This window comes from Gossypium raimondii, chromosome 6 (assembly GCF_025698545.1).
Source record: "Gossypium raimondii isolate GPD5lz chromosome 6, ASM2569854v1, whole genome shotgun sequence".
Taxonomy (NCBI): Eukaryota; Viridiplantae; Streptophyta; class Magnoliopsida; order Malvales; family Malvaceae; genus Gossypium; species Gossypium raimondii.
In genome coordinates, this window is record NC_068570.1 from 44,399,218 (window position 1) to 44,471,306 (window position 72,089).

General features: G+C 33.4%; 3 protein-coding genes and 1 long non-coding RNA gene across 7 annotated transcripts; 1 reads left to right on the top strand and 3 right to left on the bottom strand.

Annotated features, from left to right (window-relative positions):
• The first annotated feature begins 12,236 nt into the window (after positions 1-12,236).
• On the top strand, positions 12,237-13,984 carry LOC105774858 (UTP:RNA uridylyltransferase 1-like). The gene is made up of 3 exons (XM_052632959.1): positions 12,237-12,380; positions 12,612-12,971; positions 13,634-13,984. The coding sequence occupies exons 2-3, from the start codon at positions 12,663-12,665 to the stop codon at positions 13,847-13,849; spliced, it is 525 nt and encodes a 174-aa protein (XP_052488919.1). The 5' UTR covers positions 12,237-12,380; positions 12,612-12,662; the 3' UTR covers positions 13,850-13,984.
• Positions 13,985-15,517: 1,533 nt separating this feature from the next.
• Positions 15,518-25,641, bottom strand: LOC105773630 (protein HIGH CHLOROPHYLL FLUORESCENCE PHENOTYPE 173, chloroplastic). Of its 4 annotated transcripts, XM_052632557.1 has the most exons (17): positions 25,457-25,641; positions 24,953-25,201; positions 24,698-24,859; positions 24,461-24,511; positions 23,855-23,989; positions 23,663-23,686; positions 23,464-23,575; positions 22,959-23,084; positions 22,753-22,802; positions 22,111-22,269; positions 21,927-22,022; positions 21,727-21,842; positions 21,473-21,596; positions 20,795-20,908; positions 20,466-20,546; positions 19,945-20,084; positions 15,518-15,829 (listed from the first exon to the last, which is right to left on the bottom strand). In XM_052632557.1, exons 1-17 carry the CDS (start codon positions 25,520-25,522, stop codon positions 15,637-15,639), a joined length of 1,998 nt encoding a protein of 665 aa, XP_052488517.1. In that variant the 5' UTR covers positions 25,523-25,641; the 3' UTR covers positions 15,518-15,636. The 4 variants fall into 4 exon arrangements, with proteins under 4 accessions (XP_052488517.1, XP_052488516.1, XP_012451122.1 ...); XM_052632556.1 differs by lacking the exon at positions 15,518-15,829 and having other exon boundaries at positions 19,703-20,084; positions 22,159-22,269; positions 25,457-25,639; XM_012595668.2 differs by lacking the exon at positions 15,518-15,829 and having other exon boundaries at positions 19,703-20,084; positions 25,457-25,638.
• On the bottom strand, positions 18,738-19,226 carry LOC128041883 (uncharacterized). The gene is made up of 2 exons (XR_008196880.1): positions 19,177-19,226; positions 18,738-19,085 (listed from the first exon to the last, which is right to left on the bottom strand). It is a non-coding gene; the product is annotated as an uncharacterized LOC128041883 (long non-coding RNA).
• A 35,577-nt stretch (positions 25,642-61,218) lies between the features above and the next one.
• Positions 61,219-61,791, bottom strand: LOC105772004 (uncharacterized). The gene is made up of 2 exons (XM_012593364.1): positions 61,609-61,791; positions 61,219-61,551 (listed from the first exon to the last, which is right to left on the bottom strand). Exons 1-2 carry the CDS (start codon positions 61,789-61,791, stop codon positions 61,219-61,221), a joined length of 516 nt encoding a protein of 171 aa, XP_012448818.1.
• Positions 61,792-72,089: the final 10,298 nt, after the last annotated feature.

Below are 72,089 nucleotides of genomic sequence, written 5' to 3' on the forward strand. Positions count from 1 at the left end.
TCATTTTTTTATGTCACACGGTTTGTCACAAAGCTGTGTATCACACACGGTTGTTTGACACGGTCGTGTGCCACTAGTAACTTAGATGTGTGATTATTGACATGGTCTCATCTCACACATGGCCCAGGCACACGGCCGTGTGAGTGTTTGAAAATATTTTCATTTAGGTCCACACAACCTTAGATTGTTACACGGCCATCTGACTCAAATTTACATGGCTTCAGTCTTTAGCACGGTTGGAGTACACAACTGTGCGATTTAACACCACACAGCCTTAGCCTATCACACGACCTGGCCACACAATCGTGTGACCCTATTTACTAAAATTTCCATGTATTTTGTTAAGTTTACAATTAAGTCCCTATTTGTTCCCGAGATGGTTTAAGAGCTTCCGTAAGCTCGTTTGGGACTCAGATTGATGTGTAAATTATAACTTACTTGAATTATAAACATTTTAATGACCGTTTTGAGTGTTAAACATCAGATTTACATGTATTTTTTTGTTATCTTCTATAACATCATGTAGCTTAGGTCCGGCAACCGGACCGGGTATGGGTTGTTACCTTGTTTGGTCAACAGACTCGAGCTATAAGATGCTACGATAGTTAACAACATTTAGCATGCACGAATTTGTCTTAAATACGAAATTAAACATTCAAGCATTCAATATCATAAGTATAATATGTTTCACAATCAAAATCAAGCCTCAATCGAGTTTACAAAGCTCTTAAACCAACTCAGGAACAATTTAGGACTAATCTTAAACTTTTATAAAAATTTAGGTAAAAAGGCTAAACAGGGGTCACATGGCCGTGTGACAAGCTGAGGCTGTGTGGTGCAATTTCACACAGTCATGTCGTCAAACCATGTAATGGACTCATGTCGTGTATGCCTAAGTCACACGACCATGTCGCCAAGCCTTGCAACTAACTATGGCCATGTGGAATCAAAAACATCCTGAACAAACATAGCATGCAGCCGGGTCACTTGCCCGTGTGTGACACACGATCGTGTGACAACTCATGTCTGCTAAATTGAACCTTAAATTGGAAGTCATTCACATATTTGCTTAATTAGGCCACAAGCATGCCATTAACCATTCATTAAACCAATTCTAAACACACCAAAAATATACCAAAACATATCATTTGCCTAATTCTAAGCAATATGTCATAGCCACCATCACAAACAACATTCAACCCTAAAATTCAACTTCATTGTCTTTCAATTGAAGCTTAACTAAACAATGTCATGTAAAGTATCAAAATGTCATAATTTCTTTCACCAACTAACAACCATTTACCAAGGCATAATCACTAATACATTTTCCATCAAAAGAACCAATGTAGATATTATTTCATGACATCCAAATTAAATATCCAACCATATTACCATAAGTTCCAACCAAATTTTTACCTATCCAAGTATTTCATATCAGCTTATAATTTATTTATATATCTCATTCTATCAACTATCAAGCTTAAATACCACATTCAAATCATTATGCTAAGCTATGAGATCCTTAGTCAACAAGCACACATCTCTTATAAAACCACAAAACATACATCTTTTACCAAACACACACACACACGTGTATATATATACAAGTTACTCCTATTACATGCCACAAATTTGAAATATAACGATTTCAAGGTCTACCAAAAGATAGTCGGATAGTGTGATCTTTAAGTTGATCTGATCACTTAGTTCTGCAAAACGAAAACTATAGGAAAATAGGAAAATAAAACAGAGTAAGCTTCAACTGAGCTTAGTAAGTTCATAGGTAGAAAAACAATATAACATACCTTAATGTCACATTTCAAAATTAACAAAACAATTAACTAACACTTAATACTTTCATCACAAGCATTTCAATAGGTGAGTTCATTATAAACAGGTCATATAACCTTTCAAGCTATACAAGATCATTCAATACCAAGTCACGATATAATATCCATAAGCATGAGCACATATTTTCAAGTCATTTATCAAGACATTATTACCAAGCATCAATACAAGTCATTTCGTCGTTTAACAATCATGATTTAGCTCAATGAACTAATATGAACATATACGAATATGCGGTTATCCACCCAAGACATGCTAGAATGTTCAACCGAGTTAATCTTACCAAAAGCAGGCATGGGCACAAGAGTCTAGCCTGTAGGCTTCACATCCTTCCAAGGAAACACACTAGGATCACTATAAATATAACTCGGTAATCTACAAAAAATGTTGGATTTCAGTACATTCAGTGTATAATAATATGTAATATATCATCATGTCATCACATATCAGTCCCGTATAGCACGCAAAATAACCTATTGGCATACCAATTGTATCATATCCTATGTTCATCTGGGCTTATTACATATATCGTTATGACAATTTCCATTTCAACTTACGTATGAACTTACCAAGGCCAAACAACAAAGATAGGAGTATCAAGGACTAGTGTGCAATTTTCTCTTTTCCGCGATTATCTATCAGTTCTTGATCTATATATTAATTTTTTTTCAATTTATCAGCCCATTTACATTATAACGTTCAATTAGATGGATATGACTTCCTATTAAAATTTTCATAATTTCCCTAAAGCATTTCATTTCATTCAATTTAATCCCTAAAATCGAAACAAGTTTATTTTTCATAATTATACCCCAAACCATAGTTTTAAATTCAATTCCACCCCTTTACAGCTCACTAGTAACAAAATTTACAAGAAATTCAGGCCAATTTCAACATATTATCATTTTAGTCCTTAAACTCAAAATTATTCAAAATTACTTTACAAACTAGTCCTATTTCATCATCAAGCTTCAAACTCAAGCATTAACATCTAAAAATCTTCAAGAACGTCAATGGTAAGTTTTCAAAACTTTGACAGTATTTCAAAATAGTCCCTGCGATGGCTAGATTAAGCTACAACGATCTCAAAAACGTAAAATTCATGAAAAACATGTGTGAAATTGACTTACACGCAAGGACTAAGCTTGACCGAATGCTCTTAGGTTACAACAGTGGTGTTTTTGATTGGAAATAGAAATAAATGGGGAAGATGACATTGGCTTCTTTTTGTTTTATTATTAATAATACTTTAATGTTATTTTAATTAATATTTTTAATTATAAAACTTAGTTAACTAAGCATAAAACCGACCACTAGCTTTAAAAATGGATTAATTTCCATTTATATCCATTCATTAATACTTTTAAACCCATTTAGGCCATAAAAGCTAATTAGTGATTAACTTTTGCAACTTTTACAATTTAGTCTTTTTCCTTAATTAATTATCAAAACATCAAAATTACCGAACTAAACTTTAATACGACACTCTAATAACCTCATAAATACTAAATAAATATTATTTATAGACTCACACGTCAGAATTATGGTCATGAAACTACTATTTTTTACACTACTGAAAACAGGTTGTTACATATTCATCAATCAAGCCAAGTACACAAAGGAAACACTCAGCAAGTTTGGGATGGACATCCTCAAACCTCAAGTCACTCCTATGAGCCCTTCCATAAAGCTTGACAAAGATGAAGAAGGTAAATATGTAGATTAAATTATATAAGTCTATGATTGGTTATTTATTTTACCTTACCGTACGTAGACTGGATAATATGTTTAGTGTTTGTTTGTGTGCTAGATTTCAATCATGCCCTAAGGAATCACATTTAAAAGTCGCTAGGAGTATTTTTAGGTACCTTAGAGACACTTCTAACTTAGGACTTTGGTATCCTAGAAATTCATCATTTAGCTTGCATGTTCTCTCAGATGTGGATTTTGGAGGTTGCAAACTAGATAGGAAGAGCACCTTTGATACTTGTTAATTCTTAGGCAACATGCTAATTTCATGGTTTTCAAAGAAACAAAATAGTGTTGTGTTGTCCACCATCAAAGTGGAATACATTTCCGCCAGTAGTTCTTGTGCTCAAGTTTTATGGATGAAACAACAACTTAAGGACTATGGAATTGAAATAGATACCATTCCTATCAAGTGTAACAATACTACTGTTATTTGTCTTACTAAGAATCTCATCCAATATTCTAGAACTAAACATATTGAAATAAGACATCATTTCATTAGATATCATGTCCAAAGAGGTGATATATTTCTAGAATATGTAGACATTTTGCATCAATTAGCTGATAATTTTAAAACCTTTAGACAAGGAAAGATTTTGGACACTTAGGACAGAACTAAGTTTGACCACCTTGTGTTAACTTTCTAATTGAATCTTTTCAATGCACTTTGAATAATTTTTTTAAATATATTGAAAAGGCATGCTTGTATGAGTTACATGACTCTTATATACAAAAAGGTAGGGGAGTTTAATGTGTTTGATTGATCTATTTTGACCTTATTTGTCTAGCATGATTTATTTTTTATGCCCTTAAACTTATTAAAATGGACTTTGTTTGGTTAACTTAGTCAATTTTTTTAATGAACCTATTGTGCTTGATGAATCATATGCATCATGCTTACTTTTTGCATTTTCATGCATATGAAATCATTAGGATTTATCAAAGAGTCATTTTAGGACACTTAGAACACATTAAAAGTTCAAAAATTGAGTTTTTGGAAAATTTATGCACTTAGAAAGCAAAATCGTGATTTGGTATCCATATCGATTTAAATTTATCGATACTTTTTATAAAATTATTGATACTCGTCTAAAAACATAGATACTTATCGGTTTTTAAAAGTACATGCACCGGGAGTTTTTCAAAACAATCTCAAAACCTCAAATTTCCTTTCCCCTTCATCCAGAAAACCCTCTCTTCCAAACTTTAAATTTATTCAAAAACCTTTGATCTTTTCATGAACTCTTGACACTAAAATACTTTCTAACACCATTGCATCAAGATTTCTTCAACATTGTTTCAAGGTTTTCAATATTTTTTAGGTAAAACCTAAACTTTTACCATTTTTTAATTTTATGAAATGTAGGTTAAAATGTTGATTTTTATGAGTTTTAGGGTTGATTAGAACTCTATACACTGTGTTTTATTGCAAGGGGTAATATAGTACTAAACATTTTCTCAAAAATTTGTTTCAAACCCTTTGCCCACCAAGTGTTCAACAAAATTCCTAAACAAAATTTTTTATAGTCTAAGTGTGTTTTTAGTGGTTAGTCCTTTTCCATGACCCTTAAGAAGTGTCCTAGAATCGGTGCGTCCTCTTCAAATCCTTCTAGTGGGTTTAGATCGTCATTTAATGAGTGTTTTTGTTCCGAATTGGAATGAGAATAGTTCAATAGGAATTTTTCATGTAAATGAGTTTGGGAATTGAGGAAGATAGATTTTTCTATGTTAGAAGGTATCAATTTTTCTTATCTTCCAATTTTTCAATATTGGGGTTGGATTAATTTCTTAAAAATTTCCTCATCGACTTACATTAATCTTATTTGAGCTTTTTACTCAAATGTCAAACTCGAACATGATGAGCCCAGCGATATTGTCATTGCTATCAAATCCTTTTTAATGAACACCCCTAATCGACTTACTTTAGATGATTTTAGAAATTTTCTTCATTTGCCTTCCAGAGGTAACTCCAATGAAAAAGAGGCCTATAGCCCCACTCTTTATATTGAGTTCAAACACGCATCTAAACTCAATCTCCATGATTGTGTTCTCTATCTCATCATTACTTATAATTTACGTCCTATCAAAAAGCATGTCATGCTTCGCTCCACCGATTATTGGTGGATCAATTCCATTCAATTCGATAGACATCCCAACTTAGCTTTTATAATGTTCAATGACATAACTAAGGATATAGGGAAGGCAATATCTACAAACATTACCCTTCCCCATGGCACTTATTTGTCATACATTTTTAGGAAATTAAGGATTAATACTCATGGAGACACCCGATCACCTTTAATCGACCTATTAGTTATGGAGCCCTTTACTATTCCAATTACCATTTTGATGTTAGCTTCGACTAATGGATAAAGAGTGTACTACTGATTGCATATGAAGACAATAATGCCAAAGGTGCATTCGAAGATGTTTTGGCACCCGAGCATGTTCCTCCACTGGCTGCTCCATCTCAAGCTACTCATCCTTCTTCTGACATCAATGTTGCCATCCTTGATGTTCTTCACTCCTTGATTAATGAGATTTAGGGATTTAGATATGAGGTAACACTAGGCTTTCGTCATTGGAAATGCAAATGACATCACTTCTAGCTCATCATCTTTCGACCCCTCTTTTTTTCCTAGTGATGACAATTAGGCTAGTTATTGAAATGTAACACCCTAAAATAAGGCCTAGGAGTTTTAAGGGTATTTTAGAAATTTTAGCCTTAAAATTTTTAGAATTTTGTGACATGGCATACCGGTAATGTTTTAAATTATGGATTTTAAAAAATTATATCAATTTCTAAAATTAAGTTTTAAATAGCTTTAATTTTGAAAATAGGACTGATTTATAAAAGATTCAAAATTGAGAGTTTTTATGAAGCAATTTAACCAAATTTTAAAATCCAAACTAAATAACCTCCCTTCTCCAAGTTATTTCATGTAAAAACAACCTCAAAATTTGTGCTTGTCGTCCCTTGCTCTCTCTTGCTATTTCAATCAATTTTGAACTTCAAATCCTAATTCCTTTTGATTTCTATCATCTCTTAAGTTATAAACCTCTATAAAAACCAAGAAAAGCACCCAAAACACCATAGTTTCCTCCATTGTCAAGCTTGTGGGTTTTTTAGGTTTTCGATCAAACGCTCCATTTTTCATCATCGAAGGTAACGATTCAATTCTTTATAATTTTTTAATGCTATCTAGTCTTTAAAACTGAATTATTAGCCATTAAATTACATGTTTTAAATAAAAGACAAAAATTGGGTCGTTAATGGAGAATTTTAATATTTTGAGTAAAAATGTGGTTTCAAAGTATTTTTCAACTTGTTTCAATATGATTAGAAGGTTTCTAAACTTACATTAAAGTTTCGTTAAGGATTTCTAAGGATTTAATGAATTTTTGCAAAAATTGCCATAAACATGTCAAAAATTTTGATACCTTAAAACACGTAGTTTTGAGTAGTTTAAAGGTTGAGAATTAGTAGTAGGTGAATAATTAGATGAAAGAAATTCATTTTAGACATTTATTTAAGTATAGACTGAGATATTTGAGTTTCAATTTTGGTAGTCGAAATTTTAATTTCTTGAGGAATATAGCTTGGCTTGTGTTTTTCGTTGGTTTAAGTGAGTCTTTAACTGAATAATTGATTGTGTATATTGTGTGTTTAATATGTTGAAAGCATCGGAACCGTTGGAACCTTCTTTGAGCCAGGCGAATGGCAAGGAAAAGCTAGTTTAAGCTTTCGGCTTTTTGGCGAAAGTGTAATTTGTAAGTGTTTGGAGTCACTGCTTGTAGAAACGAGTCATGAGTCATTTGGGAATTTAGTATTAGCATAAACCCCTACTCTAAATTCTGAGTGTAAGTTTCCTTCTATCTATATTTATCTTGTGTTTTTGTGCTTATATGATTATGAAGTTGTGCATAGTGATAAGAAGCTCATATATGTGATATGTTGATATAGTAACCGTTGTGAAAAGTGAAAATGTATACATGATATATATGTTAAATGATAGTTATAGTGTTTTGCAAAAGATACTAACATGCAGTGATAATGCACGGATAATCGGTAACTGTTATGGGTTCAATTTCGAATATTTTGGCCTTGTAATCTTGAAACCATTTGATATAGTTGGCATGTCATAGGATTGTAAGTACTCGCCTATATGTATAGAGATTTCGGGCGTTGAGGCCCTAGGACATGTTTGGAGAGATAAGGGAATGTGAGCTAAGCTCTATTCAAAGGGACATGTGAGGGGAAATAAGGAGAGCGTTAGCTATACGCTTCACTTTTGGGACATGTTTGATTCTTTGAGTCTATTTTTGGTGTGACGAAGATCTGTGTATTCGATTGAGTGATGATAGCGCTCATTATAAATTTCATAACTCAAGTGTCAAATTATCTTGTATTATATCTATATATGCGTGTGGTGTGATGAATGCCTTAATATATATGTGGTTGCTATGGAAACTATCCTTATAAATATTATGCAAATGAATTGTTAAATGATGCATGTTAAAGTGTTACACATTACTAAACATGAGACTCTAGTATCGTATATGTATGTAGTTTTTTTTTGGATCCATGACAGAATGTTTGTGTTGTGGTTATCTCACTAATTCACTGAGCTTGTTTAAGCTCAGCCACTCTTTTCAACATTTGCACATTAGTAACGGTTCGGTGTGCGCGGTGTGGTTGTCCTAGGGAGTGATCCAAGGAAGACTCATTTATTCTTGTAGGTGTTCTTTCAGTTATTTTCGTATTAGAAAATAAGGCAATATGGTAGACTTGTTTAGTGCCATGATATGTTTGGATTATTTACCGACTTTGTTTATTTCAGTTTTGGAAATTTGTGAGTATATGTTTTCTTATGTTCATGAACTTTAATGATGGTTTGATGTTTCTTGCTTGGACACATTTTGATGATTTGAACTGTTTAAATTTAGTCGTTGGGTGATTATTTATTAAAGTAAGAGATGCATAATGTTTAGAATCTGTTTTGGAATGAGTTAATTGCATATGTATGTTGCATTTTATGTCCATGGGCAGAGGTATCGATATTCGGGATTTAAAATCGATACCTCTGTGTTTAAAAATGTGCAGGGAGTCAGAATAAAGATTTGGTATCGATACCTTTGCTCGAGTATCGGTACTCAGGGTCAAAGTATCGATATTTCATGACAGGTACCGATAATTTTCGAGACTTTGGGATTTAGTCGAGAAACAAAATGCAAGTTTGGTATTGTTTTTCCTAGTGGTATCGATACCATAAAGAGGAAATATCAATACCCTAGTGTCAATATCAATACCCACGGACACATTTTGAGAATTTTGCTAAATGAAACTTATGCCTGTTAATGCTCATTTTTAGGATTATTTTTTATATGATTTGCACGCAACATTCATAAACAACAAGTATAATTGACTTAAACCTATATGAATATTAAAATAAAAGACACTTCAATTAAAATGAATCTTTACTTGTTGTATATGACATAAGACGGTGTTGTGACATCCCGTATTCGGGCTTGGCAACCAGGCCGGGTATAGGGTGTTACACATACTTTCATATCATTTTTCATGACATTTTCAATATTAAATTTGCTTGTTTCCTATGACTATGGTATATTGAACCTTAATGTTTATTTGGTATTTTTAAGATACTTTGGTGATTTCTTTGCACATGATTAGTTCACTTGGTCTTTTTTTTTTTTTTTAATTTCTTGAACTAACCATTTTCTTTCTCCTAAGCTTTATTCGATTTTTATATAACAAAAGGAGAGAAAGCAAAGGTAAATTGTTGATAGGCAAAGGTAAATTGGTTGATTAATATTTGATATTGTTCTAAATTAAATTTATGCAAATTATGTGACCATTTTTTTAATGAATGTCAAATTTCTAAATATATGTCATTTTTTAGAGGGCCTTAAATTAAAAATGACTTTATAAAGGGAGCAATTTATTCAAAACAAATTTACCAAATATTTTGTTATATAAAAAAGGGAGATTGTTATACAAAGCTTTATTTGATAATGTTTTTAATATAACAAATTAGAATATTTTGAATAAAATTTAAAGTTGAGTAAACTTGGAAAATAATATTTCAAATGAAGTCTAACAGATAAAATTTTGAATCTTATACTTTGAATTCATAGAAATTTTTTGAATCAACTTTTAAATCAAGTTAAAATGGTTTCAATCAAGTTAGAATTTTTCAATCAAAGTTAAATTGTTTTTAAAACAAGTCAGTATAGCTCCAGGCCAAAAAGTATTGATACTTTTTGGCCAAGTATCGATAGTTTCCAAAATATCGATACCCCTTCAAAAATGGGTAACAAATTGACATTTTGTTTCTCAACCAATTCAATTAAATATCGGTCTAGTATCGATACTTTTTCATATGGTATTTGATAAAAGTCCACTGGTATCGATATCTTTAGCTCCAACGGTCATTGAATTCTGCATTAAATGTAAAAAAAATCGGTACCTTTTTTAGCCAATATCGATGCTCGTAGTTGCAGGTGAATTAAATGCATTGGTTATTTCATCCCCAACAGCTCTATTCATGTCTCCAACAACCACAACGGTTGAAAAGCAATTAGGGGATATAAATATCAGCTTCCAAAGGTCCTACAATAACAAGAGAGATTATTAAGCTTAAAGATCAATAAAAAAAAACTTTGTGCTTACAATTTTCAACAATTTTATTTAAACACTCATGAGCTTCCATTGTATTCATTTTCAGCTAAAATGTTTCTTCTTGTATTTGTGCTTAATTTGCAAACATTCTGATCTTATAAAGGTTATTTCTTTGTTTGCTTATTTGTATCTCTTTGAAAGGGTTTGTGTCTTAATGTTTGGGTAGAAACCTTAAGGGAGTTTGTAAGGTTAAACATTGTCCTCAAAAGTTGTCAAATTAATGAATTTGGAAAAATCCTTAGTAGTAGAAAGCTAAAGTAGTGGAGTAGGCAATTGGGTCCGAATCACTCTAAATTTTTGTGTTCAATTTTTCTATCATTATTCTCTAACATCCACAAAATTTTAGAAAATCAATTCACCCCCTCTTGACAATTTCGGTTTAATTATTTGAGCTAACAAAACCTAAAACTATGTATTTATAAGGAAAAAATTCGTATTAAAGTGAAAAAGACAAAAGTGCTCTTAATGAATTGGAGAGATTTTTCAAGTTTTTGGCAGATTTGAGTTGCGAACTTCTTGGCCTTTTTTGGACATCTTCCTAACTTGCTTTTTTGTCTGAGTTGTCAAATAAGTCTAGTTAGATGTTTTGGTTCCTTTCGAAATGATATATTATGGGCGCAAGTCGTAGTTCTGTAATTCAACGTATGACTGAAATATTGAAGTAGTGTAGTTAAAAGTTCAATCCACAAATATTTGCTAAAACTAATTTTTATGCTCACTTTTCTCCTGTTATTTCATCTAATCCATAAACAATAAAATATGAGACAAAATAAAATAATTGAGGACTTAGATAGCACAATTCAAAAAGGAAAATTATCACAAAAAATTAGAATTTATGCACTTATCGCATTGAGTGTTTGTACTTTTCTTGATTTAAAATCTTTACATTTTCCTACAGTTTTGCAATTATAAAAAGGCAAAATATCTTTTAATCCTTTAATAGTTATATATATTTTTCAATTTGTTCCTTACTATTTAAAATTACATAAAATCATAAAAATTAAAATTTGTTATATTTTAAATAAAAATTCTAAAAGAATTAAAAAGCAAAAAAACTTTCCAAAAATTATTAAAATAAAAATCTTTTAAATTAAATAATTTTTTTAATTCATAAAATTCAAAAAGTTCCCAAAATTAAAAAAAAAGTTATGTACTCCTTGAATGATAACAAGGTCTCTCTAAAGTTTGAGTTATTCATTCAATACTATTAAAATTAAATTTGAACAAATATTTTTAATTCCTCAAAAAATGTTTTTATTTAATTTCAAAATTATATTAAAATCCTATTTAATACGGACAAAAGAATAACTTAAATTTGAAGAGACTTTATTATTATTCAAGAAGTAAATAACATAATTCTTTTGACTTTTAAAACTTTTTGTTTTTATAATTTTGAAATTTAAGATGAACTTTTTAATATATATAATTTTTATTTTTATTATTTTATTTAAAATAAAAAGAATTTTTAATTTTATGTATTTAAAAGTAAGGACCAAATTGATAAAATTTATAAAACATGAGGGCTAAACAAGTTATTCAATATTTTCTATAGTTGCAAAATTAGATGAAGAGATTAAAAGTTTTAAATAAAAAATAGGTGGACTTACTTTCACAAAATTAAAATAAATAGACTAAATTTTAAATTTCAATAAAGTAAAACGAACTTTAACATATTTAAATCTATTTTATTTAGTATTGAAAAAGCTTAATAAAGCCAGCTTGATGAGATATATATAGGAGAATGAAATTGTTTGAAATACAACCCAATCTAAAAGACGATTACTTGATGATATATATATATATATTTGATGATTGGGGAAGGCAATAAAATTATTTGAGATTGAATTCAAATTATTATATATATATATATATATATATATATTATAATGATATTTGAGTTCTTTTGTTTGCCAAGTTTTACGGGTTTTTAGAAGCTTAAAAACATTTTACATTTGAAAAATGAATGTTTTCCAAGACACGAGTAAAATGAATGGGTTTTGGGGAAAATGTCTTACAGATTTTATTTCTGTAAGATATTTTCCGGAAAATCTTCCTCCCCTCTCACCATTCCTTCTTCATCCAGGTAATTTTCCTCCTTCTAATTCTTAAACTTAGTTGGTGATGTTGCCCAAATAATGTTTGGCTGAACACATCATAACAGTGCCCTTGAAGTTTGAGTTTTATCATACACCAAGGACTGTGTCTAGGCAGTCAGAATTTCATACTGAAAATTTTGTACTGTTCATCATTATTACGTAGTGAAAGGCTAGACTATGTTTGAATTCAGGATTACTTGTGGTTTTTTTTTTATCAGGAATACAGAAAAGATAACAGGGGGCAAAGGCTACTTAGCCAGAGGGAGAGAATGTTAAAAAGGCGTCGCAGTGATATTCTCATGTTAAATTCACCTTTACTTGCTATTTATGAGTCACTCATACCTCCTGTGGAAGAAAAGGCTAAGCAGAAACAGTTGTTAGCATTACTTGAGAAACTAGTTTGCAAAGAATGGCCAGAAGCATGGTTGTATCTCTATGGATCTTGTGAGAACTCTTTTGAGGTGTCAAAGCGTGAGATTGATAATTGCCTTGCGTTTAATGAGGACATTCACGACAAGTCTGAAATCTTGCTAAAGTTGGCAGATATTTTGCAGTCAGATACTCTTCAGAATGTGCAGGTTGATATGTGTTACCTTCTCCAAAATTCATTGTAATAAACTAAATGTGTGGTGTAGCGATAATTTTTTTCCTTTCAAATTGATATATAATGTTTGCTTAGATTTTCAGTTTTGTTTTATTTTAAATGGCAATTTTCTGAGTTCGCTTTGTTTCAACTGATTTGTTCTATTTATTCATAGCTGCTTCTTAGGAATTTGGTTTTATATTTTTTACTTTTAAATAGGCCAATGTTAGTGAGCCATGATTACAATTTGTGCACTCTGCAGGTTTGTAATCTTGATAGGTTGATTACAAGTGGCAATTAATGCATTCTTTTTTGTTTGCCTTTGTGGATGATAATTTAAGATGCGAAAATCTTCTGCCGAAATTTGATTAGTACATGCCCCTTAAGTAGTCTCTATTTTACAACCCTTAAGATTCATCATCTGATTTATATTAGTTTGAGAAGTTGCGGGTTCTGAGCCCCCCTCTATTTCCATTGAACTTTCTTACTTTTTGTTGTCACTTCCAGCTGATATGCTTTCATAATCTGTATAGAGAATTTGCACTTGAAGTTCAGACTCATAATGTGTATGGAGAATATTGCAATTGAAGCTTAGACAGTTTATGGTTAAACTTTACAGTAAAATTGAGTATAACTTGCTGTTGGCCTCATGTACAGGCACTGACTCGTGCCAGGGTCCCCATAGTAAAGCTTATGGATCCAGTGACTGGAATTTCCTGTGACACGCGTAAACAATGTCTTGGCTGTAGTAAATACAAGGCTTCTACTAGATTATGCAAAGATCGATGTAAGATTACGGCAGTTGGCTTTTATTGTGAAACACTGGGCCAAGTCCACAGGAGTGAATGCAACTTACCAAGGAACTCTATCTAGCTACGCGTGAGTTGTTTGCAACTATAATGCTGTTGCCATAGCTAGCAACATCATTCCTGAGCAGCATATTTCAATGGTGTTTGTGGTTAGTCTATTTGGTTTGCTTTGAAATGAATAAAAACATAGATAAAAGTATACGCTGTGATGATGCCAATTTAGGTAGGATTCATGTATCTAGAGATAGGGTAGGACACATTTCAGGGAACACTCTTGGATAACACTCTTTGAACCCTACGTTCCTGGGTAACAAAACCTTGTCCAAGTGTGTTAGAAAATCAATAGTTAAAGCTATTTGGTTGGTTTTTGTAGTCAGTGTGCTTTGCATCTCCCATAATCTTTAATTTTGACCTTTTGAGTTCACATCCATTTTAAAGAAGTTTAAGCTTATTATATGTAATCAAGAAAAGAAATATCCAAACATTTTATGCATGGATGTTAAACAAGTTGTAATTAATTGATTGATAGTGTATACAAAATTCTGTATGATCCAAACATATTCATATAAAATGAGTGTGTTATATCGTATTTGTGTCTTCAAGTGAAACAAACAAAACAATCTTTTATATACATCTAATAAATCATTGCAATATATATAAAAATAATTTAAAATATAAATTTATTAATATATATAATAAAATCAATTAAACAATAAAAGATAATAAATTCTTAACTATAATTTGTTTAATTTAAAACAGCCTTTATGAAATATTTTAGAAAATCGCCAAACAACCAAAATTATTTTACATAGATTCATCCAAATACCGAGAAAAGTAAATTATTTTCAAAAAGTAAATCATTTTCCAAAATTATTTCAAAAATTATTTTACTGACAAACAAACAGAGCATTGGGAGAATTTTTATCTTAAACCCAATTTTAAAAAACCAAAACAGAATAAAGTGTAAATCTCAAATATTAAAACATAGAAATATTTACGTGGGATCTTTCTTGTAATCTTCACAGTGATAATAATAAATACCTCGACCGTACTATTCTTGTTGATGAAAGTTCTCTGATGAAAGTCCCAACATATTTATTTATCTTATTGCACCCGAAGTCGATCCCTAGCCCATAGCAAGGAAAATGCAGTTGGGTATTTAGTAAAATAATCAACCAAACCTGAGCTGAGTTTATGTTTTGCCTGTATTTTCTGACCCACAAACTTGAGGCTTTAATTACTTGAAGACATTATTCTCAACAAGTTCAGCATCCAATGAGTTGAAATTATTGCCAAACCTATGGAAAAAAAAAATCCACCAAAGGCCTACTGCTTCCATTGTAGCCTGCACTAAGTAAACAGTTCCTAATAAATGTCTACTGAAAGTGCAGGAAATGGAAATGTAAACATTTGCAAAAAATAGGAATCTTTCCATGGTGATATGGTTCCCATTCAAATTATAAACAGGACCTACTCGATTAAAAGCACATTTTGGAAACTTGGTTACCAACCATGGCCTTTTCCAATGAACAAGATAAGAGGGTCCACAGAAGAAAAATAAAAATAAAAAGGAAATAATCCCCATACCAAACAAAATTTGCAGATATACAAAACAAGCTTTTCATTGCTGAAATTATTGGTTACCCAAATGCAGGTTTCCTCTAAACTTCAACCCCCCAGAGTTTTAAAACATTAGTTATGCCCCCCCACGAACTCTCCATGATTGTTTACTGCCATACATGTCTTTGTCACTAAAACCATTATCTCCTTCTAACAACCTTGACCAAGCTTAAGCTATCATCATTATCATTATCATTATTTTCTTTTTGGAGAAACAAAAAAAAATCAATGTCAAACTCTGAATCTGAAGTTATTTCGTCTCCATCTTCTTGTGATTTGGTTGAGGCATCTCCTGTTAAGGTTCAAGTGGTTTCTAAATCTGTATCCGACCGCCTTCTTGACAAGTTCTTTGATGTGTCTGAATTCAACTTCGATTATACCAAGAGTGGACTCTGGTCTCCCCCTGTTCCAAGAAGTGCTTTTTTAAGCTCCCCTGGGACAATATTCAATGAACAAGAAATGCTCCAAAGGCTCAAAATTGTCACGGAAAGACGTCGTCGTACTAGAAGATTCAATGTTCGTTTCAACATACGGCTCTCTTTCTTTCATATTTCATTTCGTCAAGTGGGATTCCACTAAATTCGGATTCAATTCTAACGCTGCCATGAATCGTTTTTTTTTTTTTGGCAGGTATTTTGCTGTTCTTGAAGGAACTGCAGGGAAAAGGCAGAAACAGAGAATTTATGTAAATTTTACTAATATTTTTGGAGAAATATATAGTGAATAGTATACATTTGCTAACTCGTTCATCTGCAATTCATCCTCTCTTTTTTTTCTTCTGGTAATTTTCTTGGGGATGTTTGGTTTGTTGGAAATTGCGAAAACCCATTTTTCTCAGAGGTATATCTTCCAATCTTGAATCTCCAAGGGTTGAAAACAGCATTGCAATTTGAATGACAGCTTCTGATTGTTCATCTAATGTTTCAAAAAGGCCTAATTCTCGTTGTCATAGAGTCTCCCAAGCTACTGTTGCATTAGATTTAAAATTGACGTAAATTGATTTCAAAATCCTAAATGTGAATATGGTATGCATATCAAGAACAGTGCAATTAGAAGATGTGGTTTTGTTTAACATTGTCACATAGGTATAATCACAATTTAATCACTTACCGTTTGCGTATTTGGATAATTTGGCCCGTATTCCGTTTTGGGCTAAATTTGGTTCCAACTTGAATAAAAGGATTAAATTTGAACATTTATCTTTTAAAAAATTAAATTACTATTTTTTAACAAAAATATTGGCAAATATTAAAATTAAACATAACAATATGTGCTTTTTTTGAATTTTTAAATATTTTTATGATTTTTGAATTATTTGTTGATAACATAATATAGTTAAATAGTATCATGACAACTTCAAATATATGTGGATAGTCATGTGGGTTGTCACGCCAACATCGTTAAAAGATTAATATTTTAGTCAACATTTCATTAAAAAAGCAATTTGTCTCATTTTGATAGATTTTATGATCAAATTTAACTAAAAATTATTAAATTGACAAAATGTATATATTAAAGATTAAATTTATCATTATACCATTTAAACAATTTAATATACAATAATACATGAAATAAAAAATTTAAATAATTAATATAAATCACATGTTAAATTTTAAATTAAGTATACAAATAATTAATACAAACAATTTATCATTATAATCACATGTTAAATTTTAAATTTTAATAATTTTACTGAGTACTAATTAATTATTTATGACTACCTCAAAAATTCATTAAAGATATTTTTTCTTTTATTTTGTAAAAATTCATTAAAGATGTTAATATAATAATCATTAATATAACACTTTTCATTCCACCCAATACCCTAATCTCCCACCAATCATAAGTTCAAAGACAAACACAAACTAATATTGTGAATGGTAGCATTGGTTAGGATGAAAGAATAAATGGGTGTGTTTCAATAATTTTATTATAAAATCTTAAAAGCTAAATAATTTATTATTTCAACTGTTCATGTTCATAGTTGTCTCTCCCAATCAGGGACGAAGCTAGAATAATGTTTTAGGGGCTGAATCAAATTTTAATTTTTAATAATTTATATATTTATAATTTTTAAAGGATTAAATCAATTTTTCATCATTTTAGAGGAGGTCAAAGTGCAATTTTACCTTTACTTAAAGAGCCTAAATAGAAATTTTTCATTTTAAGGGGATCGGGCCCTTGCCAACCCCCCTAATTTCTCCTTTACTCCTAATAATGTTACTTCCAAGATTTGAAACCCAATAATGTTACCTTCAATATTTAAACCTACATTCTCCTCTTAGGAGAACAATGTATCTGATTACTGCACGCGACCATTTGTTAGTTTTACAAAACTATTTTAATTTCAAACCCAGTATGTTTAGCAATACTTGTATGATGAAAAAGTAAAAGCAATAGAGAATGAGGTCTAAATATGTAATGTTTTCAAGAGAATTTAAATATAAATATAATTACAATAAATATATTTAAATAACTATAATTAAAATTAATTGTTATAATATATAATTAAATTAATAATTAAAATATATTTAACCTCAATCAAAACAAATTTAAATAAAATTCATGACACAACTTAAATAAAATGAGTATCAAGATGTAGTGTTTATTAAACACATCATAGTATCCAAAAGTTTCACATCTAATTTCTCAAACTCTGTTTGAATCAGGAAAGTATAATAATTTGGGGTTGTTTTCCGGAATAACATGAGAAAGAATTATTTATCAGAATAATATGAAAATTCTTTTAATTACTAGAATAATATGAATTGTGTATGGAAATCTCAAATCGGCATGACGGCTAATGATTTAGAGTAAGTACAAAGAAATGGTTGTGTTAAAAAGAAACATGGAATCCTCGTAATTCCAAATTGACAGCCGACATGCCAACTTAGGTTCCCAATAGCTTGTCAAGTTGGAACTTTGAAAATTTTTATATATTTTTAAAACTATCCTAAATCATTGGCAGTTATGTCAATTTGAAGTTCTCATGCATAATACATATTATTCCAGTAATTAAAAAAAATTTCCACATTATTCCAGTAATTTTTTTTCATATTATTCTGGAAAAAAAGCCAATAAATTGGGGAGCTAATGAATTTTAAATTGATGTTGATCATCATCCTGCAGTTTCTTAATAATATTAAAAATTTCCCTCCAGGTTCGTTAACGTGTTTCTATTTCTAATATTACATATAAATGGAAGGAACTTCCGACTCAAGCAACAACCAAAAACTGTGCATCCTTTGCAATTCCAGCAACTTTCTAGTAGTATTTGCATTATTATGATTTGCATGAACTTTCAAGATTAAATTAAATAAAAAGTGGAATCATTAGGTGGTACCAGTTACATTCTCACTGGATTAATGGAAAGAAAAATAAAAGGATGCTAATTTGGAAACAAATGGAAATCACATGCTAATCATGTGGTCTTCTGATTTAGATAGGTAACCAATCCCCAAAATCAACAACTCATTCCTTTTGTGGGGTCCCATTTGTATGCATTTTACCAAGAGAATAAAATAAAAATTTGGTAGGATAGACAGCCAAAGAAAATCTTGTTTTGCCTTCTGCAATGTCTGAAATACTCTCCAAACCCAGGCTGGTCCCCTGTTCTGTTTCTGCTTTGTAACAAAACAGTTTTTTTTCTTTTGCATAAACAAGATCTACCCTGTTCAATCCTTTATTTGGGAACAATGGTAAAAAATTAAGAGAGGCATTGAGAAAATTCAAAGGGAAGAGCTTTCAGGGTTTCAAATTTTGGACTTTTACCCCTTCAAGCAGTGAACTTTCATCAAGTCCTATGTAGCTATGGAAGTACCTGTCAAAGATTGAAAAATGTAATGTAATTATGACCTTTGGGGAGACACAATGGGACCCCTGATGATGTGCACCAATGAACACGTCTTTTTTTTTTTCCTTCGATTTCTGTTCTGTAATAGTTCATGGAATTATCTTGCAACTTGCAAATGTTCAACAGAGATCCTCCTTTTAATACTATATCTCCATACTTCTTTCTTCACTCCCTACCATATTCTTTCCTTTAATTTCCCTCCTATAAACATCACATCTTAATTCTCCCTAGCTGTCAAACTTGCTATTAAACCCTTTTTTTATTGTACATCTGCAATTCTGCATTAATTTTTTTATGTTTCACCATTGTTGTATGTTTCAATCCAATAATCGCTAGGTGGCAGGATTAGAAGCTCCTTTTTTGGATAAAATTTGTATCTAAATAGCATTACTTGTTAATATTTACAAAAGGAACTGTACTACATACCATTGCTTAAACAGCATGTACCAAAGTTTAGTTCATAAAAAAGAAGGGAAAAAGATAAAAAGAAAAAGAAGATAGAAAAAAAAAGCAAGAAGTTAGGTCTAGGCAGTGTTTGAGGCATGTATATAATAAGATCTATAAGAAGATGAACTTTCAGGTATCAAACAACTTCTCTAATGGACATCCATCACACTCATGTATAATTGTCTAAGAGGTATTTCGAAAGGGACATACCCTGCAACATTGCCATCAAATATCAGACTGCAATGGCACTTTGTCCCAAACTTTCTTTCCCTGTAATGCCATCTTTTAACGTTTGGAAATAAATATTGTAGTCCTTCTCTGGGGGTGGGTTTTCAGGGTCCACTGTGAATGGTTCACTAAATGGAACCACACTTTTAACCTGTAAAAGAAACAAAAATGTAAATGAAGAAATCAAAGCAAAATACTGGACATCTAACATTTAACCACAGCTATATGTTCAGCCTAGGTTAGAGTAGACAATAACATCAATTCCTCCGTCAACACGTAATTTGAAGCTTGTCGAACATTCATACTTAACTCCTCAAGCTTTGATTTAGTTCTTTTTAACGTCCATCAATGTTTTCTAGGTTAATGGTAAAATGTATCATTGTAACACAACTCAACCGTTTAGGTGAAGTGATTTAAGATCTAGAATGCTGAAACCAAATATGATTGGATATGATTCATCCCAATGTAAAGCTACAGGCATCAGTAGAAGAAAGAAAATATGATTTAACATAATAGCAAGTAATAGACTAACCTCGAATGTCTTGTCACATGCATATGGGCTTTCCAAGGCAGCAATGCATATGAGAGCAATTTCTTCTCTTGATATCTTTCCCTGTATTGTCAGAAAATGAAAACAATTTTAGCAAGAAAACAGAGTTCTAGCCACACTAAAAATGTTTATGTTCGGAAAACAAGTTATGAGGTAGAACTGTATCCACCTTATCAGTGGCCCAATGCTCATACTAGCAGAATTATAAGAAAGGAAAATATTTTTTTGGATGTCTAACATTGATAACCACAGTTAGGAATATTAGACAAGCTTAGTCACAACTAACTGTTCAGTTTAATTCAATGACATACCGTTATATTGTCTCCTTGATCAAAAACGAGATCAGCTCCAGCAGGTTCTTCAGTTAATGCACAAGGCCTTACAATTGTATAAGGAATTCCACTCTCTCGTATCAAATCCTCACCCTGTTATAGAGGGAAAAAAAAGTGTAGGGTAAAACATGGATTCCAGCTTCATAGCTAAAGAACTGATGATAGAGAGAGAAACGCTTCAGCTGAGAATGGAACAGATAACTACAATTAACTTACCAAAACTAGTACTTAAGTAATATCTCATTAATTTAATAGATTTGCTTAAGGTACTCAAATTATGAAATTGAAAAAGAAGGGATCTCCAAAATCATAAAGGGTAAAAGAAAATGTTGGTTGATGATGTAGTAGAGCTTCTCATCAATAATTGCCTTCTTGTAGGAAGGTGCTGGAAGCATATAAACTCTAAATCTATTTCTGACACTAGCTTGATGGAAAATGCATCATATATGGGGAAAATAATACCTCAAATATCATACATTCAAGCATTTCTATAGTTCAATAGTGGAAACTTTCTAGTTTTGAAACCAATACCGTGTTCACACGCTCGATGTATTGTATCGTAATGGTAAGCATTAAACAGCTGGTTTTTTTTCTCTCCAACAATATTTAATCCTTACAGCATGATGCATAAATAGAACTACATGCATAGAAAATAACCTTCAACTTGAATGTTAAGACAAAATCCAATTCCTTATTCAAGCGCACAGCAGGAGGTTGTTTGCTCAGGTCAATGCCAGGCCTGTCCGGTCTAGTAACTCCTGCAGAGCTCACGTGTACAAACCTACAAGTGAAGCAACAGATAAATAATCGAATAAGACCCCCATCATCAGCACCTCCCTCCCCGAAAAAAGAACAAGAATAGACCAGATTATAGAAAGAATCTGATAGAATGAAGAGAAAAGAATATGAACCTGGGAGTGATAGGATCCTTTATGTATGCTTTTATGGTAGAGAGTGGAAGCTCAAAAGGTCCTTCTACAAAAGTGGGATTCAGTTTCCCATCATATTCAAACTTGCTGAACATGAGCTGGAATAATTTGCATTCCTCGTAAACAGTTTGGTAAAAACTCAAAATTCAGAAAGATAAAAAAGCATAGACCAAGTGGCAAACCTGAAATGATACGACATTACTTGGATTGAATGGTGGAGCGTCAGATACAGTCCGTGCTCGAAATACAGGCCTCAGTGAAGAGAATGGCAAACGAATCTGTAAAGAAACAGGAAGTTACAAGTTGAAAGGAGAAGGTAATTTGTTTGATAATGCTGATGTATAAAATGGTCATGGTGTTACACACAGACTGCCATTGGCCTCCAATGGTGTCAAAGCTTGCTGTATAACCCACCGTATCCCAATCAGTGCTAGTGCGAACAATTAGTTTATACCGACGACCATCACCCTTTAAGCGCAACTCAAAACCATCATATGCTTTAAGATCCACTGGGGAGGAAAAGTTCTGAAAATAAAAACCAGTAGCCTTTTTACTTTTTTCATAAGAAAATGGAACCAAAGTAAGCTATGCATTCAGAAGTCCTATTGAACACCCAAAGAAAAGCACATATGTGCACTTGAGAAAGATATTCAAACCAATATATATCTCGTCAAATGTGATTTCCGGGGAGGTCTGATATGAGTATGGTTATTAGTTAATGGTTATAACTGGATATAGTTTTAATTCTATCAGATTACTATCCTACCTTTAAAATGTTTCCTTAGCTGCAAATCTGAGGAGTTGAAGCCTACAGTGTCAAATACCAGCCTCTTACCAGATTGTGCCAAAAGCAGTCCCTTAACCTTTTATGACTATTACCTAACTCATATTTTCTTACTTTGTTCTTCACCTAAATGAACGCACTTATAACGCTTGCAACATGTCAGACAACAAAATTGCGAAACATGCATGGTGTAAGAACAACAAAAGCTATTCTTGTTTGCGTACCTTTGTTCTGATACTAGTAAACCCACCATTGTTTGCCGTTGAAACAATGCCTTGCAAAGACAATGAATTGGATAAGGAAAAGGGAAAAATGGGAACAAAGAGATGATAGAGCCATAATAGAGGCTCATAGTTAAGGTCACGGTTCTAATGCCAGCACGATGTATTATAGAGAGAAAATCTAATGAAAGGTTCTCAAAAGAACAAACCTTTGAAAAGCCCTGTTGGTTTACCACCTTCACCACCAGTCCGATCAATCTGAAATGTACTTTCACTAACACCTCCCATTACAACATCATCTAAAGCGCCCCAATCAAGTTCTTTTGAAAGCTGATCTGCTTGATGGAAACATGGAATAAAGAAAAAGAAAATAACCATATTTTGTATAAAACCAGAAAATTGTAGATCATAGATTTACACTAACAATATATCACAACTTTAGAAATTGAGATATGCTACAGATGTTACTCAAAAATCAATATTCTAAATGGAAACCTAAATCCTCATGTAATGACAAATAATGGAAGTTTGTCTCCTTTGTTTCATTTATAGACAAAATAAAGCCCTTTGCATTAAATATCCCTTCCCACAATTCATAATTTATAATTATTTTAGCTTGTCTAAATCGAAAGAAAACACTTTTCTCAGACAGCTTTGCAGTAGGAAGGGTGTTAATTGCAATTTTCAACTAGCGGGACAATTTCGAGAGAATACCTTCAATTCCAAAAAGCAGTTTCCCTGTTCGTAGTCCGACACTCTCCCTCACAGCATTAATCAAGTTTTTCATTCCAATGTACTCAACCATTTCAGGTGAATCACCTTTTATCTGTTTCATCAAACAAACAAACAAATTCTCAAGTATAACTCCCTCAAGAGAATCTGAAGAGGTAAAAGATTGCAATTAGTTTGCTACCTCTGGTTCAAAAAACTTGACTCCCTGAAAGAAATAAAATTTGGATGTCAGGGTCCTAAACCAGGAAAAATATTATTTACTATAATCCAATAAAACACTCAATCTTCTCATAGACTAAAAGAAAATTTTGAAACTTAGCCAACTGTTTTATAACCAATAGTTTCATCATTCGGAGAATGCCCGAAATCATACTTGACTGTATTTTGCTCGGTCAGGAGTGTCCCCTTCCTTTGGGCCAATAATGACAGAAGCAGCATTTATGACTTTCTTCACTCCTTTGAAGTACTGAGCAACGAGTGTGCTCTCCTTTGTAATGTCTCCGACAATCTGCAATTTGAAGGAAAGGGCGAATTAGGAAGCATGGAATGGAAGGATTAAAGGATAAACTCTATCAACAATGAAGAAGGATATATTAACATAAGTATAGTTTCAGATCACATGGATCTGCACTATGACAGCACTAAGGCTTTTCTTGGTATGAAGGATGGAAAGGAGTTAGAATGCAAAATTTGTTAATCAAATGGTTAAGATTCATAACCACTTTCTTACTTTGTAGCTTAAGCATTATATTAACAAATTTTCCATTCTCATTCGTAGATTAACAAATTTTCCATTCTCATTCATTTCCATCTTTTATACCAAGCGGAGCATAAAAGTTAAGTTTGTATGTTTAAGAATCATGATAAATATAGCAAACAAACATATTTCTTTAATGCAATACCTTAGTACGACCACATCATAAAATCAATGACCTAAAACAAAACTATATTGAAGACTTAACATGGGAAGGTAGCTCACCAATTCAATATCGGGACCGAGCATCTTTCTTGCTTTCTCTTCATTCCTAACCTAAATGTAGGCACACAAGAAAAGAAAAAGTTAAAAGGGCGAAAGAGAAAAGAGGAAAAGAGAATGAGAGAAACAAGTCAAATCTATACTAAGACAGCCCTCTTGAAGCACTTCAAAAGGCATCAATTCATAAATCATATTTCAAGGGAATGCTAGATAAAGGTGTATAAGGTTTAGGACAAATACCAATGCTTTAACAGGCAACCCTTTCTTCCTTAAGTTGTTAACCACTCTCCTACCTACACCCCCAGTAGCTCCAACTACCAAAACGTAGTCAGAAGTTCCCATTTTCTTCTCTGATTCTTCGGGCGATGAACCGGATAATTTCTCAATTATAAATTCAACAATCTTCAGGGAACAGTAAATTGCATATAAGTGTGTGCACACAAATTTAAGAATCAAGACATTATGATTAAAAGAAGGATAGAAAGTTTATGCTACCTTAGCAGGAGAAGGTGGTCCATTGAAAAAGTATAACGTTTTAAAAAATCTCCCCAAATCCCAACCCTGTTTTTCAGCAGATATAGGATCTTTGTACGTTGCAGAAGATAAATAAGCGGACCTTCGTTGGTTAAGACGATACTTAGGTCTGCCATTAAGTTGAAGAAATGGTTTAGGAAGTTGACAGGAGAGAAGCTGAGGATGCATACAACTCTTAGAAAATTTTCTACCAACATTTGATGAAGAACCCTGCAGTTTTTTCAGTTGATGAAGTTATGAAATCAAAAATGACCCCATGATTGTATAGAAAATGGCAAACACCAAATTTGACAAAGGAGTTTATAGTTCAAAGATACTGTATCAGAAATCAAAATATTCTTACTTACACTTCCAGAGTGAACATAGAGTAATAAACCCAGAAATATTGTAAATGAAAATATATTCAATATATACAAATAGCTATACAAACAGAACAAATGCATGCAATGATGATAATTTACTTGCCTGAATACTGAAGATGGAGAAGGGAGATGATGATGATGATATTGTTGTAGAAAAACAACTTTCCATTTCTTGACAGTGGGTTACACAGTTAAAAAAAAAGAATTTACAACTAGAGACTGGAAGAAGGTTCAAAGATCAAAAGGTTGGCGTTGTGCAAGTGTAGATTGATAGTTTTGATATTTGAAGCAAAGCAGTTAATATAGACCACACACCCCAACTCTGCAACAGTCGGCTTCAGAAGAACTTGGACTTTCGAAGGTAAAAAGCAAAGGGGCTTTTTAGAAGGGGCTCTATTGGGTTTGAAAGTGGGCTTATAAAGCCATTAGGTAGCACCAGCTCCTTGCCTCTCCATTCCCGAAAACAAACAAACAAACAAAAAAAGGGGTAAATTATGATGAAAGAAGGCAGATTGAAATAAGATTATCATACAAGATGGTTCTGTACTGTATTCAGTGGTGAAGAAGTTGCAAAGAAGAGAAGATGCCGAAACCAGGTTTGCCATTTTAGGCACCTGCACCCTCTTATATATATATATTTATATATATTACATTACTTCGTTATATAACCTCGATTGGGCATTTTTACCGTATCTGAAAAGGATAATAGTATCGATCGGGCACCCAAATTGTTATATTAATACTATATCAAATAATTTCATCTCTATTATGATCAAAATCCCTATACTATTTGTTAATTTGTTCTTACAGTTATCTCTAGAAACTCATTATGGTATGAGTTGCGATAAAATTAGGTGTGAAAATGCTCTCTTTTAAAATATAAAATTTAGTTTTATAATTTAATTCTAAGACATTAAATCTCTATATTTTTTATTTAAAAATATTAGTTCTTGCGTTAAACTACAATTAAAATTGTTCATTTAACTATTATAAAAGGGTAAAATAATTTTTTAGCTCTCATTTTTTATAGTGTTCTTTTTTGTCTATTTGATCCTTACTCTTTAAAAATAGGGTAAACTATTAAAATAGTCACTTTTATTTGTCTCATGATACATTTTAGTCACTTATGTTTGAAATGTTACGTTTTAATCACTTACGTTATTGTGTTGTAACATTTGTTACTGAGCGTTAATTGTCGTTAACGGTGTAAAGTAAACTGACGTGGCACGTTAAATTATCATTTCAAATGACAATTTTAGGTTAAATTATACAATTGGTCCTTGTATTTTTTTCGTTTTGAGTAATTTATTTTTTTTCTTTTATGTTCTTTAAACTTTCTTTCTTTTTTCTTTATTTTCCATTTTTTCTCATTCTCCTCTGTTTTACTCCTTTCTCTATTTCTTTTAACGTAATTTTTCTATATTTTTCATTTGTTAAAACTAGTCCCTATACTTTTATTTTTTGAACAATTTAACTTTTTCTTTTTATTTCTTTATTCTCCTCTTCTTCTTCCCTTATTTTTCTCTCTTCTCATATTCTTCTTCTTGAAACATAATCTTTGCCCACCAAATAAACCAAGTCCTTATTTCTTTTGCATGATTTCTAAATTGAATTTTACTCAAAGCGAGTATCAATCATTCTTAATCGAATCTCAAATTGAATATAACCTAATTTTGAAACTAAAATTGGATCTAACTAATCAATATATAAAATCATATCCTTAATCAAATCTAAACATAAATTGAATTACGTATATTCAAAACATTTTTTTTATTTCCAAACTTTTATAGAATTATGTAGATTATTCCTTTCCTTTTATTTTATTTTTTGATGACGAATAAAATTAAGCAAACAATAAAATTGATCTAAACCTTTTTGGTTATTCCTAAGCAAGTTTGATTAGAAGCCGAGCATGGATGAATCGAAGAGAGAAAGGTAGCATGGAACCAAACTAGTTTAGGTAAAGTTGAGGATGTTTCATATGATGATCGTTTTAGTCATTGAGAATGTAGAGCTCGTTTGAAGAATCTGTGAAACAACATAATTCGAGAGGGTGAGAATGTTGTAGGTAAGATAGATAAGGTGGTCGTGGGGGTTGATTAGGAGGTTAAGGGAATGGGCTCGAGAAATTTTGTTGAGGGTGGATTGCCATAAGTCACAACTGGCGAGATCTTCGAGTGAGGAGAGATTGTGGACTAGGTCATTAAGAGATCCAAATTGGTTCGTTAAAGTGATGATGGACGATAATGGTTTGTAATTGTGGGGTGAGAATATGGGAAACAAGTTTTATTTTGGTTTCAACTTTCGCCTTTTTTTTCATAAACATAAAAAAGTTTTAACAAATGAAAAATATAGAAAATTTACGTTAAAAAAGATGGAGAAGGGAGGAAACTAGAGGAAGAAGCAGAAGATAATGTAAAATAAAGAAAAAAAAAGGAAAAGTTTAAAAAACATAAAAGAAAAAAATTAAATTGCTCAAAACAAAAAAAATATGGGGACCAATTGTATAGTTTACCCTATTTTTTTTTGTTTGAAATGATGACTTAATGTGCCACGTCAGCTTGTCGTTACACCGTTAACGAAAATTAACGGCTTAGTACTGAAATGTTACAACACGTTTACGTAAGTGACTAAAATGTAATATTTAAAACATAAGTGACTAAAATATAACTTGAGGTAAACAAAAGTGATTATTTTAATAGTTTACCCTTAAAAATACATAAACAATTAAAAATGTTTTTAAAATTAGAAGTCTTTTCATATTTATAATAAAAATAGAAAATGACAATTTTTGAAAAATTAAGAACTCTTTAAAATTTTAAAAACAATAAAAATCATTTTAAATAATTTAAAATATGAAAAATATAAAATTTTCAAAAAATTTAAAAATGTGTTATTTACTCCATGAATGATAATAAGATTTCTCCAGACTTTGAGTTATCCATTCAATTCATATTAAATAAAATTTAAACAAATTCCTTTTATTTTTAAATTAGATTAAGTATATATCAAAAATATTTTATGTAAATTTAATTATATAGTGTATAAAACATTAGCACAAAATAAGTTTTAAATAATAATATGAATTTTGAATTAATTTAGATTAAATTAATATATTTTTTTTGTTCATAACACACTATACTAAAAAGAATTTTATATAAAAATAGACCCCATTTTGATAAAATATAAAGGTAATAAATTAATTCTTGAGATTTCTATATAATGTGTTTTTGTACAAAAAAATTACATAATATATTTATATTTAATTAAAATTATTTTAGAGTTTGTATTATTATTTAAAATTTATTTTACACTAATATTTAATATAATTTATAAATAAATTTAATTAAAATATTTTTGATATATAAATGGTTTGAATTAAATTTTAAAAAATACTTGTTCAAATATAATTTATTATGTATTGAACGAATAGATCAAACTTTAGAAAGACCTATCGCTAGAGCTATTCATGGGTGAGGTTAGGATAATGTTTGATTTAAAAAAAAAATCCTGCTTTGAGTTTATTTTCACCCAAATAGATAGTAAAAGGGTCAAGCCGGGTCAGCCTAACTTTAAAAATATAAGCATAAGTGTCACATCCCGAAAATTAAGTTAGAAGAAATTGGGTTAGTGGAATCAAGTGTGGTTACATCTTGATTTTGAGTTAGGGTTGTGAAAATTTTGAAAAGTGAATTAGTTTGGTTCATTGGTTAAAGATATGTGAGTAGTGTGTGTGAGGTTCTAAGTCAGAATCAGATTCTTCTAGTACAGCTCTGTGGCCTAAGAAACGGGCTAGAGTAGACAAGCCTTCGCAGGTTGATGCAACAGTGGGTATTGGTCGAGCTTAGATTTGTACAGATTATGGTAGATGTCATATAGGAGAGTGTTGGAAGAGGATAGGAAAGAGGATAGGAGCGTGTCTGAGATGTGAGTCCATGGAGCATCATATTAAGGATTCTTCGTATCGGGCTAAGCTGATGCAAGCTCTGGTTCGAGATCAGCTTCTGCCTCAGAGGGTAGTTCAGCAACCTCTAAGGGGCCATGGTCAGTTTAGGGTTGGTAATAGTGGTGGTCATGGACAGAGGGCATCGGGGCGAGGTGCTAATTAGACTAAGGCTAGATAGCTTGCACTGGTATATGTGGTGAGACATCGCAAGGACAGGGATGCATCTAATGTTATAACAGGTATATTTACTATTCATTCTCATTAGTACTTTGCTTTAATTGATGTTGGTTCCACATATTCGTATGTTGCTAGTTGTGTATGTTGTAAGTTGGGAATATTTGTTGAGGAAACTGTTAGTGAGGTCTTGGTAGCTAGCCCGTTAGGGTAGTCTGTATAAGTTAATAAGGTTTATAGGAGGTGTCTGTTGGAGATGCAGGGGTTTGTGATTTCAACTAATTTGATGGAGTTACTGTTTGGGGATTTTGACTTGGTTATGAGAATTGACTGGTTGGTTGATACCAAGTCAGTCCAGATTGTATTGCAAAGAGGGTGACACTGAAAGCAACCAATGGTCAGGAAATTGTTCTGGTTGGTGAGCTTCGAGATTACCTATCTAATGTAATATTCACTATCGTAGCTGAGAAACTGGTAAGAAAGGGGTGTGAGGCGTACTTAGCCTATGTGCATGACACAAGTGTTGTGGGTTCTGTTGTGGAGGGAATTCGAATTGTTAAGGACTTTCCGGATGTTTTTCCTGAGGAATTGCCTAGGTTACCACCAGACTATGAGGTTGAGTTTGGGATTTAAGTTCTGTCTAGGACAGCTGCGGTGTTCATTGCTCCCTATCGCATGGCACCAAAGGAGTTGAAGGAATTGAAAGTCTAACTATAAAAACTTCTTGATAAATGAATCATAAGACCCAATGTCTAGCTTTGGGGAACATTAATGTTATTTATTAAGAAGAAGGATGGTACTATGAAAATGTGTGTTGACTACCGACAATTGAACAAGTTAACGATAAAAAATAAGTATCCGTTGCCGAGGATCGATGACTTTTTTAATCAGTTTCGAGGGGCATAGTGTTTTATAAGATCGACTTGAGATTTGGGTACCATCAGTTGAAAGTGGATGAATCTGATGTGCATACGACTGCATTTATGACTTGTTATGGACATTATGAGTTTCTAGTTATGCCTTTTGGTCTGACTAATGCACCGACCGCATTCATAGATCTCATGAATAGATTGTTTCAGCTGTATATGGATCAGTTTGTTGTAGTGTTTATCAATGATATTCTATTATACTCTAAGCCCGAGGTCGAGTATGATGAGCATCTTAGAGTGGTTTTACAGATTCTCCGAGAAAATAAGCTCTATGCTAAGTTGAGTAAGCGTGAGTTCTGGTTGAGGGAGGTAATGTTTTTAGGACATGTGGTTTCTACCAAGGGTATCCATGTGGACCCAAAAAAGATAAAGGTTATTCTTGAGTGGAAACAACCTAAGTGTGTATCAGAAATTTAGAGTTTTCTTGGTCTTGTGGGGTATTATCGGAGATTTGTGGAAGGGTTTTTGTTAATCACAACTCCTTTGACCAAGCTGTTGCATAAGAATGCTTCTTTCAAGTGGGCTAATGATCAGCAAGGAAGCTTTGAAAAGCATAAGTCAGTGTTGACTCAGGCACCCAATTTGATACGACCTGAATATGGGAATGAGAATATGTTGTGTACAATGACGCATCACACATTGGTTTCAGTTGTGTTCTGATGCAGGAAGATAAGGTTGTGGCTTATGCTTCTAGACAGCTCAAGCTGCATGAGGGAAACTATCCAATGCATGAATTAGAGTTAACGGTAGAGGTTTTTGCTCTAAAAATCTGGAGGCATTATCTATACGGTGAAAGTGTATTATTTACACTGATCACAAAAGCCTCAAGTATCTCCTCACTCAGAATGAGTTGAATCTTAAGCAACGTAGAAAGATTGAGTTGCTTAAGGATTGTGACTGTACTGTTGGGTACCATCTTGGTAAGGCCAATATGGTGGTCGATGCTTTGAGTAGAAGGTTGATGACCAAGTTGAGAGTGATGTTTGCTCGGTTAAGTCTGTATGAGGATGGTGGATTGTTGGTAGAGTTGCAAGTTAAGATGACTTAGGTTGATGAGATCAGAAATAAATAGCTTTTGGATGAGTCTTTGGTTCTTCGAGTTAAGCAGGTTGAAGAGGGTAAGATTTCAGACTTCATGTTTAATTTTAAAGGTATTCTGTGCTACCGAGGCCGTGTATGTGTGCCGAATGATAGTGAGCTGAAACAGTCTATACTGCAAGAAGCACATAGTAGGCCCTATGGTATGCATCCTGACAGGAATAAGATGTACCATGATCTTCGAGATTTGTATTGGTGCCCTGGGTTGAAGAGGGTAGTAACTGATTTTGTGGCTCATTGTCTTACGTGGCAGCAGGTTAAGGTTGAACATCAACTTCCTTCTGGTTTGTTGCAACATGTTAAGATTCCGCAGTGGAAATGTGAATGAATGACTATGGATTTTGTTAATGGGTTTCCCTTGACACCTACTAAGAAAGATTCTATTTGGGTTATTATGGATCGGTTGACCAAGTCTGCCTATTTTCTTCTAGTTCGGCCTAATTACTCTTTTCATAAGTTAGCTAAATTGTATATCTGTGAGATCGTAAGACTCTATGGGGTTCATGAATCGTTTATCTCATATTAGTACCCTCATTTCACATCATGATTTTTGAAGAAATTGGATGAGGTTGTGGGTACTTAGTTGGACTTCAGTACATAATTCCATCTGTAGATTGTTGGATAGTCTGAGAAGGTAATTCAAGTTCTAGAGGATATGCTACGAATTTGTGTTCTTGATTTTCATTGTAGTTGGGAAGAGTTTTTACAACTAGATGAGTTTGCCTATAATAATAGTTTTCAATCCAATATTTAGATGGCACCTTACGAGGCTTAGTATGGTTGTAAGTTTTGTACACCGTTGTGTTGGACAAATTTAGGCAAAAGGAAAATTATGGGTCTGGATTTAGTAATCGAGATTGTGGATAAGGTTAGACTGATTTGAGATCAGTTAAAGGCAGCATCGGATAGACAGACATCTTATACAGATCTTAAGAGGAATGATATCGAGTTTGCTGTGGAGGATCAGGTTTTTCTAAAGGCATGTTTGGACGTAAAGTGAGTTGAGCCCTAGGTTCATCGGGCGTTATCGGATTTTAAGGCGTGTAGGGCCAGTTGGATATCAGTTGGAGCTGCCTCCTAAGTTAGACTACATCCATGATTTCTTTCGTGTCTTTATGTTAAGGCAGTATTAGTCTGATATATCTCTTATTGTTCTGGTTGAAGAGATCAAGGTGAGACCCAATTTGTCTTTTTAGGAAGAGCCAGTACAAATTCTAGATGATAGGGTAAAAGTCTTGAGAAGGAGGAGTATCTTTTTGGTTAAGGTTCTATGGCGGAATCATGGTGCTAAAGAAGCCACTTAAGAACCAGAAGACTTGACGCGTCATCAATACCCTCATCTGTTTGAACCAGGTAAATCTCGAGGACGAAATTTCTTTAAACTAGGGAGAGTTGTAATGCCCCAAGTTTCTTATAATTCTGAATTGTTAAATTATGTAAAGAAAATTAATATGTTCTAGTGGTTAAGTGTTCTAGATGTGTAATTGAAGTCAAGTGTTCAATTCCTTCTCATTGAATTTTGGTTATTTTCTCCCTATATCTAGCTAGCCACACATAACTTATATGTAATTTACGTTTAATTGTTGACAAGAATGAGCCTACTGGTTTAGTGGTAAAGTCTTAGCTTAACGTTAGGTTCCTAGTTCGAAACCCGAAAAATTCACATGCGAAGAAGATGATGGAATCTATGGACTCTTGGGATGTTTTTCTTGGATTTTATGGAGATTTAAAGCTTGGATATTGATTGGAATAAAAAGATTAGAGTTAGAAAATCAAAAATCGAATGAGAGAGCAAGGGAGAACAAGGGACGACACAAGAATGAGGGAGAAGAAAACAAACGTGAAAATAAAACTAGCTGGGGGAAAATATAGGGTGAATTTTAAAATCTGGTCTAATTGCCTCTTAAAAACTCTAACAGCACGTTTGGTTCGCTATAATGGAATAGAGGCGTAATGGAATAAAGGCGTAATAGGTAATTCTTTTGTTTGGTTGAATGTAATGGAATAGAGGCGTAATGGTATTCTTGTGTTTGGTTGAATGGAATAGAGGTGTAATAGCATCAGGAAAAAAGTTAAAATGACTAGAATACCCTTAGCAGAAATTTTTTAAGGTAGATAATTATTGTTATTGTTATTAAATTTTAATAAGATTATTAATATAAATAATAAATAATTCAATCATATTTTAACATAATTGTTATAAAATATAATTTAATAAAATATATAATTTAATAAAATTGTTAATAAATATTCTTATATGAATTTACTAATAAAATCATAATATATAATACTAAAATATAATTTAAAATAATTATTATTAAATATAATTTAATAATAATATATAATTTAATAAAATTCTTATTCTTATATGAATTTACTAAAATCATAATATATAATACTACAAAATATAATTTAAATAATTATTATTAAATATAATTTATAATCTACTTTATTATTATTAAACGCAATACATATTTAATGTGCTAAAATATCATTTGTGGAATAAATAATTTAATTATTCTACAATAAAAAATATTACCAATAATAAATAACTTTAGAATTGTATTTTGCATAAACATAATAACAATGAATATTAACAAAAGGTTAAATGAGATTCATGAAATTCTATGTCACAATCCATATGTTATACAGTTTTGCCACATCAAAAAGTTAGAACATTGTATATGACATACCATCCCAAATATTACAAACAGAAAAAGTTACGAAAATGTCATCAACAAAACCATAAATTTTAATGGTCAGCAAGAAATCTTCTGACCCATTCCAACCGTACATCAGAAGGTAAACTAAAGAAAACTACCATTTGAGTTGGATGATCTGGAATTTTACTCAATGCTTGAAACCGTTCATCCATAGTTAAACCTTCTATTCCATATAAGGTTGGATATAAATTTGCCGCTTTTTCTTGGATGCCCTGGTGAACTACCACATTGGAGGCAATACTCCTACTGATTTGTTCGCCAATTGCCCGCATGTTTTCAGCCAATAAAGTGGCAGCATCATTAATTGAAGAAGAAAAATGACCACTTGCATCAGAATTCTTTTTTTCCTCTTTGAAGATGATGAACCCCCTTGGTTTCTGTCTGGTTGCGGCTCTGTAGCAGAAACATCCATGTCATCCAAAGAGACATTAGCATCACAGTCATAGTATTCGTTTCTTTCTTCATTAATATCTGCAGCAGGTACATCCTCAGCATTTATTTCTTCAAGAACATCAGCGGCTGTTTGAGCGTTTTTCCCAGTCGCTCGATCTTTTGCGTATATGGCAGTAAGTTGGTCATAGTAAGGGAAACTACGATGTCTGAACTGACCGGCTTCTCTATGGCTCTACAAAAATGAGGAAATCATATTAGTTATAAGTTTGGTAAAAATAAGATAATCAAGACTTGAACTCATTCTTAGCTTTAAATAAGAGTCCCAAACCGCATCTTCAGCAACAACGATCTGCCTATGGTCGTCCCAACCAAAACCGCTGTTGTTTTGGCCATTAAGCATGTCATACACGATTGACCAATCCCTTTTTAGTAACCTAATCCTTGACTCGATATTAGGTCTAGCCTTCAACATTGCATTAGGTAAAGCCTTTTCTAACATTTTTTCCAACTTGTTTAAGTAACCGGCTTTGAACCCCGTATCAGTGTTAAATGTTCCAATATTGTGCAAGTCCACCATGCAGGAAACCAATGCTGCATCTTCTTCTGGAACCCATTTTCTTTTGGTTCCTCGAGATGATTGGGAACGAACATTTGATTCCAAAACACCTGACATAATTATCTTAAGAAAAAAAAACAAATTAAAATTAAGTTTAATATCATGAATCAAAAGGTGGACACTTTATAAAATTAAAATTGAGTTCAATATCATGAATAAAAACTCATAAAGAATATAATTATAACACATGATGAATGAAAAGAAATCAAATTATAATTCAACAAGTTTAGTACAATACAAAAACACAAAAACACTAACCGTAGTTTAGAATGAACAATACTAGTTTATAATCTTAACTAAATTATGTACAACAATGTTACAAATTTAACATTAACCGTAGTTTAGAATCAAGTTGATTATATCTAATGATCCAATTAATATATTATCGATATGTTTTTAATCAAGTTGTTTACTTGATTATATCTAATGATTCAATTTTAATATATTATCCATATGTTTTTAATCAATTTGTTTACTTGATTATATGTAATGATCCAATTTTAATATATTATCCATATCTTTTTAATCAATTTGTTTACTTGATTATATGTAATGATCCAATTTTATTTTATTTTATTTACTCATGATTGGATTAGGTTTAATTTATAATGGTTCAAAAGTCGATATATATGTAATATTATTAAAATAATATTTTTAATTTTAATTATTTAGAAATATTTTTAATTAATGAGTAGTATATGAATATACACATTTAATCAATGAGTTGTATATGAATATACACATTTAATTAATGCATTGTACAAGTCTCGTAATTGCTCGGTTAAAATTTACAAACTACCTCAACTTAAGAAATTCGATCCCAAATTCAAATAATTCAATACCAATAAAAATCGACTTATTACATCAACACTTGCAAAATATAACTATAAAAACATTACTATGGAGTAAACCATAAAAAACAGTCCAATTTACTGTTATGGCAACTATAAAATACCTCTTAAAATGCAACTACAGCTTCAGCTTGCCAACGATTTATGTCTGGAGCAAATCGGTAGCTAACAGTCCAATACCTACAGAAGTTCACATAGAACATCAATTTACTGGAACCTCACTTGTAAGAAATTTAACAAGGGTGATAGTATACAAAAGAATTTACACTTCTAAGCATTTTAAGCAAAGTTACAGCAAAGGAATCACAGTCAATCAACCAATCAACCTAGTGACAGACAGCCGCATTTTAAGCAAAAGAACGAGCAAAAGAAAATAAAGAACAAATAACAAGGGCAGAAGTATGCAATTCATTCAACAATATGAGGTCTATATCTATAGGTTCCGTAAAATACAAACAACAGGTTGCCATTCAAATGCTACAAGGATTTGGTTAGAAAAAACTAAACCTGAATCGTAGACGCAGTAAGCATATTGTGAACCTTGAAAATATTGTGAACCTCCACAAGGAGGTGGAGTGCAAAAGGCAGAGAAGAATAGAAAACCAGAACCATTCAATCAAAAATGAGTTTTCCATCATGGGGCAAAAGCAGTAATAAGTCTCAATGAAACCCAAGGCACAGGTTTCTAAAACCCAACATAACATCATTGAAAGAAGAAACTATGATTTACTAAAAGAGTATTTACTGAGAAAGCAAAAGGTACAATGGTTACCAAGGCTCTAATCAAGCTTTAGATACCCTAAAAGTCCTATAACAACAATAAAGGAAGATATATTTCAAAGAAAGAAATATAACTTTAGTAACATAATTCAACAATAGTGATGCTCATGACTTTCATTCCAATCAATAATTTTAGAGCTCGGTGAAAAAGGTAAACAACAACAAGACTAAGTAGCAAAAGAACTACCCAATGTATCAGCTTCTTCTCGCCATTGGGCACATGCCAAAACCTTTGAAATTCATTAAGCATATGTCGCACAGATGGTATCAAAAGCAGTGAAATATTGACTAGAACCATAGTGAATCACTAGGAAGGTAACGTACTTACAAATACCAGTTGGGATTAAACCAGAAAAAGGGTTCACAATATTTTCTCAGACAATTAAAATGTTTAATGGTTTCAAATTAGCAACTAAAGAAGAAACGGATACAATAATTGATGAAATAGACGCAATAAAAGCATCAAGAAGGAAATGAAGCTTCATCTAGCAACAAAAGACTAATTTCAAGTATGACATTGCCAGTGAGATTGACATAGTTCATAAGATAAATGAAACTAAAGACCCATACAACATATCCAATGAGATCATACTGACTATTCGATAGCATTACAATTCCATCTTGTCTTGGAGTTACTAAGGGCCAATTAACAGCCAAAAATACAATCCCATTGCAGAAAACCGCTAATAACAATGCATTCAGCTAAGGGTACGCATGAGTATAATCAAGATGCAAATCACATGAGGAAAAAAACAGAATGATAATCCTACAATCAAAATGTTCAACAAAGCCCTCAGATCTCATAGCTATATCTGGTCATTCACAGTATCAACCATCATCTGTGTCAATAAGAAGATAAATAGAATTATAGATACAAAGAATAGAGAAAGAGAACAGGGAAAGAGGAGAGAGTTATCGACAGGAAGCAGAAAGGATAGAGAAACAGAAGGGGAGGAAGAGGAAGAGGAAAAGGAATTGAACAACAGATGATGATAGTAAATGCTCTAAAGCGAAAATCAGTCGAACTGCTCCATTCAATGAGTTTTCCATCATTGGGCAAAATCCACTAAACCAAATCAGTTCTAAAAGTAAACAACATTCGGCCGGTGGGAATAATCGGTGGGAATAAACAAATAAAATGATAAAAAAGAAAATCATGAGGAAGAAAATAAAAATCTGAGATGAAAAAAAGAGAAAAATCACTTACCGAAACAGTTGGGCCGGAGATCTGAGACGATGGAGTGAAACGGGAGAGGCGATTTTGGGAGGGACGGAGAAGGAGAGGGTGGAGGTGATTTTGCAGAAACAGCTTCTGTTGGGAGGTCGATTTCGGCGATTTCGAAAGGGAGGGAGAGGGAGAGGCTGTAGGTCGATTTTGGCGAGGGTAAAACAGAGAAGGTTTTCGGGAATGCGTCCGTAATAGGGTAATCGTGGTTTTTGGAAGGGAATGCAAATCGGCCAGGAAGCAGGGAATATCGCGTTTATGTCCGTAACCGCATAAGCCCGTAATAGCGCATTACAGCAAACCAAACACAGGAATTGGTGGGGCGCGCGTAATAGAGGCTTAATCGCATACCCAACACGGTGAACCAAACAAGCTGTAAGTTTTAACTCTTTTACGAATAAGTTCTATTTTCAAAATTAAAGGTATTTAAAACTCATTTTTAGGAATTGATTTAATTTTCTAAAATGCATAATCGAAAACATTACCAATATACCATGTGAAAAAATTCTAAACACTCTAAGGTTAAAATTCCTAAATTACCCCTAAAACTCCTAGGCCCTATTTTGGGGTGTTAAAAATCTTCCCCTCTAAAAAGAATTTCGTCCTTGAAATTCCCAACTAACACCCCACTTCCTTAATCAAAAAATTTCTACTTCTACTTCTAAACTCACCATTACCCTTTCGTTGCGCACTTTGATTCCTATTCTACTTATCTTTTTACCACTTTCTTTAATGATTCTATTCACTACCACGGGCTATTCTACAGTAACTTCTCCAACAATTTCCTCTATTCACTAAGACACTCTCGTCTAAAGAACTCATACCCATTTTTCCTAATTCACTAGTTACTATTAGGATTCTCCACTTATTAGCTAAATCACTCATAATTTACTGAGGCGTAGAACCTAAATCTATCGACGAGAATAAAAGAAGCGGTCACAAGAAAAAAATACCTACAATCTCAATGTTCGAGTCTTGATCTTGTGGTTCCCTAATAGCATAAACTCAAGTTGAACCTCCAGACTCAACCTGTGTAGCAACAGTATGAGCAACAATTAGCTGCCGAAATGATCTTCCATTACCTCTACCATGACCATGACCTCTAGCAAGCGCAGACACTTGCGTAGAACATTAAGTCTGCGAAACCTCAACTCTGTTTGGACAATCCCTCAGAAATTGTTCATTTGAACCACACTTAAAACAACCACCTATCAAATTATGACACTTACCGGAATGCCTACGCTCACAATGAGCACAAAGCGACCATCCAGAACCACACGACGAACCACCAGTACTAACTACAACATTATCTTGCTGCCCAAACTGAATTGGTCATAACTCGTGTCGTGCACTCCCATTAGAATCTAGAATATCATGTCTTCTCTTAGATATTCGTCCAGGGGCACCATCAAATGATCTCTTACAAAAATCAGCTACCACAGAACAATACGGCTCAGCCAAAGTCTCTTCAATACTTTGGCTTTCTCAACTAACTCATCAAACATCTCTATGTTCTGAGCTACCAAGTAAACCCGAATCTCATGATTAATCCTAAATTGGAACCTCTTACAACGGTCTCTCTCAGAAAGTATCATCTTAGAAGCATACTGTTTAAGTAGCACAAACTTAGCCTCATAATCAATCACTGACAAATCTCCCTGAACCAAATCCAAAAATTCACGCTTACGAGCCTCCATATAATGTTCACCTATAAACCTCCTCTTAATAACCTTGAGAAAGTAATTCCAAATCAATCTATCAGAAACAGTACCTCTTCTAACCATATTCCACCAACGATGAGCCTCACAGTCGAGTAAAGATACAACCCAACCCAACTTCTCATCGTCAAAATAGGACATCTGCTCGAGGATCCTTTCAATCCCTTCTAACCAGTACTCAGCTACGTTCGAATCATTACCTTTCACTCCAAAAAATTCCTTACCACCCAGTGCCCAAAGACGTTCAGGCGACAACCCTTGGTTAACAGGTGCAGAAGCAAGGTTAGCACCAGCAATATGCTGAAACGCCCCTATCATAGCTTCCATCAGAGGGACTACACCTTCATCAGGTATGTTCACTCTACATGGCGGTACAGTAGGTGCAGAAGATGTATCATCCTTTTGAGAAATAGCTCTGACATTAAGACGTCTAGGAGGCATATCTAATCTAATCTAATCTAATCTATTCTAATCTAACATACAAACAAACAAATAAATAAGCAATGTGAGTGGCGAGGATATGATCCAAGTCTCGTTCTTGCAAGTAAAATTTAGGATTAAAGGAAATGTGTTCTCGTTCCTACCCCACATGCAATTCAATCAAGGACATTTCAAACAATTCCCTGCTATTCAATCAGAGTTATATCAACAATTTCAAGAAAACAAGGAGGTTAGACTTATGAGTTTCGAAACTCCAAATACAAAAAAATCACCTAAGTCCGAGAGTTAATGAATCTAGAACTCTGATTCCACTAAAGGTAACACCCTATATCTGACCTGGTCGTCGAGCTTGAATTTAAAGATGCTACACCACCGACTCAGTACTTGCACATTACAATGTTCACTTTATTAAAGCTGACACATATCATTCATAGCATTTTCACAGGTTTCAAGACTACATGCATTAATCATCATTAAATCATGCTTGACATACTTCAATGTACCTTACCGAGTTACATAATCAAGCATTTGGACCACTTAGCAAAATTTCAAAGTTAAACATGTAGGTATTGATACTGACCCTAGAGTATTGATATTTTCTTTAAGTGGTATCGATACCACCTGAAAAATCGATACCAAACTTGCATTCTATTTCTCACACAAAAATCATTCTGTCGAAAATTATCGGTACATGTCATAGAGTATCGATAAATTTACCCCGAGTATCGAAACTCGAGCAAGGGTATCGATACCAAATCTCTATTCTGACTTCCCTACACGTTTCAAAACATAGAGGTATTGTTTTTAAAACCCGATTATCGATATCTTTGCTATAGACCTAAAAAATACAACATACTAAAGTATTTAGTCCATTCCAAGTTAGCTTTTAAACATCATGCATCAAATAATTCGAAAAATAACCATCCAAACGGATAAATTTAACAGTTCAAAATGTCAGGAATGTGTCAGAGCAAGAAACATCATGTTATCATCAATCTTCATAAACCTAAGCATATTTATAACTTATAAACCTCATAAACAAAAGCAAAAACGAACGAAATGTTTAGAACTAACATGACTATAAACATGTCTACCACATTGCCTTATTCCCCAAAACATAAAGAAGTAATGAACACCTACGAAATATTAACAAGTCTTCCTCGGATCACTCCCTCAGAAAAACCACACCGCCCACATTGAAACGTTACTAATCTGTATATGTTGAAAAGAGTGGTTGAGCTTAACAAGCTTAGTAATGATTATAATAATCACTACGAAAACATGTCATCATGCACCCACAACACAACCATATATACAAATACAATATTATTATGTCTAGTTTCATATAATACCTATTCATGCTTTATCTTTTAGTTTATTTACATAGAGTTTACATACTTATTCAAGTATATATCATATAACATAATCCATTAATCATGTATCACATTTCACAGAATCACGTATACTGATAAATTGGCTCTTGAGGTATGAAACATAAAGTGGGCACTATCACCACATATTGGATACACGGATCTCTAATCACACCAAATGACTCATAGAGTCAAATATATCCCATAAGTGAAGCATATAACTAACACTCTCTTTATTTCCCCTCACATTCCCTTATCCCTCCAACATGTCCCAAGGCCTTTACGCCTAAAACCACTGTACATATATGTGAATACTCACAATCATATGACATGCCAACTATATCCAACGATTTCAAAATCACAAGGCCAAAATATTTGAAAGTAACACATATCAATTATCAATTATCCGTGCACTATCACTACATATTTGTATTTTTAGCAAAACACATTCACAAACATTTAACATATACATAACATGTACACATTTTCACTTACACAATAGTTAACACAATCACATATACATGTTATAACAACATATCCCAATTACTTATTCATATTCGCATAAGCACATAATTCACAAGATAAACATAGGTGTGAGAAAGCTTACACTCAGAATTTAGAGTAGGGGTTTAGGCTACTACTAAATTCCCAAATAACACATGACTAGTGTCTACGAGCAACGATTCTAAACACTCACCAATTACGCTTTCGCTGAACATCGAAAGCTCAAACTAGTTTTTCCTTACCTTTATCTATACTCGTAGAAGGTCCTATCGATTCTAACGCCTTAACAAAGTAAATCACACAACAACACAATCAACATTCAGCCAAAAACTCACATCAAACAATAAAAAAACATAAGCCTAAACTAAGTTCTCATGTAACCGAAACATTTAACATAACAATTTTTAAATTTGAATATCTCGGTCTACACTCAGTATTTTCGCCTAAAACCTATTACGTTCATCTTACAATTCACCTACGACTAATTCCCAACCTTTGAACCATACAAAACTACTCAATTCATAGTATTGACTTTTTTGACATGTTTTATTGCTTGTAACCCCTCAAATTGAGCCTAGACGCTATAACCCAATCTCAGTAATTACATGGGCCTCAGAGATGGCCAAAAACCTTTTTATAAGAAAAACTCACTTGGCTTGAAAATATGTCATTTTTAAAACATCGTGTTCCTTTCAATAAAGATTTATTTGTTCCTTTTTAATTAAAAAATATTTTTATTGTAACTTAATTTTTAAATCACAAATTTGCAGCGATTGATAATCACTAAAACATTTATTCTTCGTTTAAAAATAATATAAAAATAATTCATGCAATACTATCCCAAAATATGAAATTAGAAATCCCATGCCACAGTTCATAATTTAAAAATAAAGTCCAAAAATTTATTAAGACAAACCCAATTTAAATTGCATAATAAAAATCCAAAATGGAATCATATAGTTCGTAAAAGTCCCACATTATTAAAAAAATACCTATGGCTAAGAGATCATTAATCTAAGAGCCTTTTCGAAGATCCAAATTTGAGCCTCAATTACAAGGATTACTTGAGATACACACATAACATGGGTGACCTTTAAAAGGCTCACTGTGAGATCATCACAAACATATATTTCAACACGTAGAATAACACATCCAAATAATCATAAATATAAATTTCATGGAATTCACATATCATCAGTTTTAATGAACATAACAAGTTATGCTTATGTAATAATGCACATTTCAGAGGATTTCCTACCCATCCTCGCTACACACTAATATTGAGTTCCCTAGAACTCGTCCATCTGATAACACACCATTTGTGGACAAGCCACCACATAGATACCGATAAACGGTCACATAACATAGCATGAAAAAGCCACTAGATAGATATTGATAAACGATCACAGTATGGCCACATAACCACAGATAAACTGCCACATAGCTCCCTCCTTTCAATAATCCCACCCTATGTACATGATATGGCCGTTTTAACACATGTTTCACTTTTCACATTTGTCACATATTCATACTCATAACTCATATTTCTCGATTTTTACACATATGTATGTATCATGCTTACATTTTCACATATTATATAGTGTTCACTTTAGCATGCTTTAATATACATATTTATATTAAAAAATGGATCTTAACATACACATATATATATCACATGTTTATATCATCACATATAAATCTACCCATAAATCACATAACATAGAGCTAAGATCAACATTACATACATCACACATAACAAATCATGGATTTTCACAACACTTAATAGTTTAGGGCACTTACTTCGATTCCTCTTTGATTGAGTTTTTCAATTCCACTCGAGCACTTAATGTACTCACAAATTAATTAATTAAATAACATTTTATTAAAGTAAATAACATTATATTTCACTTAAAACGAGAGTTAGATCCCACATCTTAAACAGATCTAAACCGTATGCTCCCTTGTAGAAGTCTCATTTAGATCTAGTTCTGATTGCACATCTAATCACACGATTAACCAATTTTAGTCATGATCTAATCGAATAACATAAATTTTAATATGAGATCTAATGTGGAAATATCACCAACACTTACCCTCAATTTGAATGCTCGAATTCATCGCTCTCGCGATGTCACACTATTGGTTTTTCGAAAAATTGTTGTTCGCTCCTTCATGTTTACACGAGATCATGTTAGTACTTAAGGTTTTCAAAATAATAAAATTAAATATGAAATTTCTAGGCCCTATACCATTAAGTCATGTCACAATAATTCTAAGATGAAGGATTTTCAATCCCAAAACTTCACTTACGCTTGTTTCATTATAGGATGATCGAAAGAGTGAAAATAGAATGAAATAGATGGTTGGATAATCTAAAATAATCGAATAAAATAAAACAAAGTATGTGTTTTAGGCATTAGGGTAATTGAAAAAAGAAAAAGAAATAAAAAAGGAAGAAATCAACAACCGGTGGTGGCAACGACAACGATGATTCAGTGGTAGTCCGATGGTGATGCGAAAATACAAGTAGGGAGGAGGGTTCAGTCACTTTTAATTGAAAGAAAAGAGAAAATAGAGAAGAAAAAAGAAAAAAATGGAGGAAGAGATGGCCCGCGATGGCTCATAGTGGGGCATGGTGGAAGAGGGGGGATCGAAAGGAAAAAGGAAGTAGTGGTTGGTTGTGGACGGTGGTGATGTGGTGGTGCAAATATGCTTATGGTGGAGAAAAGAAAAAATGGTGGTGGTGGTTGTCAAAAGAGAGAAAAGAAGGGTGTAGAGGAGAAAGAAAAACAATAAAATGGTGGAAATTGAGGTGTATGGCCAACTGAGGTGTTTTTGGTGGTCAACACTTGCACTTTCGGTAGGGGTGAAGAATGGGAAAGGTGATTGAACTTAGGAGCAATAAGGGGGATGTGTTTCGCTTAAAAAGGCAAGTTTGACTCGCTAATGGAGGAAAGGAATCCTCTTTATATTGCAACATAGGTGGACAAAAAAGGCTTGAATGCACAAGCTAACAAAGTTAAAAAATTAAATAAAAATAATGGGCACATAGGGGTTCGAGCTAGGGACTTCAAGGATAGCTAAGGAGCACTTAACCACTTGACCACTACACTTGTGTTCAATAATGCGCGAATAATTTTAAGACATAAGAGCTAGCAATTTCACCATATTTACTAAATTAAAATTAATTAAGAAAATGGGATGTGACAAATCTACCCTTCTTAAAAGAGATTTTGTCCTAAAAATTACCTGATGGAAATAGGTGAGGATATTGTTGTAGCATTGCATCTTCAGGTTCCCAAGTTGCCTTACTGGAACCGTGATTTCTCCACAACAATTTTACAAGCGGAACCTACTTTCTTCTTAATACTTTAACATCACGGTCAATGATCTGTATTGGTTTTTCCTCAAATGTCAAATCAGAACGGACCTCAATATTCTTTATTGGAATCACATGAGAAGGGTCGGATCGATAACGTCACAACATTGACACATGAAACATATCATGAATACGATCCAACTATGGAGGTAACTCTAATTGATAAGCTACTGGTCGAACCCTCCTAATGATGCGGTAAGATGCAATGAATCTTGGACTAAACTTCCCCTTATGACCAAATCTCAATACTTTCGTCCAAGGTGATACCTTAAGGAAGACTTCATCACCCACATTATACTCAATATCCCTTCTCTTCAAGTCAAAGTAGGACTTCAGTCGGATGCAACTTTCAATTGATCCTAAATAATCTTCACATTGTTTTCAGTCTCTTGAACTAAATCTGGTCCTAAAACTTTTTTTTCTCCCAAATCTGACCAACACAAAGGTGTCCTACACCTGCGCCCATAAAGTGCCTCATACGGAGCCGTTTGAATACTCAAGAATTTGAATAACTCTCTCAGACTGTCCATTAGACTGTAGATGATAAGCAATATTAAAATTCAATCTCGTATCGAGTGCTTCATGTAAACTCTTTCAAAAGCGTGACGTAAAACGAGGATCTCTATCAGAAATGATAGACACTGGTACTCCATGAAGTCCCATGATCTCAGTGATGTTTAGCCTTGCTAACTTCTGCAATTAATAGTCAGTGCGCACTAATAAGAAATAGGCAGATTTCATCAATTGATCCACAATCACCCAAATAGAATCTTTCTTGGACGACGTTAATGGTAGCCCACTAACAAAATCCATGGTGATACGCTCGCACTTCCGCTGATGAACTTGAATAGGATGAAGTAGACCCAAAGGAAATTATTGTTCAGCCTTGACTTGTTGGAATGTCAAAAATCTTGCCAAAAAGTCTGTCACATCATGTTTCAGTCTCGGCCACCAATATTGCTCACGAAGATCTCTATATATTTTTCTACCTCTAGGGTGCATAGCATAGGGACTACTACGTGCTTCTCGAAGTATAGATTACCTCAACTCAAAATCAGAAGGCACACAAAATCTTCCACGATAACACAAGAATCCTTTAGAATTACAAGCAAAATCTAAAGTCTTACCCTCCTTAACAAGCTTCACATGGGGATCTAATGATAAATCCGAAATCTATTTCAGCTTAATCTGCTCAATTAAAGTTTGTCACACTTGTAACTCCGTAAGCAAACCACCATTATTAGTTACACTTAACCTAGCAAACATTGCCCTTAACTCTAACATGGACTTCTTACTCAACACATTCGCCACAACATTAGCTTTACCTAGATGGTACTTGATGGTACAATCATAATCTTTCAGAAGCTCAATCCAACGGCTCTATCTTAAGTTTAACTCCTTTTGGGTGAGAAGGTACTTAAGACTCTTATAATATGTATAGATGACACATTTTCCCTATAAATATAGTGCCTCCACATCTTAAAAGAAAATACCACAACAACCAATTCCAAATCATGAGTCGGATAATTGCACTCATATGGCTTGAGTTACCTCGAAGTGTAAGCCACAATCCTCTTGTCTTGCATCAACACACAACTAAGACCAGAATGAGACGTATCACTATAGACCATATAATCCTTCTCAAACTCGGGTTGGATCAACACAAGTGCCTGAGTCAAAACTATCTTAAGCTTCTCATAGCTACCTTGCTGCTCATCAGTCCACTTAAATGGTGCAGTCTTTATAAAAAAACTTAGTCATTAGAGCTACAATCAATGAGAATGTAACACCCCAAGCCCGTATTCATCGCCAGATTAGGGTTACGAGGCATTACCAAACAAAACATAGTTCATCACGATCATTTATTACAATTCATGCACAAAATTATAATGACTTCTTTACAATAGTTATCAAATTCAAATAGCAGCCATTCACTCATTCATATAAGTCAAATTCATATATATAAAGCACATAACCAATTAAGTCTAACATGCATTATTTATCATATTACAAATACGAACCATGCTTCAAATTCAATCATATCAATGTCCTCCATTCAATCAAATTTTTGAACAAACTAACATGTATCAAAGTCATACAACACGTGGTTTATAAATATAATTTTTGAACCATATGAACATCACATTCATGGTATTCGACTACCTAAATTAAAACCAAGCATGTATCATTTCATATGTGGTACCGAGCACATAGATTATGATCTTCAATTTTATAAATCTATATCATTACCAAATTGTCAAACGTACATTTTACATACCTATGCACATTCGAACTATTAAGTCAAAACAAGACACACCATACAGCTTAAATATCATCCATACATGAGACGTTATCAAACATTACCAAACGATTAAATATGATCTTGTACTTTACTAATTCATGCGCAATTTACCATTTATGTCCATACCTAGATAACCATCCAATAAATTATAAAACATATTCGTATTTTTCCATCACAAACCATACCTAAACAACCAATATGCAAGCAATCACTTATACATAACTTAGCTTATGGGATCATATGCATTATAGTAAAAACACATACATCAACTAAATCGTTACTCAACCAAAACATATAAACAATACACCATACATATATACCATGAAACATACTTCCCAAAATGAGCTTATACCATGACCAAGTATACAAAAACATTAGCATCATTATCAAGCCATTTTCGCATGGCCACATATATACAGATCAAAATGAACCATATCGAAACTAGCCTATACATGACATACGTCAAAAGTAGAAACTCTTAAAGTACCAAAATAGCAATCGATAGTGTGACGATGATCCTTGATGATCCCCAAACTCGAAACTAGCTTTCAAAATCTATAAAACAATGAAAAGACACACAAAGTAAGCTTTGAAAGCTTAGTAAGTCATAAACAATTAAATTTTCACAAGAACATTAATAGTTCAATTCAAATAGGCCAAATTTAATCAACCTCATACACATATAAAATCATCTTACTTGTATAATTACATATTACCACATTAAATATTACACTTACCTTGATCTTTCATGAATATATAAACTTCTTATGTACCTGAACCATTTAGCTCAATTTCATCTTTGGTATCGTTTGTCAATGCCCGATGAACCATTCGAAATTATTAAGGATACACGGAAATCATATAAAGCTCGTACAATGCCATATCCCGGATATGGTCTTACATGTTAACACATTTCGATGCCACTGTACTAGACAGGGTCTTATACGACTCATATACGATGCCAGTGTCCCAAACATGGTCTTACACGTTCTCTCACTTCGATGCTAATGTCCCAGACATGGTCTTACACGAAATCACATCTCTTTATGTCATGACATTAGTATCCCATACATTTCCTAAGGTTCGTTCGGGGCTTTCAACTTTGTGATTAAATCAATTCATGCTCAAAACTAGTCATCGAATGCTGAAATCAGTTTGGCAATATATATATTTATCAATACATACAATTCAATTTTGTTACATATAATATATATGCATTTGAATTTAAAAACATTTAATTACTTATGAACTTACATCATACGGAAACGAACAGATCGGAACGACTATTCAACAACTTTTGACTTCCTCCGATCTAAATTCGATTTCTTCCTTTCTTGATCTAAATCAATTCAAATATAACTTATTTAAAGACATATTCATTCCATTTCATCCAAAAACACATAAATGGGCATTTTGCACTTTAGCCCCTAACATTTCACTTTTTTACAATTTAGTCCCTATTTCAAAACAACACAATACTCAAAATTTCATTTAACCCATGTTTGGCCAAATATTCCTTAGGTCCCTAGCAGCCCATTAATTCCATTTATTTCACATTTAAACCCCTCAATTTACAAATTTCACATTTTAATCCTTAATAAGTATTTTTATCAAAAAATAATCAAATATTTCTTTTTCATCATCAAACAACAAAAACATCAAGCTATCATCAATGGAAACTCACAAATTCATCAACCAATCCAAAAATTCAGGCATGGGTGGAACGACGAAAATGTGCAAGTGTACACAATCGCAACAAGTAATAAAGTGACAAGTAAATGTCGAGTTATCGTATCCACAAAGAGTGTAAAAGAATTATTTATGAAAGTAAGTTTAAACACTTTGGTGAAAGAAAAATATTTGGATTTGGGAAATGATTAAAAACTAGAAAACAAAGTAAAATAAAATAAAATAAAGTTCTAATGCACGGTTTCAAAAGTCGATTTTAATCAAGATGATATAATTGTGTTGGATTAATTACATTTCCTTACCTTAGATTCATTAAACTTATGCTTATACTTATTACTAATAAATCACAAGAACTTCGGTAATTTTCTAACTTAAGAACATATTTACAAATCAAAATCCATTCATCTCTTATACATATTCCTATGTCAATTCGATTGATAAAACATATTTATAAAGATAAACATGTTATTGCACATACATACTTATTAGATTAAACAATCTCTCACATATTCCTATGTCGATTCAAACGATTAATTCAACCTAATAAGTATATAAAAGACTATGTGAGGTAACAATGTATCCTTACCTTGAAACAGTTTAATCACAATAATCTTGCAAGTTATGCAAGGCATATTTATCGCCAAATACAATGCTAATCTAATCTTCAGCTACCTTAGAAGAATTAAACATGCACTGATTAAGTACCGTGTCCATTAATTACAATTTAAATGCGTTTAAATAATTAATTCTTTCGTTATCTTACAATTGTAATGCAAGAATAACTCAATCATGGTTTTACTTAATCAAACATTTTACCGAGGCCTGTATCAGCACAAACATAAATTTAACAAATCAAGAGGACGGAATGCAATCAACCCAACACGAATTAAAGTCAAGCTAAGCTGATTAAATTAACCATTACAATAGCATAAATATTCATAGATATGTTCATCATAAAAACAAAAAAAATTTAAGAAATAAGGAACATGAATCAAATCCGCTGGCTTTCCGTGGCTGGACTAGGTTGCTCCGTTCTTCCTTCTTTATTGTCCTCGTCGGTCAAGGCTGCTATAAACACTCAATTGTTGCTCCAAAATGGCTGAAGAAGATCCCTTTCCCAAGAGGAGAAATCGGCAAAAGAGCAAGGAACTTTGAATGGGAAAATGAGAGAAAAAAGTGAGAGAGTAGAGAAGAGTTGTGAGAGAAAAGATGTGAATGAGGGATGATTTGAATGATCAGCAAGGGGTGGCTTTTATAGCTGATTAAAAATAGAAAATTTCATCAACCAAAGAGACCCCCCTTGGCTGGCCACACAAATGGAAAAGTTGAGAGATCCAACTTTGCTAAAAATAGCCTGGGGCAAATTCATAAAGCTACATTTTTTAGAGGGGTTTGAATGCAAGGTTGAAAGTTCTTCAAGGACTTCTTTCCAAGCTTATTTAGTCAGCTAAAATGCTGATTTGGGTCAGTATATGGACGGTTCTGGGCAGCCCAATTGGTAGCTGGTTCGGTTCACTAGATTCGGTTCAACTAATGCGGTTCAACTAGACCCCTTTTTTCATAATTAATTAATAATAATAATTTATTTAGCCCAAATTAAATTGGGAATAAATTAAAATTAATTATATTATGAATTAACATACATTTTTGGACCATCTTAGGCTGGAAATAAATTTTCCTCGATGCTTCAAATTGCTTTTCGGTTTTATTCTTCAAGCATTGTCTGTCGAGCCAATTTTCGCCCTTTGTACGAATTTGTCGAAAATAGTCAAAATTAATAAAAATTAACTATAAAATTAATTAAAATTCATCATGTTCATATTTTTAACATAATTTAATTATTTTATAATATTTAATTATTTTTTGAGAAGAATTTAACTGAAATAGCATGATTTTAAGTTAAAAAAGGCATGTAAAAACATATAAATTTTCGTGTTTCCAATAGGCTAGTTAGAATACGAAGCAACGATCTTAAAAACGTAGAAATCATTAAAAACGAAGTTAAAACTGTACCTATTTGAGCAAAAACACCATGGCCAAATGTCAAGCTCTTCAATAGCTGTTTTAAACATTATTCTCAGTTGTAAATGGATGGAAGATGATTATATTTGGCTTTGTTTTATTTATTATTAACTTAATTACCTATTTACCCTTTTACCCTTTAAAAACATTTATAATGACACCAATTGTCACTCCACTATCATCCACTATCTCATAAATGGGATATTTACTACATAAGAACCTTCAATTTTAAGTTCTATAGCTATTTGATACCTTTATATTATAGAACACAACTTTTACGCTTTACGCGATTTAGTCCTTTCTACCGAATTAAACACTTAAACGATAAAATTTCTTTACAAAAATTTCACACAACTCTAATATCATGCTATAAATATTAAATTAATAATAAAGTAAATTTTACAATCTCGAATTTGTGGTTCTAAAACCACTGTTCCGATTTAGCTAAAACTTGGCTATTACAACTTTCCCCTTTATGGATTTTCGTCCCCGAAAATCTTACCAGTGAATAGGTTTGAATATTGCTCTCTCATAGCATCCTCGGGCTCCCACGTAGCTTCTTCAACCCCTTGTCGATGCCATAAGACTTTCACTATTGAAAATTTCTTATTTCTCAGTTCTTTAACCTCGCGATCTAAAACTCGGATCAGTTCTTCTTCGTATGCCATATAAGACTGAATCTCAATCTCAAACAGGGAAATCACACGTGAGGGATCAGATCGATATCGTCGAAGCATCAATAAATGAAATAAATTATTAGTATTTTCTAATTCAGGTGGCAACAACAATCTATAAGCAACCGGCCCGATACGCTCGATAATTTCATACGACCCGATAAATCTCGGACTTAACTTGTCTTTTCTGCCAAATCTAAGTATTTTCTTCCACGGAGATACTTTCAAAAACACTCGATCTCCAATCTGAAACTCAATATCTTTTCATTTCAAGTCTGCGTACGATTTCTGACGATCTGACGCTGCTTTCAGACTATCACGAATCACTTTCACTTTCTATTCAATATTTTTAATCAAATCAACCCCTTGAATCTTATTCTCACTAAATTAAGTCCAATACAAAGGTGTTCGGCATTTGCGACCGTATAAAGCTTCGTAAGGTGCTATTTTAATATTCGATTGAAAGCTGTTATTATACGCAAATTCAATCAACTACAAATACTTTTCCAACGTACCTTGAAATTCAAGAATGTAACATCATAACATATCCTTAAGTATCTGAATAACTCTCTTAGATTGTCCATCCGTTTGTAGGTGAAAAGCGGTACTGAAGTGTAGCTTTGTACCTAGTGCATCTTGTAGTTTCTTCCAAAACCGCGATGTGAACCTCAGATCTCTATCCGAAACAATAGAAATAGGTACTCCGTGCAATCTCACAACCTCGGAAATATACAACTCAGCTAACTTATCAAGCGAATAGTTCGTTCGTACTGGAATGAAATGAGCTGATTTCGTCAATCTGTCAACTATAACTCAGATCGTATCTTTCTTTCTCGGAGATATGGGCAATTTCGACATAAAATCCATAGTCACTCTATCCCATTTCCATTCGGGAATCATAATCAGCTACAATAAACCAAACGGTACCCGATGCTCAGCTTTAACTTGCTGACAAATCAAACATTTAGAAAGGAACTTTGAGATCTCACATTTCATACCAGACTACCAGTAAAGCTGTTTTAGATCGTTATACATTTTCATGCTTTTCGGATGAACAGGCAAATGACTACTATGAGCTTCATTTAAAATCATCTGAATCAACTTTGAATTTCTCGGTACACATATTCGGCCTCTAAATCTTAAACAATCATTAGTATCAACTCGAAACTCTGAATCAGAATTCAAATCACATTGAGCCCCTTTTGCTAACAATTCATTATCAACTTTCTGAGGTTTGCAAATCTGCTACATAAATAACGGTCTTGCTTTCAACTCAGCTATAATCAAGCCGTCATCAGATAGAGCTAACTGAGTATTCATTGTACGTAGAGCAAACAAAGATTTTTGACTTAAAGCATCAGCAACAACATTGACCTTTCCCTGATGGTAGTCAATCACTAGCTCGTAATCTTTTAGAGTAATCAAATATTTTAAGCTCTTGTGATCAGAATAAATATGACATATCTCAATGAACAAATAGTGATGCCAAATATTCAACGCGAACACGATAGCTACTAATTCCAAATTGTACGTCGAGTAATTCTTTTCATACGACTTTAATTGTCTCGAGGCATAAGCTATGACTTTGCCTTCCTGCACCAAAACAACACCCAAACCATTCAACGATGCATTACTATAGATTACGAATTCTTTACCCGATTTTGGCTGTACTAACTCTGGAGCTTTAATCGAAAGAGCTTTCAGCTGATCAAAACTTTTCTGGCACTTGTCCGACCACTCGAACTTAACATCTTTCTGAAGTAGTCTAGTCAACGAAATTGCAATCATTGAGAAACCTTTTACGAATCATCTATAATAACCGGTGAGTCCCAGAAAGCTTCGGACTTCGGATACATTTTTCGGAGGCTTTCAATCCAATATTGCTGAAATCTTACTTGGAACAACTCGAATACCCGATGCTGACACAATATGCCCCAGAAAACCAACTTCTCGTAACCAGAACTCACATTTACTAAACTTTGCGAATAACTGTTTATCTCGCAAACTCTGTAGCACTATTCTCAGATGTTCAACATGCTCAGATTCATCACGGGAATAGATCAAGATGTCATCTATACACACAACAACAAATCTATACAAATACGGTCTGATCCGATTCATTAGGTCTATAAAAATTGCAGGTGCATTCGTTAGCCCGAAAGGCATAACTAGAAACTCATAATGCCCGTACCTTGTTCGAAAAGCAGTTTTCAACACATCTGAGTCTTTAACTCGCAGCTGATAATAACCCGATCTCAAATCTTTCAACTGATCAAACAAATCTTCTATTCATGGTAGAGAATATTTATTCTTGATTGTCACTTTATTGAGCTGGCTATAATCAATACACATTCTCATAATTCCGTCTTTCTTTTTCACAGACAAAATCGGTGCACCCCAGGGAGAATAACTCAGTCGTGTGAAACCTCCATTTGTCAACTCTTGCAACTGAGCTTTCAACTCTTTTAATTCAATCAGTGCCATTCTGTATGGAGCTATCGATATCGGTGTTATTCCTGGCACTAAATCAATACCAAATTCAACTTCTCTAATCGGTGGCAAACCCAATAACTTTTCAGGAAACACATCCTGGTATTCACACACAACTGATACTGATTCAATCTTCTTTTTGGTCACTTTAGAGTCGAGTACATAGGCAAAGTAAGCTTCACAACCCTTTCTCACATATTTTTGAGCTAACATCGAAGAAATCATTACCGGTAAACCATTCAAATCACTTGATTCAATCTGGATAATCTCATTATTCTGACATTTCAAATCAATTGTCTTCTGTTTGCAGTTTACAATAGCATCATACAGTGTTAACCAATCCATACCTAGAATTATATCGAATTCATCGAATGGTAACAGCATCAGATCAGCCAGAAAGCAAAAATCTTGAATCATTAACGGACAGTTCTTGCACACTACCAAAACACACTTACCTAAGGGGTTTGATACTCTAATCACAAATTCAGTAGACTCTATAGGCAAAGTCTTACTGGATACTAAATTCTCACATACATAAGATTGAGTTGATCCTGGATATATCAATGCAATCACTATAGTATCATAAAGAGTGAAAGCACCGGTAATAACATCTGGAGACGAAGCTTCTTTGTGAGCACAAATAGCATAAGCTCTAGCAGGTACGCGGGATTCAGATCTAACAATAGTGTCTTTAGTTCCCCTCTGGCTACCACTCACATTACCCATGTTTCTGGGTGGTCTACCGCTAGCTGCAGTGTTACTCGGCCTCGTATTCTACACTATATCTTGCTCGGCCAACTCAGGACATTCACAGATGAAATGATCTACTGATTTACATTTAAAACAAGCCCGATCATTCAATCTACAATTGCCGAAATGTCATTTACTGTAATGTTTGCACTCAGTTTGATTTGGTCTGACATTTCCAACACTAGCTATTGAAGTAACTTTCGAACTCATAGCTGGTCTGTCTTGATCTCGTCTAGAATAACCCACAGTAGCCTTAGAATGGCTAAAATCATCTCGAAACTTCTTTGATGCTGACTGAAATGACTTACTCGACGATCTTTTTCACGAATCTCTAGCTTCAAAGTCAGCTTTTCTTTTCTCTTTCCCAAGTTCTTCAGCTTTGCATGCTCGCTCGACGAGTACCACAAACTCTTTTATTTCCAAAATCCCGTCTAACAGCTTAATGTCTTCATTCAAATCGTCTTCACATCTTTTACACATTATAGCTTCAGCCGAAATACATTTCTGGGCATATCTGCTGAGTCTCACAAATTCCCACATATATTTTGTCACTATCATGCGACCTTGTTTTAACTCGAAGAATTCTTTGCGTTTTTGATCTATGAATCCCTAAATGATATATTTCTTCCGGAATTCAGTCTGAAAGAACTCCGAAGTAACCCGTTCTTTTGGAACCATTGATACTAGTGTATTCCACTAGTGATATGCAGTGTCCCTTAACAAAGATACAACACATTTGATACATTCATCAGGAGTAAAAGATAATTCATCGAACACCCGAATCGTATTATCAAGCCAGAATTTAGCTCACTCGGCATCATCATCAACAGTAGCTCTGAACTCTTCGACCCCATATTTTCTAATTTTATCTACCGGAGGCTTATTTAATTACATCAGATCAGTAACTTGAGGTATCATAGGTATTTGGGAAGAATTAGGCGGGGGTGGAGGTTGTTGAGCAGTCGGATTTGCCCGGATATACTGTGTGAACCATTCGTTCATCATTTGGAAGAAGGCTTGCTTAGCCTCTCCCTCGTGGTTACTCGTAATTGGCCTAGAATCAACCGACGCTTCCCCTTGAGCGGAAGTAGGCGCATTACTTTCCACATCGTCAGCTATGGCTCGATCGGGATCCATTTACTATAAAAAACACATTTTAATTGTCAGGAATCATCACACTATCGCAATTTATATATATGGCATGTATAACTAAACTCACATGCACTACGTTAGTCCTAGAATCGACTAAACCGTAGCTCTGATATCAATCAAATGTAACACCACTAACCTTTATCCATCCCCAGATTAGGGTTACGAGGCATTACCAAAAAATACATAGTTCATCACGATCATTTATTACAATTTATGCACAAAATTATAATGACTTCTTTACAATAGTTATCAAATTCAAATAGCAACCATTCACTCATTCATATATGCCAAATTCATATATATAAAGCACATAACAAAATAGTTCAAACATGCATTATTTATCATATTACAAATACGAACCATGCTTCAAATTCAATCATATCAATGTCCTCCATTCAATCAAAATTTTGAACCAACTAACATGCATCAAAGTCATACAACACGTGCTTTATAAATATAATTTTTGAACCATATGATCATTACATTCATGGTATTCGACTACCTAAATTAAAACCAAGCATGTATCATTTCATATGTGGTACCTAACACATAGATTATGATCTTCAATTTTATAAATCTATTTCATTACCAAATTGTCAAACATACATTTTACATACCTATGCACATTCGAATTATTAAGTCAAACAAGACACACCATACGGCTTAAATATCATCCATACATGCAACATTATCAAACATTACCAAACGATTAAATATGATCTTGTACTTTACTAATTCATGTGCAATTTACCATTTCTGTTCATACCTAGATGACCATCCAATAAATTATAAAACATATTCATATTTTGCCATCATAAACCGTACCTAAACAACCAATATGCAAGCAACCACTTATACATAACTTAGCTTATGGGAACACATGCATTATAGTAAAAACACATCCATCAACTAAATCGTTACTCAACCAAAACAAATAACCAATACACCATACATATATACCATGAAACATACTTCCCAAAATGAGCTTATACCATGACCGGGTATACACAAATATTAGATCATTATCAAGCCATTTTCACATGGCCACATATATACAGATCAAAATGAACCATATCGAAACTAGCCTATACATGCCATACGTCAAAAGTACAAACTCTTAAAGTACAGAAATAGTAATCGATAGTGTGACGATGATCCTTGACGATCCTCGAGCTCGAAACTAGCTTTCAAAATCTATAAAATAATGAAAAGACACACAAAGTAAGCTTTGAAAGCTTAGTAAGTCATAAGCAATTAAATTATCACAAGAACATTAATAGTTCAATTCAAATAGGCCAAATTTAATCAGCCTCATACACATATAAAATCATCTTACTTGTATAATTACATATTACCACATTAAATATTACACTTACCTTGATCTTTCATGAATATATAAACTTCTCACATACTTGAACCATTTAGCTCAATTTCATCTTTGATCTCGTTTTGTCAATGCCTTATGAACCATTCGGAATTGTTAAGGATACACGGAAATCATATAAAGCTCGTAAAATGCCATATCCCAGATATGGTCTTACATGTTAACACATTTCGATGCCACTGTACCAGACAGGGTCTTATACGACTCATATACGATGCTAATGTTCCAGACATGGTCTTACATGTTCTCTCACTTTGATGCCAATGTCCTAGACATAGTCTTACATGAAATCACATCTCGGAAGTCTTTATGTCATGACATCAGTATCCTATACATTTCCTAAGGTTCGTTTGGGGCTTTCGACTTCGTGATTAAATCAATTCATGCTCGAAACTAGTCATCCAATGATCAACTCAATTCGGCAATATATATATTTATCAATACATACAATTAAATTTGGCTACATATAATATATGTACATTTGAATTTAAAAACATTTAATTACTTATGAACTTACCTCGTATGGAAACGAACGGATCGGAACGACTATTCAACAACTTTTGACTTCCCCCGATCTAAATTCGGTTTCTTCCTTTGTTGATCTAAATCAATTCAAATTTAACTTATTTAAAGACATATTCATTCCATTTCATCCAAAAACACATAAATGGCCATTTTGCACTTTAGCCCCTAACATTTCACATTTTCACAATTTAGTCCCTATTTCAAAACAACACAATACTCAAAATTTCATTTAACCCATGTTTGGCCAAATATTCTTTAGGTCCCTAGCAACCTATTAATTCCATTTATTTCACATTTAAACCCCTCAATTTACAAATTTCACATTTTAATCCTTAATAAGCATTTTTATCAAAAATTACTTAGTAACACATGATAATCGAACATCAAATATTTATTTTTCATCATCAAACAACAAAAAAATCAAGCTATCATTAATGGAAACTCAAAAATTCATCATCCAATCCAAAAATTAAGGCATGGGCTAGCTAGAATACTAAGCAACGATCTCAAAAACGTAGAAATAATGAAAAACGGAGTTAAAATCGTACCTATTTGAGCAAAAACACCATGGTCGAATGTCAAGCTCTTCAATGGCTATTTGAAACCCTATTTTTGATTGTCAATGGATGGAAGATGATGATATTTGGCTTTGTTTTATTTATTATTAACTTAATTACCTATTTACCCTTTTACCATTTAAACACATTAATAATAACACCAATTACCACTCCACTATCATTCACTACCTCATAAATGGGATATTTACTGCATAAGGACCTTCACTATTAATTTTTATAGCTATTTGATACCTTTATATTACAGAGCACAACTTTTACGCTTTACGCGATTTAGTCCTTTTTATCGAATTAAACACTTAAATGATAAAATTTCTTTACAAAAATTTCACACAACTCTAATATCATCCTGTAAATATTAAAATAATAATAAAATAAATTTTATGACCTCAAATTTGTGGTTCTGAAACCACTGTTCTGATTTAGCTAAAACCGGACTGTTACAGAGAATTCTTCCAAAAACCTCCTATAATAGCCAACAAGTCTGAGAAAACTTAAAATCTCACTAACATTCGTTGGTTGCTTCTAATCTAAGATAGCCTCAATTTTCTTTGGATCCATATGAATACCTTTAGCAGATACTACATGTTCCAAAAACATTCGCACTTACAGAGCTTCGATACAACTTTTTCTCACGTAAGGTTTGAAGGACTAACCCTAAGTGCTCATTGTGCTCCAACTCAGACTTGAAGTAGATCAGGATGTCGTCAATGATGACTACAATGAACTGATCATGGTAGGGCTGAAAGAATCTATTCATTAAATCCATGAGCGCAACAGGAGCATTCGTAAGACCGAAGGGCATCACTAAGAACTCGTAGTGCCCATACCGAGTCCTAAAATTAGTCTTCAACAGATTAACCTCCTTCACTTGCAACTGGTAGTATCCCGATCGCAGATCAATCTTAGAGAAGACTGTAGCTTCTAGGAATTGGTCAAATAGGTCATCAATCCTCGATAACGGGGTACTTATGTTTCACGGTCAACTTGTTTAGCTGACTATAATCGATGCAAAACCTCATAGACCCATCCTTCTTCTTCATAGAAAGAACTAGAGCTTCCCACGATGATACACTTGGACTTACGAAGCCATGATCTAACAAATCTTGTAATTGAGTCTTAAGCTCCTTGAGCTCCTCAGGTGCCATGTGAAAGGGTACAATGGACACCAGTGCTGTCTCAGGAAACAACTTAATTCCAAACTCGACCTCACACTCAAAAGGTAGGCTGGATAACTCCTCAGGAAAGATGCCAGGAAGCACCATCACCACGTGAGTATTCTACAATGCCTCACTATTCATATTCGTGTCCAAGGTGTATACGAGATAGGCGTCACATTCGTTACAGACCAATGTCTCCGTTACTAAGGCGAAAATCATATTAGTGAGATAATTCTAACGTTCCCTAACTATAATAATCTTATTTCTAGAAGAAGCCCTCAATGGAACTCATTTAGTGTTGTAGTCTAAGATGACTCGATGTTCACTCAACCACTCCATTCCCAAAATGAGGTCAAATTCTTCGAAGGGTAGTTCCATAAAGTCGAAAGGAAATACCTTACGTTGCACTTGCAATGGACATGCCTATAGATTTTATTTATTTCTATAGATTGTCCTAAGTGACTAAGTATTCTCACATCATTAACTACCTCCTCTACTCGAATACCCAATTTCTCAACCATCATACAAGATAAATACGAATGGGTAGAACCATTATTTATCAATACAAAATAAGGAATGCCATAAATAGTAAAGGTACCTAGTATCACATTGATAGCATCATGATCCTCTCGACGTTTGGCCATATACACAAGTGCTGACTACCTTGCATCAACTCGATTAGCACCTTGTCCCAGTGCTCGTTGTCTCTGACCTACATTTCCTCCTTTATTCTGCCTTTGAACTCGTTGTGGTTGCTAACCAGCTCTTTGATTCGGTTCACAATTTTGACCTTGTGCTTGCATCTGCTCATTTAGTTAAGGACATTTTCAAATCTTATGGTTTAATGATCCATACTTTAGGCATGCACCCATGCGTCGCCAACTCTCACCTGGATGTTTCTTGCCACAAGTGGCACAATTCTAGATCCAATCTCCTGCTGCAACAAAGTTCTAGCGAGGTCGATCATCTTTGGCTCGTTCAATTGGACGTAGAGCCTATCCACTAGGATCAAAATCTCTCTTAGCTAGACCTCTCACTTGCTCCTTCTGTTCGTACTCAATGTATCTAACTTTGTCACAAATCTTGGTCTTCTCCACCAAAGCTTCGAAGACCCTCTCTTGCAGTGGAGACTCTTGCATCATTAAATCTGGTCTAAGTCCAGACTCAAATCTGGTACACTTATCTTGCTCATCATCCACCATTCCCAGAGAATAACGACTGAGCCTCAGGAATGACGCCTCGTAATCAGTAACAAACATACTACCTTGACTCAGCTTGAAAAACTGAAGTGTCCTAGCCCCGATGTATCTTGCTCCCACATATTTGCTCTAGAAGGCCTCCAGAAAATAATTCCACATCAAGTGATCAGTTTGGGTGCCCCTTACAATAGCTTGCCACCTGCAATAGGCCTCATCACGTAGAAATGACATAGTCCCCTTAAGCTTCTGTGTAGGGGTACACTCCATATCATAAAGGATCCTTTCTGTAGCCTCTAACCAATACTCGATTACAGTGGGGGTCGTCCCAGCAACACCTTTAAACAGTTCGATGCTACTTGATCGAAGCATCTTAGCAATAGTGCAACGACTGTTAGCACCAGATTGGGCATCCGCTACTCATTCCAAAACTCGTAACATGGCCTGTGACACAACCTCGTTTGTAGGCTCTTGCTGGCTCTCGTCAATAGAAGTTTCTTGCTTAACATTCTCTGCAACAGGCACATGGGTTCACACCCAAGATGCGGATGAGTCGATTTGGGTTCCTTGACCTGATTCCCCATGTGCTCTCATTCCCCTAGTTCTAACACTGCGAGTACTCATTTTAAAGTTTGATGAGATACGTTTTATCATTATCACTTGAATATTTTTAAATCAAAATTTCATTTATCGCTTATTTATCGATTTCACAATCTAAAGTTGTATTGGTTTAAAAGTTTTCTATAGTCTCATATAGTGTCACAATCTATAGTTTTCACAATTCTATAGTTTCAAAGTCTATAGTTTCACATCTAAACAAAACTTTCCTCGGACTGGCATCGAGAGGTCTAAGATTTCTTTATAATAAATCACTTGTGGCGTGTTTTATGATGCATGAAGTTTTTCGAAAATAATTTTTTACCTATAGTCTGAGTTTTAAATCGGGCTCTAATACCACTAAATGTAACCTCTCAAATCGGGCCTAAATGCTACGACCCAATCTGGGTAATTACATGGGCCATGGAAATGGCCAAAACATTTTTATAAGAAAAACTCACTTGTCTTGAAAATATGACATTTTTAAAACATCGCGTTCCTTTCAATAAAAATTTATTTGTTCCATTTTAATTAAAAATATTTGTATTGTACCTTAGTTTTTAAATCACAAATTTGTAGTGACTAATAATCCCTACAATGTTTATTGTTCGTTTAAAAATCATATAAAAACACTTCATGCAATATTATCCCAAAATATGAAAATAGAAATCCATGCCACAGTTCATAATTTAGAAATAAAGTCCAAAAATTTATTAAGACAAACCCAATTTAAAGTCTATAATAAAAATCCAAAATGAACTCATATAGTTCGTAAAAGTCCTATATTATTAAAAAAATACCCATGACCAAGAGATCATTAATCCATGAGACTCTCCAAAGATCCAAATTCAAGCCTCCATTACGAGGATTACCTGAGATACACACATAACATGGGTGAGCTTCAAAAGGCTCAGTGTGAGATCATCACAAACATATATTTCAACATGTAGCATAACACATCCAAATCATCATAAATATAAGTTTCACATAATTCACATATCATCAAATTTAATGAACATAACAAGTTATGCATATGCAATAATACACATTTCAGAGGATTTCCCACCCATCTCTGCTACACACCAATATTGAGTTCCCTAGAACTCATCCATCCAATAACACACCATTTGTGGACAAGCCACCACATAGATACGGATAAACAGTCACATAACACATCATGGATAAGCCACCACATAATTGCCGATAACGACCACATAATTGCAATTAAACTACCACATAGCTTCCTTCTTTTAATAATCCCACCCATGCATGTGATATGACCATTTTAACACATATGTTTCACTTTTCATATTTTTCACGTATTCATGCTCATAATTCATATTTCTCGATTTTTACACTTATGCATGTATTATGCTCACATTTTCACATATCACATAGTGTTCACTTTAGCATGCTTTAATATACACATTTATATTAAAATATGGATCTTAAAATACACATGCATATATCACATGTTTAGATCATCACATATCAATCTAGCCATAAATCACATAACATAGAGCTGAGTTCAACATTACATACATCACATATAACAAATCATGGATTTTTATAACACTTAATAGTTTAGGACAGTTGGATTCCTCTTTGATTGAATTTTTCAACTCCACTCAAGTACTTAATGTACTCAAAAATTAATTAATTAAATAACATTATATTTCACTTAAAATGAAAGTTAGATCTCACACCTTAAACAGATGTAAATCGTGTGCTCCCTTATAAAAGTCTCGTTTGGATCTAGTTCTGGTTGCAAATCTACTCACACGATTAACCCATTTTAGTCATGATATAATCGAATAAAATAACTTTTAATACAAAATCTAATGTGGAAATATCACCAACACTTACCTTCAATTTGAATACTTGAATTCGTAACTCTCCTGATGTCACACTATTGGTTTCTCGAAAGATTGTTGTTCGATCCTTCATGTTGACACGAGATCATGTAGCACTTAAGAGTTTCGAAATAATAAAATTAAATATGAAAATTCTAGGCCTTATACCATTCGGCCATGTCAAAATAATTCTAAGACGAAGGGTTTTCAATCCCAAAAATTCACTTATGATTATTTCGTTACAAGATGATCGAAGGAATGAAAATGGAGCAAAATCGATGGTTGGATAATCTGCAATAATCGAATAAAAGGAAAAAAAAATGTGTTTTAGTCACTAGAGTAATAGGTTAAAGAAAGAGGAATTAAAAAGGAAGAAATTATAAACTGGTGGTGGCAATGAGGATGGCGGTTCAATAGTGGGGTGCGGTGGTCTGATAGTGGTGCGAAAATACAAGTAGGGAGGAGGGTTCAGTCACTTTTAATTGAAAGAAAAGAGAAACGGGAGAAAAAAAAGGAAAATGGTAGAGGAATGATGACCTATGGTGGTTGCAGCGGCGACTCATGGTGGCGCACTGTGGAAGAAGGGTAGGGGAGAAAAGGGAAAGGGGATTAGAGTTTGGTTGTGGATAGTGGTGATGTGGTGGTGCAAATATGCTTAAGGTGGAGAAAAGAAAAAGGGTGGTGGTGGTGGTGGTTGTCAAAAGAGAGAAAACAAGGGTGGAGAAGAGAAAGAAAAAGAATAAAATGGTGGAAATGGGGGTTGTATGGCTGGCTAGGGTGTTTTTGGTGGTTAACACTTGCACTTTTGGTAAGGGTAAGGAATGGGAAAGGTGATTAAAAGTAGGAGAAATAAGGGGGATGTGTTTCACTTAAAAAGGCAAGTTTGACTTGCTAATGTTGGAAAGGAATCCTCTTTATATGGCAACGTAGGTGGACAACAAAAGGCTTGACTACACAAGCTAGAAAAGTGAAAAAATTAAATAAAAATAATGAGCACATAGGGGTTCAAACTAGGGACTTTAAGGATAGCTAAGGAGCACTTAACCACATGACCACTACACTTGTGTTCAATAATGCATGAATAATTTTAAGACATAAGAGCTAGTAGTTTCACTCTCTTTACTAAATTAAAATTAATTAAGAAAATGCAAGGTGACATGACTATTTTTTGAAAATTCATTAAAATCAAAGAAATCTTTATCGAAACTTCAAAACAAGTTTAGAAATATCTTAATCATGTCAAAATAATTGGAAAACACTTTGAAACCACGATTTTACTCAAAATCCCTAAATTCACCATTAATGTCCCAATTTCAGCTTTTATTTAAAACATGCGATTTAATGGCTAAAAATTTCATTTAAAAGACTAATTTACATTAAAAAATAATGGGTAGACAAATGGTTACTTTTGATGGGAGATAAACATAGATTTTTCGAAAACCCAAAAAACTCACACGTGAAGAAGATGATGGAATCTATGGAGTTTTTGGATTTTTTCTTGGATTTTGTGGAGGTTTAAGGCTTCGATATTGATAAGAATAAAAAGATTAGAGTTAGGAAATAAAAATTTGAATGAGAGTGCAAGGGAGAATAGGGGATGACACAAGAATGAGGGTGAAGAAAACTAACGTGAAGATACAGGTTGAATTTTAAAATTTGGTCTAATTGCATCTAAAAAACTCTAAGTTTTGACTCTTTTACAAATCAGTTCTATTTTCAAAATTAAAGGTATTTAAAACTCATTTTCAGAAATTGATTTAATTTTCTAAAAAGCATACTAAAAAATATTACCGATATATCATGTCACAAAATTATGAACACTCTAAGGCTAAAATTCCTAAATTACCCTTAAAACCCCTAGGCCCTATTTTTGGGTGTTACAATTATTGTTATCGTTCAAACTCTATTTTTCCTGTGCCAAGTCTACATCGCTTTCTAAGTGTCTTATATACTCTTCTTAAGGGTTATTATTAGTGTTTTTTTCTAGTTTCGAAAGAGAGGTGAGTGAAGGTGTGGGTTGATCAATCCAAGTAGGTTACTTGCACTTTAGATTCTCATACTTTAGCTATTTAAAAAAAAACTAGTAAACTGTAGAATTAAGATTAATTTAGCTAATGATTGGGATGCTTATATTAAACTTTAGACTTAAGATTTAAAATAATCTAAGCTAATCCTTAGAATTTATGAACTGTAGATAAGTATAATGAGTACCCATGGTACACATGGTCATTGTACATGAGGGTGTGGTGGGCGTTGTCGATTGGCTCAAGCAGAGTCCTCTTCTTTGGGAAACATGCCTAATTTGGAAACAAGTGAGATAGTTGAGACGCCTACCACTGAGGCTGGTAATCAGGCCATAAGGGACGATGTAGTGTCCTAAGCTATTTTTAGGGTTTTGTAAAGGCTCGCTGGAGCCCAATATGGACCTATGCGCTGAGGGCCGGTGATTAAGCGACTCCGGTTTAATGGTGCTGAGAATTTTTGGGGTATTGCTGGGATTACCCCAATAGTGTCCAAGTATTGGATGGAGGCTATTGAGAGATTTATGGACGATCTGGACTGCATCCCAGAGGGGAAGTTGAAGGGTACGGTATCTTTGCTTTGAGATGAAGCTTATCAATGGTTGCAGTCTGTGGTGTGGGGCACACCGGTTAAGCATGTAACCTGGGAGATCTTCCAAAGTGCCTTCCAAAAGAAATATGGGAGGCGAGATATATTGAGGCCCGAAGGTTAAAGTTTATGTGACTTAAGCAAGGTGAGATGTCTGTAATTATTTTCCCTAAAATGTCCCCTTTCTATGTAAGCATGCATGCAGGCATATTTTTTAAAAGAATGAAAATTTAGCCTGAGGTTTGACTCTGATACCACTAAATATAAAATCCCAAACCTGGCCTAGGCATTATGGCCAAATCGTGAAGATCACATTGGTCACCTACGTGGCAAAGCTATCTTAACATTCATTGAAAACTTTAAGTACCCTTTCTTTTAGGAAGAATTATGATTTACCATTGTTAATTTTGGGAAAATATTCATTAATTAAGTCAACACTTAATTTTTGGAAAATGTTATTAGCATTAGTGTGGTTTAGAAAAGACTTAACTCATCATTTCTTATCGAAAACTTTGTTATATTTTATTGCAGTGGAAAAATAGGTATTTAACAAATTAATCGTTAAAGCCAAATATCATGGTTTGTCAAATTTCAAATATTCTTACAAAAACCCAAATCCATATGTCAACTATCATGCATGAAAATCCCAAAGCAGATAAAAATGCAACCACATATCAAATAGCTTTATAGTCCAAAAACCAAAGAAATTTAATTAAAACTCAAGCAAAATAATAATAACGTCTGAGATTCATTATATGTTCGCATGCCATGTCTAATCCTAGTCTCAAGCATTACCTAAGATGGTTGAAACTATGGGGTAAGCTAACTAGCTTAGTGTGAGTTTAAACCATAAGTGCATTCAAATATTCATGCAGAAATCATTGACCATTAGTCAACATTGTAGCACAATCATAACATAAACTTTATCATTTATGAGTGTCATGGACATACCATAATGCATAATGAATTCCTACCCAAAGCAACTGGTACACACCATGAGTTTCCCAGAACCCATCTACCAAACTCCAATCATTGCGAGCAAAGCTCGATGTGGTTTAACCACCATTATATGTAATGCATATATACTGCCATTTAAAATAAAATGTGATATAATCACCAATCTCCTCATTACTTCCGGTGCAGTGCACAAACAACATATATGCGGACTTAATATGCCCCTATTACTCCACAGAATTCTTCCGTCAACCACAATATCCCAACCCATGCACATGTGATATGTCATAAGAATTTCAATCAAATGCACGTTTCATACATTTTCAATTTAGAAGCATAACTTATATACTTTATTATAACATTCACTTATCAAGCATTCAATTTCACCATCAACACGATGACATTCTAAAAAACCGTTATCACTTTTGGAAATTTTCCAATACATGTATAGTAGTTTTCCATTCAGTACATTTATAGCATTTCACCCCAAACAAAGATTTCAAGCATTCCATATTTATTTTCAATTAAATACATGCTATACATACAACAACATACATTACATACCCAAAACTCACATGTCATTCCATAACAATATCAAACATTTAAATAACCAATCAACCATGCAACTTTACAAACATGCCATTTAACTAGGGCTCGATACGTACTTGATTCGACCACCTTAAATTCACTCCTTTAACCATTTAACTAAGCCCGAACAACAATCTTAATTATCATTTATAACATTTAAAATATTATTAAAGCATTCAAGTTAACAAGTTAGGACCCACACCTTATTTTCGCGCTACTGTAGCACTGTTTGTGAAACCCACGATTTCTCCTTAATACCTTAAATCGAACCTCCATTAAAATAAAAATTTTATCAAGTTAGGATGATTTAAAAACAACCTTAGGAAACCCCCTTAAGGGTTTAATCAAATCATCATTACCAGAAAAAATTTTAGATCCAAAATGACTAGGCTACTTACACAGATTTGACTCGAAATGTATGCTCGAACGTCTAATGGCTTCACTGCTGGTTCGGAGATTTTAAGTCACCACCTAACACAATAAAATAATAAAATAGTAAGTAGCTAATAAATCAATGAAAAAATTAATCTAATCAATTAACACAATCTAAAATAGTCAAGTCAAAGCTATGTATTAACCCTCATTCATCCGCACTTACGCTTTTCGATTGTCAGATCTGATTTGGCGAACGATCAAGATCGAATTTTCCTAAGTCACCTATGATAAAAGGGGGCAATTTACCAAAAAAATCCTATTTTTTTTAAAATTACCGAAATGGGTCTGGTATTTTATTATTTACCGGAATGAGCCTTTTCCGGCAAATCGCGTCCATGTCAGCGCGATGTCAGGGGACGTAACAGAAAATTACGGCCATGTTAGCAAAGCGCGCTGACGTGGCCCCGACTTGCCCATCTAATGAAATTTCATGTATATAGTTGCACTAAATTATTTAAATTATTTATAATACCTAAATTATCCCTATTTATTTGTTATATTACATAAAATACTCCTTTGAAAATACAAAACATTATGATAGCTAATTTAAAATTTATTCTCCACAACTAATGAAAATCATTTAAAATGCTAAAACTAGATCTGTCTGAACAAACTATAGGAAAATCCCTGGAATGTTGTGATTTCTTCGTCTTCAATGAAAGATCTCGAGAAAGATCACGGTGAAGAAAGCTTGTGCTTAATGAGGAAGCAAATTTGGACACTCGGAATCATCTAACAATCATGCAGAACAGCAGCCGCCTTTCTTCACAGCTGAAACATCATCTCGAGAGCCGACATTGATGGTTTGTCCCTTGGGCAATGTTGTTTGATCATTCCCTCCTTTGAGTACTTTTCGACTGATCACATGATGTATTTGAGTTAGTATTTCAGTGAATGCATGCTCAACATTTGTAGATTCAAGGGCAGATGTTTCCATAAAAAAGCGCTGATGTGGCCGCGATTTCCTGGCACGTCCCCTGACATCGCACTGACGTGAACACGATTTGCCGAAAAATGGTCCATTCCAGTAAATAATAAAATACCATGCCCATTTCGGTAAATTTATAAAAAATTAAGCTTTTATTGGTAAATGGACCGATAAAAGGTTGGTTAGGAAAGGTGTAAAGAGATCCAAATATTTCTAGAATTAAGAGACAAAAATAATGAAAATAACAGCCTCTTTTTGAAGGGTCTAGGAGCAGCGCACCACCCCCATTGGTTGCCAAATTTGGGGCTATTTTGGGGCTTAATAAAATCAGGTTTAAAGGTTGGAATTCATTGTTTAAATATTTAAAAGCATTTAAAATTCTTGATTTTAAAGAGTGGGTGTTTTATAAAAATATTTGATAAGAAAAATGGAAAGGAAAGGCACTAACTCTATTAAGAAGTAGGGGACGACAATGGGGATCTTCATGGTAGCAATGGAGACTGATTTTGTGTGTTAACAATTTTAGATCTAAGGCTGGAAAAATTATGATAAACGAAAGCAAGGAAAGGAGGAGAATGGTGCAAAAGCTTATCATTAATAGAAGGAAAATGGGCAGTGGAGCTAAATGGTTTGGGCGGTGGCACATTAGGGAAAAGAAGAGAAAAGAAGAGAGGAACGGGGAAGGACGAATATGGCTGAAGAGTAATGACAAAAGGCTGAAAAAAATAAAAGTGATATTTATACTTATGTTTAATAGGTATGGGTGGCACAAAAATAGGGAGAAGGAAATATTTTAGCAAAATTTAGTTGTTTTGCAAGGGAAAGGATTCAGACTTGAGACCTTGATTTAATTACCTTTCTTCCTTATTTTTCTTTTAACCACTAAGCCAATTACTCATATATGAAATAATTTCTCATTCTTTTAAGCTAAAATTTGGGATGTTACAACTCTCCCCCCTTAAAGAAATTTCGACCTCGCAATTTACCTATTTCAAACAAGTGAGGATACTGAAGCCGAATCGAGTCCTCTGGTTCCTAAGTAGCCTCTTCGACGACATGGTTTCTCCAAAGAACCTTGAATAAAGCAATTTGCTTTCTCCTCAAAACTTTAAGCTCAGAATCAAAAATCTGAACATGCTCCTTCTTAAATGTTAAATTCGGTCTAATTTCAATCTTCTCAATTAGAACAATATGCGATGGATCAAATTGGTACCGCCTCAACATCAAGACATGAAACACATTGTGAATATGATCTAACTAAAGAGGCAGCTCAAGGTGATATGCCACAGGGCTAGCTCTTTTAAGAACCCAATATGTACCAATAAACCTAAGCCAACTACCTTGAAAGTCAATCACACAAATTTTTAAGATATCCTCTAGAATTTGAATAACCTTCTTTGACTGACCATTAGTCTGCGGATAAAAAGCCATACTCAAGTCCAACCGAGTACCTAAAGCCTTGTACAATTTCTTCCAGAATTGAGACGTGAAACGAGGATCTCGATTTGAAATAATCGACACTGGCACACTGTGCAGTCTCACTATCTTTGAAATATAAAGCTTAGCTAAGCTTAGCTAACTTCTGAAAAGAATAATTAGTGCGGACGAGGATAAAATGGATAGACTTGGTCAATCTATCCACTATGACCCAAACTGAATCTTTCTTAGTAGGTGTTAAGAGCAACCCACTAACAAAGTCCATTATCAGTTTTTCCCACTTCCACTACGAAATACGAATCGACTGTAATAGTCTCGATGGAAACTGATGATTAGCCTTAATTTGTTGGCAAGTCAAACATTTCAACACCAACTCAGAGGTTATAAAGATAGCCAAGGTTTATTATTTTTCATAGACCTGAATTTAAGAGAAAGTTGTAGAGAGAAAATTCTCTGAAAAAATTATTTCAGAAGATTTCTAGAGATATTTTTCTTATTTACAACTTGGCCTAAAATTTTAGAGATATTGCAAAATTTCTCCACTAGTAATTTTTTGAAAATTTTTTTTGATTCAAAGCGGGCTCACACTTGACAAATATGAGTTTGAGAATAGCGGAGAAGACTACTCGATCGAAGCTTTCATCCTAGATGAATAAAAAAATTATAATTTTGATTAAGTGTTTATTATTTTAGATAACACAACCAAGTTCTAATTTTGGAAAAAAAAATTAAAACTCTATTTTTTCCTTAAACTTATTTTCTGCTGTGTTTTTCAAACACATTTTCCCAACAAATAGTATTAGAGCCAGGTTGTGCTTTATCTATAAGTATAAACAAATAATCAAAATAGATTTAATGATTTGGTTGCATAGAAAGTGACATTCTTTAGATCTTATGCATGTTTTGAGTTATATATGAGAATGGATGTGATATTATATATTTGTTCTATAATTATTATTTTTTTGCCAATGTTATGGTTCTAAGGAAATAGACCGTGGACTATCATCTCCATGAATGATTTTTTTTAATTCATAGATTCTTGTGAGTTGGAAATAGACATAGGACTTAGATATAATTTTCTCAAAAGGAGTCCATGATGAGGAAAAGATGGATAAATGGCGGTTGAAGACCCAATGATTGCCTTGTGGTGAAAAACTGTGTAATTTTTGTTTTTTTTTTCATTTTACTTTCTAGAAATAGAACGATGGAAACATTGGCTGACAATTTTATTTTAATTACTCATCTCCTCATATATCTGTTTTATAATT

Excerpts from the sequence above, each read along its gene's own strand:
- LOC105774858 (XM_052632959.1), top strand. The coding sequence starts at position 12,663 with ATGTTAAAAAGGCGTCGCAGTGATATTCTCATGTTAAATTCACCTTTA. Across the intron at positions 12,972-13,633 it reads ATACTCTTCAGAATGTGCAG|GCACTGACTCGTGCCAGGGT; the intron begins GTTGATATGTGT and ends CCTCATGTACAG.
- LOC105773630 (XM_052632557.1), bottom strand. The coding sequence starts at position 25,522 with ATGGAAAGTTGTTTTTCTACAACAATATCATCATCATCATCTCCCTTC. Across the intron at positions 23,085-23,463 it reads ACTGCTTTTTGGAATTGAAG|ATCAGCTTTCAAAAGAACTT; the intron begins GTATTCTCTCGA and ends TCCATCAAGCAG. Across the intron at positions 21,843-21,926 it reads GTAATGTCGTATCATTTCAG|CTCATGTTCAGCAAGTTTGA; the intron begins GTTTGCCACTTG and ends AAATTATTCCAG.
- LOC105772004 (XM_012593364.1), bottom strand. The coding sequence starts at position 61,791 with ATGCTTCGATCAAGTAGCATCGAACTGTTTAAAGGTGTTGCTGGGACG. Across the intron at positions 61,552-61,608 it reads ATTGCAGGTGGCAAGCTATT|AGCAAATATGTGGGAGCAAG; the intron begins GTAAGGGGCACC and ends GAGGCCTTCTAG.